This window comes from Lonchura striata, chromosome 4, assembly GCF_046129695.1.
Source record: "Lonchura striata isolate bLonStr1 chromosome 4, bLonStr1.mat, whole genome shotgun sequence".
In the NCBI taxonomy this organism is placed as follows: Eukaryota; Metazoa; Chordata; class Aves; order Passeriformes; family Estrildidae; genus Lonchura; species Lonchura striata.
Window position 1 is genome coordinate 2,789,252 of NC_134606.1, and position 70,845 is coordinate 2,860,096.

Genomic DNA, 70,845 nt, shown 5'->3' on the forward strand with positions numbered 1-70,845 from the left:
AGCCACCTCCCTGACACACAGGGGGTCAGGGCCTGCTCTGACTCTGGCAGTGGTTTGTTTTCTTTTTTGTTGTACTTTTGCATTTGTATTTTTAATTTTCCCTATTATTCCTATTCCCACGTCTTTGCCTGAGAGCCCCTTAATTTCAAAATTATAATAACTCAGAGGGAGGGGGTTTGCATTTTTTATTTCAAGGGAGGCTTCTGCCTTCCTTAGCAGACACCTGTCTTTTCAAACCAAGACAGGGCAGAAGGACGTGGAGGTTTATCCTGAATTCCATAATCTTCAAACTGGGATTTGGAGACCACCACCCTGTGCGCTGGCCAGGGCATGGAGAGGAGCCTGGAGGCGAAGGGAAGCAGAAATGCCATCTGGGCTTGGCAGAGACGCTCCTGAGATCCCTGTTCTTGGCAAATCCCAGCACTGCCAAGGCCTTCCAGGATAAAGTGGCAACAGACCAAAGATGCCAACTCAGCTGCACTTGGCCCAAGGTGCAGAGAAGGGTGGAAGGGGGCCAGGAGCGCTCTGGGAGTCCCTGGAAGTCACTGAAGATGTGAAAGCCTTCCCAGCAGCAGTGCTGATGGCAGGGGGAGCCAGATGGCTGCAAGTCCCAGAAATGCCACTGTGACAGGAAGATGATGAGGTGGGGAGGTGCTGAGGTGCTACACACCATTCCTGAACAATTTTGTGGAAAAGAAGGTGGAAAGGTAAGTGATCAGCAAGCAGGTCTTCTTCTGGTGGTTCATCCCAGGGTGGGAAATATCCCAGGGACATACCTGGATCCACAGAGGTTGAAAATCACTCATTAAAAACTGGCCAAAGGCAAGGCTTGGAGATGGCAGCTGGGCCTGGCTGGTTGTGCAATCAGAGCTGGAAATCCTACCTTTCCCACCTGTGTCACACCTCCCATATTCCTGAGGGCACCTCAGGTGGCTTTGGCACAAGCCAGGCCACCAAACCACACCCTTGCACTGTGGACACTGGTGTGGTGTCTTGACTTTGGCAAAACCCCACACTGGTGATGATGGTGGTGGTGGCACTGGAAGAAATCACCCTGTCCCCAGAGCCAACACCAAAGAGGGACCAACAAGATTCCTGAGATTTATGGCACAGTCCAAGGGCAGTCACTTGGTGCAAGATTTCCCAGCTCAGTTTGTCTGAGGGTAGCACTCCAAGCCCTGTGTCTGGGTGTTTGTTTACTATTTGGGAGCGGGAGGTGTTGCATGCAACAGGATCTCGCCAGCCTGCCAGGGAATTGATGTCAAAGTTTTGCTCCTGGAAAAAACATATCGGGGTAGATAATGTTCTTGCTGACAAGCCAGATGTCAAAACACGGCAGGATAACGTTACTGAAAGCCTCAGCTGCTCTAAAAGGGAAGTGAAGAGATGATTGCTCCATCGTTAGACATCAAAATTTGATGGCATATCACTAAGACTGAAAGGCTTATGAATGCTTTAAGGAAAACAGGGCTGAAAGTTGCCTGGGATATCAGCTTGGGAGTTTCCTGGGAGAGGCTGACCACGTTTGGTCTCCCTTGTGTGCAAGCTCAGAGCCAAGAGCTGGGCAGGGCTGTTGTGAGCTCTGCACCACCTCTGGCAAGAGCTGACCCACCACAGGCGAGTCCAGACAACAGAATCAGAGAATTGTTTAGGCTGGAAAGGCCCTCTGAGATCATCCAGTGCAATCAGCACTGCCAAGGCCAGCATTAAACCATGTCCCCAAGTGCCACATCCACACATCTTTTGAACCCCTCAAAGGGATGGGGACTCCACCACTGCTCTGCACCTTTCCAGTGAAGCAATTCTTCCTAATATCCAACCTAAACCTCCCCAGTGCAAACCAAGGTCTGTCTAAACCCAGGCTGGACAGTAGCCTACAGTGGGTGGCTTCAGGACCACGTAAGAGCTGCAAAGTTTGGGACAGTGACAAGCAGCCTTTCCCAGACTCAGCTCTGGGGCTGCTCACTGGAGCTGCCACGGCAGAGCTCTCTCAGCACATTTCTTGTCCTGTCCTCTGGGCTCCTGAATATCCCCAAGGGAGGCTGGTGAGGACACCAAGGTTTTTTCTTCTTTCTAGTATCTAATTTAAATTTTCCCTCTGTCAGTGTGAAGCCATTCTCCCTTATCCTGTCATTCCATGTCCTTGCCCAAAGTCCCTCTCCAGCTCTCTTGGAGCTCCTTTAGGTATTGGAAGGACCAACAGCAGCTCAGTCAAAGGAGTCACTGATTTTGTGACACCTCTGTGACCCTGATCCTGTGACAGAACTGATGTGCTGGGAGCACCAGAGAGCCGTGAATCATCAGCTGGATCATATCTAGCTGTCCTGCCAAGGCTGTAAGGAAGTGAGAATCCTGAAAAACATAAAAATGAGAAGGTTTAGGTTGGTTGTTGGCTTGTTTTTCTTGAACAAGTGTTGCACTATTTAACTTTAATTTTACATGTGTAAAATCATGGAATGGTTTGGTTTGGAAGGGACTTTAAAGATCATCCAGTGCCACCCCCTGCCATGGGTGAGGGCACCTCCCACTATCCCAGGTTGCTCCAAGCCCTGTCCAGCCTGGCCCTGGACACTTCCAGGGAGACTTAGCAAGGATTTCACAGGGGAAGGTCTCCCACATCCTTTGGTTAACAAACCTGTCTGCAAACCAAACCACTGAGGGTACTGCAAGTTGATAGGAAGTTATTGGGAATGGAGGGAATTGCCTGCCTGGTTTGGCAGGGAGAACCCTTGGCTCTGTGCAAACTCAAAGGCCTGGAAAGCCCAAGCCTGCTGTCTTCTGCCATGCTGCTCCTAGACTGGTGTCTGAACAAGCTGGATGGATCACACCAGGATAATACTGGACAGATGGACATCAACCTGCTGGATCTTGCCCAGAACAACAGGCAAAAATATCTCCTGTGATTTACAGGCAAATCCTGCCCACAGAGGGGCCCAGGTTAGATCAACACCAAGGACCAGGGGACAGCTGCCCGATTCCCCATCATTTTTGCCCAAACCAATGTGCCAAACACCAGCCTGAGCTCTGCCATGACAAACACAACTCAGGGGTACCATCCAGAGCAATCATCATCCTCTTTGTGAGCCACAGGACAAGCAGCAACTGTCGAGGCTGCTTTTGAACTTTTCTGGGATCATTTATCTGCATTCAGTGCTCCAGGTCCCATCTGTCTCGCAAAGATTTTTTCTGGACATCAGCTCTTTGTGGAATTTCTTTATCAACTTCACTGTGTCTTTCAGCACAAAGGCAACCTGACACGACTCTTCCAGGAGGCTTTGTAGCAAAATAAAATGGAAATGATCCTGTTCTTAATGCTTTACCTACCTCAGAAGTGATTTATGGGTGTTGCTGAATGCACGCGGAGATAAATCTCAGTCGGTTACGCCTGGCTCATCTCCTGAACACCTTTGAAGCAAAGAAGGACAAAAAGAATCCAAACACAAAACTAGAACAGAGATCAGCTCAGAAAAAAGGTGGGGAGATTCTTGGGGTAACCCATCCTCTGCAGGATCTCAGGATCTGTGAGGGACCCTGTAGGTGTCATGTCCCCATTTTTAGAGATGAGTAAACAGAGACGAAATGCTGTTCCCACTTGCTTATAAAAAGGTTAATGGATTTGAATAAATAAACAAAAAACAAACAAATAAATAGTTAGAAGTGACAGATAATAATGCTTGCTGCCACATTTCCCCAGTACTAGAAATTCCTTCACTCTGCAAAACAAAGAGCAACAGGACTGTGCACTGGGTGCAAGTTTCAGCTCAAGCTCTCACATCTTCCCAATCCTAAGCAATTTCCTTTCACTTAAAAGGGGAAAAAATAAATTACCAGATCACACATTTATAGCATGGCAATTCTGACTTTCCCCAGCACTGGCTGCCCTGTACACACCAGAAATGTTCCTACAATGACAAGCAGCTCTTTTGGCCAATCCTGGTGCTCCCAGGACTGGGGTAGCCCCACATATCCTGATTATTCCCTGTGTGGGGGGTTGTCCCCACACAAACACGAGTCTGGAAGCCCAGGGCCACAGCAGATCTGAGCATGCTGAGCACATCTGGCCAGAAAATACAGAGCAGAGAATTCATACAGTTAATGGTTAAATAGAATTAGTCAAAACATGAAAAAGGAGGTCCTAACACAACCTTCAAATCCCTTTTGCTCGCCTGGGAGCAGCGCTGATGTGAACCTCACCTCCTTAATTTCATGTTAAGGAGCATTTTAGAGCTGATCAGAAAACAAAGCAGGGTGCACAAAGAAGCATTCAGTGGATTTGTTCCTAAAATGATCTCCTGTTTTTGAACACCTCACAGAGACGCAGCCCCCACAACTTTCTACCAAACGCTTTTTACGTGGAAGCCCTAAAACAGCAGGCAGAGCATTTTCTCCATTTCCCAGTGATAAGAAGCAGTTTATTCATCAGCTGTCGCTTTTCACCACTTCCTTTTAGGGTGTTTTAGACACTTCTTCAGGAAAAGAAATCTGGGAATGCTTTTAACCACCTGCAGGCTTCATTAGAGGTTTTTACCCTGAGCAGGAAGGTGACACCCTGTTACATCCTCGCAGTGTCTGGGGACCAAGAGGAGAAGGGATTGATGAAAGGACACTCAGGCTGGCTCTGGAGGGAGCAGGATGTAAGGCCAGATCTTTGGAAGCTGTGAGGATGATTTAATTACAGATTCTGCCACACCACTGCCCTGGGCAGCCTGTGCCAGGGCTGGAAAACCACTTCTGTAAAGAATTTTTCCCTAATATCCAACTTAAACGTGCCCTGGCACAATCTGAGGCTGTTTCTTCTCATCCCAAATCCAATTCACTCTCGCACGATCTCCATCCTGGATTGCATCAGGGAAAGTGACCCAAAACCTTCCTGCTGCAAGAAGTCCCCCTTTCCCAGGAGATGTCACCAGGTTTGATGGCAGCCGTCCTCACACCCCCAGAGCCAGCTCCCCTCTTGTATCTCTCATCACCCTCTCAATATTTCTTTCTCCTCTGCTCCCCTCTTCTGGGAACCCTCCAGAATTCATGGCCCTGGGTGTCCCACCCAGCATCAATTGGCCAAAAACCCAGCTGAAGCCTCCTGAGGGCACCTGGGGACCTTCTGGCCACGTTGTCCCCACTCAGCTCAACCATCCTGGATAAATTCCAGAGCCAGGCTGAGCACCAACCAGGAGAGGAGTGGATGGAGGTGCATCCATGGTGGTAGGGAGTGAGAAACACTGATTCCCACCCAGCCCTGCTTTTTGGATAGTGTTCTTCATCACACCTCACTCCTCACCCACACAGCCCAGAAGTGAAAAGCAAATCAGCCACATCATACCAAAAAAAACCCACCCCTCATTCCTCTGCTTTCAGCTCCAAAAAATGAAAAGCTCCTTGGCCTCTGAGTGAAAGGAAGTTTTCCCACACAATAGCTCAGATCCCATTAAAGCATTGACAAGCAACCACTTTGTGCTTCACTTAAAATTTAGCCAGGAGGGAAAATATTACTTTGGATGGCAAGAAGAGATTGCTTTTAATTGAAACTCTTTCTGCATTGAACTGCTGTTGACACTCAGTTTTCAATTAACAGTTCCATGGGTTTTAGTTCAGTTGAAGTCAAGGCTGTAAAGTGAGAAAAAAATAAGTAAAATCAAATCAAATCAGAGCTTCTGGCTGATCATGGAGAAGTTCAAAGGGATTTAAATGCAAGTCTGTGTGTTTTGGTTTTTTTTTTCCTTCAAATCCTTGATTCAGTGGTGTTCCACCATTTTCAAGGTCACTTTGAACTATTGAAGCACTGAGGTTGGGAGGGACCTCTGAGGTCTCCAGTCCAACCCTTTGGTTCAACTTGAAGGTCAGAGCTGGCTGCCCTGAGCCTTTTCCAGGTGGGATGAACATTTTCAGCAGTGGTGGCTGCACAGCTTTGGGGGAGGTTTGGGACATCCAGGTTTGGCTGCAGCTGGGATGTGCCCACCCTTGGTGTGGGAGCCATGGTCACACGTCCATCTGGCACGTCAGCCTGGGACAGGGTGGGAAAATGACATTTCTGACAATGGAGAAAGGTGCAAATCAGGTGAAATCACTGCAGACACAGATTTAATGGAATTGCACTGAAAGCACTTTGTATGGGCAAAGTGGAAACACCCCTTATTTTTATATCTAGGGATGCATTTAAGTGGTGGCCTTGGCAGTGCTGGGTTAATGGTTGGACTCAATAATCTTGGAAGGCTTTTCCAACCTAAATGATTCTGTTCTGTACATAAAGTCAAGGATTTAGTGTTGGTATAACCGGAACCACAAGTATGCGTTCATAAAATTTATAAAAATAATTTTAAAAAGGAAACAAATTAATTTTTTCTTTTTACAAATAAAAGTTGTTTTCTGGCAGTTTCCTTCAGCATTCTTATGCATGAAAATAAATCTCTCTTCACACAGCAGCACAGCCAGGGAGGTTATTTCGAGTGGAATTGTTCCAGCCAAGAGCAGGAGGATGCTGGAACAAGTTTGCTCCCAGCAAAGTCTCTCCATGAGAAAACCATTTGGAGAGAAGCAGCTCCAGCAAATCCCAGCCCTCAAACCCAGCTCCTGGCAGAGTGGTCCAAGCTGCAGTCAGCAAGTCTTCCCAAAAACATCAATCTTCTCATTACAGCTTGATTCAAGCACTGGAGCTTCCATTGTCTTCGGTCCCCAGAGGTCAACAGAAGGCAGGTCCTGATTGTTGGGCAATTTATTTGAGTCACTGTAATGACACTGCAATGGGCTGTGAAGAAAAAACAAGATGCTCTGTGCTTGAGTCTGTCCAGAGGCTGCAGTTGTCCCTTGTCCCTTTTGTTCCTGGTGATAAATGTGTAACTCCAGGTCCTCTCATGTATTACCCACAAAACCAGAGATGAGTACAGCTTCAACTCTTAAATTTTGTGAGGTTTATTTGCTGTCATTTCTGTCAGTTTATTTGGGAGGGGTGAAAAAGGGAAAAGTTGATTTTACTTGTGGATTTTTTCTTCCCTTAAGTAAGAAAGGATAATTTGAAAATTCTGCTGCAGAGGTTTATGTACCACAGGCTGTTATATAGTCCTAAAACTAGCCTTGCTCTTGACCTCAATTATCTTTCCTACAGCACATCCGGGTGGAATTTCAGCCCTCTGGAATTCAGATGCCTGGATTCTGTGGCATAAACTCACCCCATGGCCCTGAGAATGTCACCCAGGCTTAGATTTGGGTGGGAAAACTCACCATGGAGGCACAGAATGACAGAATCATTATGGCTGGTAAAGATCTCTAAGATCACCAATGTTTACCACTAATCCATCTCCTCCAGTGCCATATCCACGTGGTTTTGGAACACTTCCAGGGATGGTGACTCCACCACTGCCTTGGACAGTCTGGACAACCCTTTCCCAGTCTTGCTTTGCAAGTAATTTGATGTGAATAATTTCACATTCCTCCATCTGTTCCATGTATAATTACTGCAGAATAATTGAGGTTAGAGGAGGGTTTTCGAGGCCTCCAGTTCAACTTTAGGATCAAAGATGAGTCCTCTTCTAACACCAATTTATTGTCCTTGGTCACGCCTGGCAGAATTTTGAGTATCTCCAAGGATGGAGAATCCCCAACCTCTTTGATCCCCTTTTTCCTGTGTTTGACCACTCCCACAGTGGAAACTTTTCTCTTGCCTCTCACTGGATTTGTCACCTCCTGTCTTTCCCTGTGCACTTCCAAGAGTCCATCCTCTCTGGAACCCTCTTTTAGGGGTTGTAGACACAATTTGGATCCACCTCAGACCTTCACCTTTCCTCTACCAGGTTGTCACCTCTCCTGCAGCCACAGAGGAGACACTGGCTATGCTTTGGGACACAGCTGCAATTCCCATGGGCACTCAGATTGATAGCAAAAGGGTTTTAAAATCATGGGGATGAAGGGTTAAAAGGAAAAATCAGCTTATAAACACTCTAAGCACATGGAGAACTCATACTTGCTAGAACTGCACCGTGTAGCTAGTACATGATAACTGATAGAATTGTTAGATGTGATGATTGTTTAGTAATTAAATATAATTACTGTTTAATCATAAGAATAATCATGAGAAACTCTGGTCAGTAACCTAAGAAAGATCACAAGAAACTCATGTCAGTGTATACAATAGAACAATATAAGTTTAATAATTAATATGTGAGTTATGCAACGAGAGAATATAGAATACATTCAGCTCGAAAGCCACGTCGGAGTCAGATTTGGGTCTGTACCCCTGATTCCCAGAGCTCTTCATAAAAGCACCTGCAGATAATCCTATCCCGTGATTCTGTGTGTTTGTGAACACTAACAAGATGACCTCACAGATCCCAGAGGACTGGGTCCAAGTCTGGTCTGCATGAGCTGCAGGAACATTTGGGCTCTTCTGGCCTGAATATTTTTGGAACTGTCAGAAATATTTGCAGCAAATGGTGAGGTTATGAAAAGCTGGTATTTCACACTGAAAGAAGGTAGATTTAGTTTGGGTTTTGGTAAGAAATTCTTCCCTGTGAGGATGGTGAAGCCCTGGCACAGGTGTCCAGAGAAGCTCTGGCTTCTTCTGGATCCCTGGAAGTACCCAAGGCCAGGTTGGATGGGACTTGGAGCAACCTGGGATAGTGGGAGATGTCCCTGCCCATGGCAGGAGGTTGGAATTTGAAGATCTTTGAGGTCCCTTCCAACCCAAACCATTCCAGGATTCTGTGATTCCGTGGTGTGGGAAGTGGTGGCTTCCCAAGTCATGAAGTTCAGTCCATCTGAATTATTCTCTGGATCAGAATGTGCAGCAAGAAAAGAAAAAAAAAACAAAACACACAGAAAGGGAGGAGAAAAAGGAGGAAGAAAGGGAGCTGTGAATCCAGCATGGAAAGCTGATGCAGGGCTGCAAAATGTGTCTGCTCAGCTCTTCACTGGATTTCTCCCACTTGAATTTGAATGGAGAAGGATGTAATTCACTGTGATATCATTCTGGTGTCCAGCGTGGGTGGAAGAAGATGTGCATGATAAGAGAACTCCAAAGATAACAGCGAATTTTGGAAGGAATTTTTAAAAATGCCATTAGAAGTGGCCATGCCAGCCCTGGAGCCAGGCTGTGGGGATGGGTGAGTATCCAAGGTGAGGCATGGCCAGAAGTTCCTCCTGTCAGTCTTCCAGACCTTCCCATGCCCACATCCTTGGCAAGACCAGATCACTGCTGCTCTCCAAGAGTGTGCCTGCACTTTTCTCCATCCCTGACACAGCTTCTATTTTATTTAAAAGGAAAAAAAAAAAAAAAGGTGAAAAAGTTTTGTTTTGCTGATTTTGTTTTTTAACACAGCCTAACAAAACTCCAGATAATGACAAACAAGTGAGCAAGACTCTGGCACAAGCAAACAGAGATTTAATCTGTCAGCCTGTGGGCGTCTGGAGCAGGATAGTGCTGGCTGAATTTCTTAAGGTGGCTCTTTCCATCCCTGGGGCTGCTTAAAATAAAGCAGATGGGAATACAGAATTATCCTCAATGCTGAAATACGGTGCTGCATGCAGGAAGTGTTGCTTTTTGTGGAGTCTCTGCTCTGACACACTAAATCCACACCAGCCACTCAAGCACTGACTGGAAAATGATGGCCCAGACACTTCCAGTGGCTGTGGAATCATATCCCCCGGGGTGTTTGAGCCTGATTTTGGGGGTCAGGGCATTGAAATATATGAGGAAGGGTCACCTGGACCAAAATCATGGAGCTGTTTGGGTCACCCCATGAGCCAGGAGGTGGCAGTGGCTGCTCTCCTCCAGGTCCTGTTGCATTTTTTGTGTCCCTCTGATCCAGACTGTGTTGGGGAGACAAAGGTTCAGCTTGGTTCATACCAAAGACCTGATGCATTAAAGCAAGGAGTGGGCAGAAAGACAGAACCAATGACCCACGGAATCCCAGAACCACAGAATCCCAGAACTGTTAAGGTGGGAAAAGCCCTCTAACATCAGCAAATCCAACCGATCCCCCAGCACTGCCAAGGCCACCCCTAAACCACCCCCAAATGTCACATTCAGAGGTTTTTTGAACCCTTTCAGGGAGGATGACTCTGCCACCTCCCTGGTCAGCTGTGCCAGGGCTGGACATCCTTTCCATGAAGAAATTTTCCCAAATATCCAATCCAAACCTCCCCTGGCCCAGCCTGAGGCCATTCCCTCTCCTCCTGTCCCTGTTCCCTGGAGCAGAGCCCGACCCCCCGGCTGTCCCCTCCTGTCAGGAGCTGTGCAGAGCCACAAGGTCCCTCCTGAGCCTCCTTTGCTCCAGGCTGAGCCCCTTCCCAGCTCCCCCAGTTGCTCCTGGTGCTCCAGCCCCTTCCCCAGCTCTGTTCCCTTCCCTGGACATGCTCCAGTCCCTCAAAGTCTTGCTTGTTGGGAAGGGCTAAAACTAAAACCAGGATGCTTTTCCTCTCTCTTCAGGCAAAGGAAAAGTCAGGAAATGTTGAGTGACTTGGGAATGCCATGGGAGAAACGGATGAGCACAACTCCATCACAACAGGACCCTGAAAGGACAATGAAGGGCCAGGAGTTGGACTCGATGATGCTTGTGGGTCCTTTCCATCTCGGGAGATTCCATGGGTCTATAATTCTGTAAGAAACTGGGGATACATACAGATGGAAATAGGATCCCAATGGCATTCTTAGGCTGAAAGGTGATTAAGCACCTTTCCAGCACCTTCATGATCTGTCCTTGTGTTTCAGCAGGAGATGGGAGGAGAAATCCCTGTCCCTTTCTCTTTGCTTTCTCCACTCTCTGCTGGCTCGGTGGGAGTTTGTCCAGCTTCTGTTTTGGGGGGGGGGTCACTGCCAGACCATCAAGCCCTTGCCTTGAGACCAGTCCAGTGGCTCCAAAGGGCAGTGACCACGGGATGGCAGCAAAATCTGTCACAGGAGGAGTCCCCAAGGCCGGATTTCCCAGTCCTTCTTGGCTGGGTACCGCTGCTGGCACCAGGACACAGCAGGGCTGGGCTGGCAGTGCAGAGCCCAACCCAAAGCTGCAAAGGAACAGGGATGAGAGGAGGTCAAATTATCTTTTTTCTCAGGGATAGTTTTGCTTTTCTGCTGAAAAGCACTCCCTAAAGAAAACCCAAAAGCAATAGAACTGCAAAACACACCATTCTTTTTGGACGAATCCTCACGGGTTGGATGCTTTCTGTGGATGGGGAAGAAGGTGAATGGGAGTGGTGAAAAATTAAAAATTTTGCAACAAAATGAGCCTTTTTTTTTTTTCTTTTTTTTTTCCCCACACACAAATCCATATAAATATCTCAGGGTAGGATTCCAAGGCTGTCCCTCTCCAAGCTGCAACCTCTGAGGATGCTGGGAGAGCAGAAGGCACTCGGGGCAGGCAGAACAGGCTGTTCTGCTCAGGGATGAGGAGATCTCTGCCTAATGAATTGGCCCCATTTCAGGAATGACTGCCAGGATGAAATGGGGTCTCTCCTCCACTTATTCATGGGAATTGGCTGCTTCCAACCTCTCTGCCTGTGTCATTTCTGGGATGGAACAAAAGTGAACTGGGAAGGAAAGGAATGAGTTCACATTTATGTCCTGGTAGGAATTTTGGCTGAACCCCATGAAAACCAAGGTAAATCAGGGTTTTTTATCGGGGCTTCCTAAAGTAACACCTCCATAGTATCCTTTTCCTTGCTTTCTTTTTTTTATAGAGCAGACAAAAATTGCAGGAGGGAGGAAAAGAAAACTAAAGCTGTGAGGTTTGGGGGGCTTTCTTGGGTTTTTTTAAAATAACGATGTTTTGGGAATTAAATTATTTTTTAAATAAAGTAAACATGCCCTGATTGACTTTCCCCACCCTCCTTTTTAAACTTCATCACAGAATCATGGAATAGTTTGGGTTGGAAGGGACCTTAAAGACCATCTTATTCCAACCCCTGCCATGCAGGGACCACTTCCACTACCCCAGGGTGCTCCAAGTCCCATCCAGCCTGACCTTGGGCACTTTCAGGGATCCAGAAGCAGCCACAGCTTCTCTGGACAACTTGTGCCAGGACCCATCACCTTCACATGGAAGAATTTCTTCTTAATACCCAGTCTAAATCTACTTTTTTTGTTATTTGAAGCCATTTCCCCTTGTCCTGTCCCTCCATCCCTTGTCCAAAGTCCCTCTCCACCTTTCCTGGGGCTCCTTCAGCAACTGGAAGTCTGCAATTAGGTCACCCCAAAGCTTTCTTTTCTCCAGGCTGAGCAATCCCAATTCTCCCAGCCTTTCCTTATGGACAGATGCTTCATCCCTCCTTTCCCTCCAGCTGAGAACAGCAGCAAAGCACCTCCTCCTCCTCCTTTTTCCATCCACAGCAATTATCCAGCGCCTCAAACCTGAGAGCACTGACAGAAGGGATCCTCCCCAGCCATTCCACTTCCAGATGAGGATGGGGTCATGTAATCATCTTTCCCAGCAGATTTAAGTGGGAATCCACCCCCCTGACAGAGGATGGATCACTCTATCACTTTGAGGTCAGCGTGCACACAAATCAAATTCCTGTGCCTCCAGTCTAAAGAGATCTCTGAGGGCTGTAGGGTTAGGATTGAAGAGTCTAATAAGGGGAGAGAATTAAGCCTGCAATCACTTGGACTGATTTAAATTAGGGTTGTTTTTTTTTTCCCCTCTCGCTTTGATTAAAATAAGCCGATTTTCCCTTCCACCTGTGTTTCTTATGCGGGCAGAATTTCCATTAACTTCAGTCAAAGCTTTTTTTAACTTCTCAAAGATAAAACTTCATGGCGTCCCTTCCTCCTGGTTGCCAGGATTTTCCTGAGCACATTCCCACCCTTGTGATATTAATTATAATATCTCCCTGCTTTATGTACCAGTCACCTCTGTTATTAAATGGACCTCCTGTGTGCCTTTCTTCTCTCTTATTAAAGAACACTGACCTTCGTTATGTTACAGAAAATGATGAATATTCATTATGGGATGGAGATGATCTTGGGCTTATATTGTCTGCAGGAAGATTTAGGTCAGGAATAAAGGAAACCCTTGCTGTGACAGGGACAGTGATGAACTGGGAGGGTTTGGAGGTGGGACAGAGCACGTGGCTTTCAAGCACACAGACAAAAATATTAGGGATGCAGCAGCAGAGGTGATGCAGGTGATGCTGATTTGGGGTGAATAGGTGGGATCCTAGGCAGACCTTCTCCTTTTGCACACTTCCTATGGAAACAGGAGTATTGGAAATCTTCCAGTGAGTTCTCCCAGTAGCCATGCATTAAAAAAGACAGCACAATGTTTAATAGCATAATTTTCAAGCTCTGGACTAATTGTACAGTGCTTAAATCAAAGAGAAGACAAAGTAACCTGGGCATGCATCTCTGGCCACCGATTCATCCTCCAGCCCTGCACTAATGGCACTAAAGACAGTTCCTGTCCCCACCCCCCTGTCGTATTCCCAGGAAATCCTCCAGCAGCCACACTGAGCTCATCTCCCCACTTTTCACCTGGCCTAGGGTTGGGATAATGCCCAGCAGTGGGATGGGAAGTGCCTGAGGAGGATGGAGAAGGCTGCAGCAGCCCTGGCAATCCACTTTCCTGAGTCCCAAGATATCCACAAGGTATCCACACCCTCCTCTTCTTACAGACCTCCAAAAGGAGGCATTCCTTTAAATCCCTTGGGTGGGGGCAACCCTGAGCACAAACACAGGCTCAGTGGAGAATGGATTTAGATTGATTAGAATTATTTAATTGTGCATTGTAAAGGTGTTGAGGCCCTTGCACAGAGAAGCTGTGGCTGCCCCTGGATCCCTGGAAATGTCCAAAGCCAGGCTGGAGGGGGTTTGGAGCACTCTTGGATAGTGGAAGGTGTCCCTTTATGGCAGGGGGTGCAATGGGATGATCTTTAAGGTATCTTCCAACCCAAACCAGCCTGTGATTCTATGATCTGGTTGCAAGTGGCAGATGAAATCCAGTGAATCTTGTTCATGGTTCTGTATCTCTCCTGGGGATCCAGTTTAGCTACTTTAGGATCTGCAACACAGAGCAAAGATAATTTCTGAGCACCATGACCTCTGTTGGAGACAGATCCCTGCAGAAGTTTTCCTGGTTGCTTTTGTGGGACATTTGTAGCCTGGTTTCCCTGTCCTTTCCTTTAGAATACCATGGAAAATCCTGAATTAGAAGGAACCCACAAGAATCATCCAAGTCCAACACCTCAAGGTTCCAGGCTTTCATAATTCAAAGTACACAGAGGCAGCAAAAGATTCCTGGTAGCTCTGGCAAAGCCCACGTGTCAGTTCTGACTTTTTCCACTTCCCTGGATGATCCCAGCTGTCTTTCCCAAATTGTTCTCAATTGCTTGTCCCTACAACTTTCTGTGGGTCTACACCACCACCAGGAACTCACAGCTTTGAAGAGACTCTTGGAAATCTTCCTGGTTTTTTAAAGCTGATCCTGCAAGAATGGCAGTCAGGGCAATATTTTGGGGAAAAGGGGAACAAAATGAGCAATTCTTCCTCTGAAATGCTTTAAAAATGATTCCTGGAAACCTGCTGTGCTAATCAGTAAAGAAAGCAAGGAACTGGATTCCACGTGCCTCGAGGCTAATCCAGCCTGACAGTCCTCACAATTCCTTGTTCCCTCCGTTATCCACAGAGCAGGGACAGCACAGACAGCTCTGCTCCCTTTTCCCCACTGCCCAACCAACACTGGGCAGGAGCAGCTCCATTTGTGGGAAGACAAGGCAAGTCAGTCCAGACATTTAACACAGGCAATAAATTCAGCACCAGCAAGGACTGCTGCCTCCTGATCCTGCTGAACCCCTGCTAAGTGCTTTGATTTTAAGGATTTCTTTAATTTATTTTTAAATAAAGATACTCTGTCTTCTCCTGCTCTCCCTTGACTTCCCCCAGCAACGTGATCTGTTTGGATTAGCTCCAGGAAGATGAAAGCAGCCTTGCTGCTCCCAGAGTTATCTGTGTGGTCCACGCAGGCCGAGGAGAAAAGCGAATATTCCTGGTCGCTGATGCAGCTCTTGGCCTGCTGTCAGCATGGAGCTGCTGAACGGAGCAGTGGCATTTCAAAGACAGATAAGGAGACTCTGCAGGCTGCATCCACACTCATCTCTGCTTGTACATGTAATTCCTTCTCTTCTGGTTCATGGGCATTTGCAGAATCGCATCAAAATTCAGGCTGGGTGGTGCCTTGTCCAGCTGAGTGTGGGACACCTCCAAGGGAAGCAATGCCCCCAACCCCTCTGGGCTCATGGTCCAGCATTTCTCCATCCTCGCAGTGCAAACATTGCTCCTTGCCTTATGGAATTGCCTTTGCTGCAGCCTAGGCCTGTTGCTTTTCATCCTTTTATCACACACCTCTGAGGGGAGTCAGGCTCTCCCTTCTCCATAATCTTAATTACGAAGCTGAAAAGAGAAATTAGATCTCACAAGGCAAGACCACAAGTGGCCAAGTTGTTCTTATGCAAGACAGAAAGATGATGTAAAGTGAAGTCTGGCACCACTAGGGCAGGGAGCAAGAGAACCTGGGCTTGTCCAGCCTCACTGAAGGAGTCTGGAAGGGAGATGAACGCAGGCAGATGAACACCCACCCTTGGGTTACACCAGTAATGCTGTTCTGCCACAGACACATCTTCTGCTGATGAAAAGGCTGTCAGAAGCCAGGATCCATTCCTTGGCCCATTCCACCGTGTGCTCATGAGCACAGAGGGAAGGCAGAGGTAAAGGGATGCTGAGAACAGTGGGGGAAAGCCTTTAGAGGAGGGGAGGCTTTGCCCAAAAGCCAACAGGTACCCCACAGTTCAGTCTCCAGCCGAGCCAAAATAAAAGTGATTTCTTCTGTGCTGCACCCAGGAAGAGAAATGCAGCCCATGACTCCAGCTGCTCATGCCAAAAGCAGGATGTGAAGTGGTGAGCAACGTTCCCATTAAGCGGAGTCTGCAATCCAACTAAACATTCTGGATTTATGGGATTTGGCTGGAAAGGTGGATTTTTGCAGCTAAAAGCCTCCCCTCGGGCAGCAAAGCCATTACAGCTGCAAGTCCCCGTGGTCCCTGGGGACAACCTGAGGCAGGTACTGCTGGGTCACACCTGCTGCCCTTTTCTTCACCTGCAGCAAAGAAACCAAATTCCATTTTGGCATCCCTGGTTTTCTTTCCTCCTTGTGCTGGTGGATTTTTGGAGACAGGAGAACATCTCTTTGTTAATTTGGACTGGAAGTCCTGTTCATCCAGGCCTTGCTCACTGCTCGTGTGCTGTCAGCTGAGTCACAGACTTTGAGGGACATTTATTACAAACCCAGCTGATGCCCCTAGAATGAGATTAAATTGTAATTAAATGGGGTTTAATGGAAACACGGGAAGGGACAGGTGAAATTCAAGCAGAGTCTGCAGTGACCGACTTCATAACTAATGACTTGTAAATTGGTTACAATTTACATTTTGAAAAGACAGAGGAAACTCATTAAGGCTCTAGACAAACAGCTCGATGGGCATGAGAGGAGAGCAGAGAGCTCTGAAGCAGGAGCAGCTCTGAATGACAAAGACACCCTGAACAGCAACAACCTCTGAACATTTCCACCACAGCTGTTCCTGTGATGCTTGCCCTCCCCAGGACTGATTTTGAGAAGAAAACCAGTGGTTTTATCTTTGATTTTCAGCTACCAAATTCCAGAGGAGAAGCTTGCTTGGTGCTGGGACCATGCTCAGATAATGCAGCTGGAGCCAAGTCTTGGAAAACACCTTCAAGATCAAGTCCAGCTTCTGACCCATCACCACCTTGTCAGCCAGCCCAGAGCACTCAGCATCACCTCCAGTCACTCCTTGGACACCTCCAGGGATGGGGACTACAAGGTCTGTGCTAGGAATGTGTCCACGCCCAAGAAACACTGGTTAAGAATCATCTGGAATAGTTTATAGCCAAAAGAGACAAAGAAAATATTGTAGATGAATTGTCACAGATGCAGTCACAGCCACGCAGGCATTAACCAGGGACATCCAAACCCAGCACCTCTGTGGCTTCACTATTCACCAAAGAGCCTTTGAAAGGTTTTGGGTTTGTGGCCACAGGAGGGAAAACATCTGAATTTCACTTGTAGAGATTTCACTTCACCACTATTTTTTCCTTTAATCCCCTGCCAGCATAACAGTCTTGATCTCCAAATATTTTTGAAGACCTGCTCAAAGAAATCCTTAGCCTGGCTGGATTTCTTTTAGATTCATATATTTACTGGCATTATTTGCTTCAAATCTTCCCTCAGCTTTTAAGGCTAAAAAAGCCTTTATCTGATCAAGTCCCACTCCCTGCATCGCTCAGACATCCTGGCCCAGAAGCAGCTGTGGCTGAATTAGACCAGTCAGTGAAACCTCCAGAGCAGAAATGAGCTGTTATAAAACACAACACGGAGGGAATCACCTCACAATGATTTCAAGCCTTCAAATTTCCATGCATTTCTTAATTTTGTAATGTTGTTTCCAATAACTACGATTCTATTTTGATTGTGACCACTACTTGTATTTAAATTTTGCTGTTTAAGGTAGATTTGGAAGCTATCTCAAGCAAGCAAGAAACCATTTTATTTCTCCTAAAACAAGTGACAAAAGTAGAGCAGTGAGAAGGAAGAGGGAGAACCAGAAAAGAGCAAGACAGGTCTCAGATTTTTTTTCAGAGGCTTTGGGGAGGTGCTGAGCTCCAGGATGGTGCAGAGGGGTCCTGGGTGGAGCTCACCCCACATTTAGGGTCACCAGCTCACTGCCCTACAATTATAAAAGAATTCTGCAGCTCTCTGGCACTCGGATGCAGATCCTTCCCAGAGTGTGATCCTGCAATCCAGAGCGCTGCCTGGAAGTTGCTGTGTCCCACTGGCACAAAGGAGCGATGCAGAAACGCTCCCCTTCATCAGCACATTCCGAGAGCATTTGGAAGAATAGCCGAGGTGCACATCCAAGTGGGTGGGAGCTGGAAGGCAGCACTTGTAAATAAATCCTGCTGCACCGAAGTCGCATCCCTGCTGGAAAGTAAAGCGTGCCCAGGCACTGAGAGGTACATCCATGGGAGAAAATGGTTAGAAAGTCCCTCTGCACAAACTTGGGTGCCAAGCTGCACTTTCCTAGACAATTCCCGGCTCAAAGCATTCCAGGAACTGCTCCCAGCAGGCAGTTTGCATCCAGCCACCCTCTCCTGGAAGGCGAGGCAAGCTGACAAGTGTGCAAGAGGGCGTTTTGTGCCAGTTGGCCCCGGGGCCCGGGATACACCGAGTTCCTGGCTGCACTTTGGGATATTCGCACGGAATCCGAGCCTCATTGCCGGACTCCGGTACCTGACGCCCCCGCGCGTCACCGGATCCAAGGCTCGGGGCTGCTCTGCCAGCTGGGCGAGTTCTCCCGGCTGCTCCAAAAAAGTGATGAGTACTCACTCACACACGTGGATGTGCCTCCAGCCCCACCAGCATTTCAATGTAAAGAGATTTTAGGTGTAGAGGTGGAACTTCGGGGTGGTTTAGTGGGGGGTTTGGCGGTGGGGGAATAGTTGGACTTGATGATGCAAGGGGGGTTTTTAAACCTTAATGATTCTGTGATTCTATGTAATTCCTCTATACAATGAGGTGTTTGAGGGGGAATGTGCTGTTTGACCCTCTGTCACAATAAATTGAAAAAAAGACCAATTTTCCCTTAAAACAGCCTGTACTGGGATCAGGTGCTGCTCCCACACTGAGTGAGAAAATTCCATAGGTTTGCAAAAACTGTATTATTGTGATTAAGGATTTACAACTGCTGGGACAAGGGGAAATATTTTTAAACTAAAAGAGGGCAGATTTAGAATAAATATTAAGGATATAATTCTTGCCTGTGAGAGTGTTGAGCCCAGAGAAACGGTGGCTTCCCCTGGATCCCTGGAAGTGCCCAAGGCCAGGCAGGGAAGGGTTTGGAGCCACCTGGGCTAGTGAAGGTGTCCCTGCCCATGGCAGGGGGTGGAACAAGATGGTCTCTAAAGTCCCTCCCAACCCAAATCATTCCATGATTCCGTGATATTCTTGCAGTATTTGCATGACTGAGTGGAACAAGTCACGCTCCAGCAGCAGCCACCAAATTCAATCACCACCCACAGCTCATCACAGCCTTCACACATTCTCCCAGTGTCCTGGTAGAAAGCCAGCCTCAAAATCCTCTGGAATTTACACGGTTATTGAGGGAACCAGAGGGATTTTTCCAGACTTAAATTAGGAAAATACAAAAAGGTTTCTGTGGAACACAACCCCAGGGATCTCAAATATTTCAGAAGACTCCGGCGTTGCATCAAGCCGACCTGAGCATCCCACACTCGGTCCTTCCTCGGGCGTTTAAGCTCAGTTTCTACACGGGATATTGGTGACACCTACAGGAAAAATTCCTCTGCTCCCTCTGCAGCCCAGGGAGGAGCAGGTGACATCCCATCATTAACACCATCTCCTTAATAAAGGCAGCAGGGGCCGTGCAGGGAAATGAAACACTCAGCACTGACTCAAGTGCGTGCAGGGCTGGATGACAGAGCGGCTCTGGGAACCCCCAGCTCCCCCAGGCCTGATTTAGCCAAAGCTCAGCCTGAGGGGGTGTTGGGGTGGCTGAGGAGCTCCACGTGGCCCAGCCTCAGCCCTGTGTCGTGAGTTTGGGGAGTTGGGAAACTCCCTGGGGGCTCCCCTGAGTGGGGAGTCTCTCCTGGAGCAGTTCTGCGTCAGGAACGAGAGACACGTTGGACTTTTTCAGTCTTCAGCTTCTGCTTATTGTTATCTTCTCAAAACTTCAGCACGCTGTCTGTGCCCAGACCTTGAATGTTTTATGATTGGCTATTGCAAATGTTACAATGAGTATTTGTGGGACTCAGATTCAGTCAAAGGGAGAAACGAGAGCTTCTAGCTAGGAAGAAGCCTGGGAAACAGCTGGGGAAGAATGTAAATAATTCTTTATCTCTCTTGTTGTTCATATTGTTTATAGTTAAGTTCTATCACTGTGCATCAAGCACTGTACACCAATGCTTGAGTTGTTTTCACTTCAGGACCAATGGAGTTGGTCCTCACAAAGCTCTGTATAAAAGAGCAGTGTATTTTGAATAAATCTGAGTTTTACTCTCAGCAGCTTTCTGAATGAGTCTTCTCATTCCCGTCCTGCCTCGACAGCGACAAGTATTATATGTGTAATGTCAGAAAGTTATGCTGTATTAATTATCTTAAGTAGTGTGTTAAATATAGTTTTAGGTTCCAACATAATGTTAAAATAGAGACAGTGTATGTGGGGGGAGTTTTCATTTTTAGGAATGAGATACTCACTTCGAGGAACACCTAAATCTTCCAAAGAAAAGGAATTTATTGTTTTCTTATCAGAAGAAGCTAATTTCTTCAGGCCTTGCTCAGACTCAAAGACGCCTTGGGGATTAAAGGAAACAGTTGACATACAACAGAGTTCTTGTTTTAAATAGAATGTATGCATCACCATGAAGAATATATGAATATGCAACAGGCTATTGCTTTTAAGGTTATTCCTTTGTTCACAAGTAATGCTTTTTGTGACTTAGTGTCCAGGAGCATCCAGACGTCCTTCATTCTTTGCTTTTTATCGTCTTGTAATTGTCCTAACTCTAAGCTTTATTACTCTAATTGTATTACTATTTTTATAATCATTTTATTATTATTAAACTTTTAAAAATTTTAAAAACCAAGTGATTGGCGTTTTTCACAAAAACAGCACAAAAATGGCCAACAACCTCATGCTGTGAGGTCTTTTTAAGTCTAATCGAAAACTAAGCTGCCCAATTAAGAAGTGACACCTAAATTATTTTCCTTTCTAACCCAATAACTGACCCCTAAAGACCTGCAATGCAGATTTTTCTACCCGATTACAAGATACCACCCAAACCCAAGAAGAAAGAGGAAGAAGAGAGAAGAAATTTGAGACAACACCCTCTATCTTCCATCTTGAACCCATCCATAACATACTAAAAATCCTAGCACCTAAATTTATCACCCATGTGACATACTAAATTACTCTCTACAATCTCTACAATCTGTTTCCCACTTTTGTGGTTTCTGGTTTACCCTGAGGGTTTGGAAGTTTTCTCCATGAATGAGGGTAAAAATCTGTTTTTCTGGGAGTCAGGGCACCCCAGGGCAGACAGGGGGATATTCCCCCTGCCCTGGGTTCCCACAGTTTGTGTCCCCATCCCCAGCATGGGCAGCAGGGGAGGGGGATTGTGCAGGTGAGACCCCACCTGCAGAGCTGCTCCAGCCCTGGGGCCAACAGCAGGAGGACGTGGAGCTGCTGGAGAGAGTCCAGAGGAGGCCATGGAGCTGCTCCAAGGCCTGGAGCCAACAGCAGGAGGACGTGGAGCTGCTGGAGAGAGTCCAGAGGAGGCCATGGAGCTGCTCCAAGGGCTGGAGCCAGGCTGGGAGAGCTGGGAATGCTCACCTGGAGAAGAGAAGGCTCCAGGGAGAGCTCAGAGCCTTTTCCAGGGTCTAAAGGGGCTCCAGGAGAGCTGGAGAGGGACTGGGGACAAGGGATGGAGGGACAGGACACAGGGAATGGCTCCCACTGCCAGAGGACAGCGATGGATGGGATATTGGGAAGGAATTCTTACCTTAAAGGATGAGGAGGCCCTGGAATGGATTTCCCAGAGCAGCTGTGGCTGCCTCTGGATCCCTGGAGAGTCCAAGGCCACCTGGGATAGTGGAAGCTGTTCCCTGCCCATGGCAGGGGGTGGAACAAAATGAGCTTTAAGGTCCTTCTAACCCAAGCCATTCCACGCTTCTATGAATGATTCCCAAAATAAGATTTTTGAAAGGCTATCACTAAAATAAAACTTTGCCATAAAACATTCAGCCTGCAGTTCAGCTGTTTTTTTTGGGGTTTTTTTTTGAGAGCTTCCCACTGTGTTGCTGGTTCTACATTGTTAAAATTCAGCAAATCCCTCAGCAGAAGCTGCTTTCCATCTGCTGACAGATCTGAACTCATCTCCAGCTCGTGACAGGGACACGGGCAGCTGTGGGAGCCCACAGCAATGACTAATTAGCTAAAACAGTGCTTTTGATCACCTTTAGATGTCCCATAGCCTCTAATTTGCATATTCAATTTATTAAAACACTTTCCCCCACCAAGAGTGCTTTAAACTGTCACACTGAAAAGTATTTGTGAAGCATGAAAGGGCTTGATCAGACAGAACTTCACAATCACAAAGTGAAAATGGGTAAAGCCTAAAAACACTTCTCATTCATAGGACTGGGGCAGCCTGGCAAAGTTTCAGATCTAACAGTAGGTGACCATGCAAAGGGGGGAAATGTCTTCTCCATCTCCAGTGCAAGTTTCTGCATCTTTTTGTGCACTTTTGGCTCAGGTCAGGTCAGGACATCACGCTGCTGAGCCAGGCAGCTCCATCTTCATCCCATTCCCAAACTTCAGAGACCTGAAGGCAGAAGACAGAAATTACTCAGAGGTGTAATTTAAGTTTCACCATTGCCTAGGTCACCCCGACAGCTGTCAGGGCCTGCCTGGGTGGACCCAGTGCGGGGTCACGGCTGAGGATCTCCCCAGCTCGGGCCCAGACGCCGCACTCACGGCCGGTTTCGCCTCATAGTTTTTAATTTCGCCTTTAATTCCGCCTTTAATTCCTTTTTCCGCGCCCTCCCTCAGCGCCCGCCTCAGCGACGAGGCAGGACCCCTCCCGCGGGCTGCCCGCGCCGCGCCTGCCCGATCGCAAACGCGCCCTCCGCGCCGCGCCGCCACAGGCACCCCGCGGGGCAGCCCGCGCGCGGGGGGCCTTGCGGCAGGCCAAGGGGACGGGGCGTAGCAAGGGCGCTGTGGGCGGGGCGGGCGCTGCGGGATGGACGCGGTTCTGCTCGCCGCCGCTGCCGTGCTGCTCGCCGTCCTTCTCTTCTTCGCCACCCGCCTCCGCGGACAAGCCAGGGCAGGTGGGTCGCGGCCGGGCTTCCCTCTCCCCGTTCCGGTGGGCGCGGCGCTGCTCTCAACCGGGTGCGCGGGGGGCGCGTTCCGCCGGAGCCGCCAGGGGGCGCCACGCCTCGGGCGGCCCCTGAGGGGCGCCCGCCATGTTGGGGGCTCGGGGATTTTGGGGGTCCCCAGGGGTTTTGGGGGGTGTCCCGGTGTCTTAACCCCGCTTTCCACCCGGGCTGCCCCGCAGGCTGCGGGATGTGGGCCCCCACTGCTGCTGGGGGTTGCCGGTTCCCGGCCTGAGGCGGCCCCGGGGTGAGGGACGCCGCGTTGGAGGTCCGGGTTCTCTGTCAGGGGTTCTTGGGGGCTGGGTAGGTGTCCCTGAGGTTCCTGCAGATGAGGGGGAATGGAGGACAGATCCCGGAGGTTCGGGATATCGGTGGAGGCTTGCCACGAGTGGTGCCCCCAGGGTTCTGTACTGAGTGTAGCTTGTTTAGCAGTGACTTTGCCAAAGGGGTCGATGCTCCCTCAGCGGGTTGGCTGATGATACAAAACAAGGAGTGGCCGATGTCTCAGAGGGTTGTGCCGCCCTTCGGAGGGACTTTGACAGGCGGAGGAGAACCTTCCGAAATTCAGCGCAGTGCAGTTCAGGTCCTGCATGTGGGGAGAACAGCCCCGAGCACCGACAGACGCTGGGCTGTGCCTTCATGGGAAGGACCTGGGTGTCCTGGTGCACAGCGAGCTGTCCCTGAGCCAGCGGTGTTCCCAAGGGAAATCCCGAGCGTTTCCAGCAGGTCAGGGAGTGATCCTGCCCCTCTGCTCAGCCCTCTGAGATGGTCCAGTTTTGGGCTCCTCAGGAAAGGATGGACCAGCAGAGGCTGTGAGGGTGATGAAGGGGCTGCTGGAGCAGTTCCTGATCAGGAAAGGCTGAGGAAACTAGGAGTGTTCAGCCTGGAGAAAACTGAGAGGAGACTTCATCCATGTCCAGCAGTGTCTGCAGGGAGGGCTCAGAGCAGGGCACAGCAATGGCACAGCAGGAACTGAAGCTCCACCTGAACACGAGGAAGAATTTCTTTACTGGGAGCACTGGAAAAGATTGCCCAGAGAAGGAGGCTGCAGAGTTTCCCTCACTGGAGATATTCCAGAGCCATCTGGAGGCAATCCTGTGCCATGTCCCACTTCTGCTCCTTTCCCACCTCCCAGTGCAGTCCTGGGGCTGTGGGAAGCAGGTGGATGATGCAGCACTTCCAGCCCTGTGTCATTGCTGGGCAGTGTGTGATCAGAGAATCACCTGGGCTGGAAAAAACCTTTAAAATCACTGAGTCCAACCATAAACAACACTGCCACTTCCACTGTGGGGATGGTGTGGGTGGGAATTGGGTGTTGTGGGAAGGAGTCAGGTGTGGTGTGAACTCACTGACCTTGTTGTGTCCTCACAGTGGAAGGAGTGAGCTTGTTTACCTGCCAAGTGTCAAATTAAGATGTTTAGCCAGGACAAACTCTGAACTTCCACAGATGTCAAGGATATGGGGTGTTTTAGTTTTGGAATTTGTATTCTTTTTCTTTTAGGGGAGTTGCTTTGATAATTTTTAATTAAGAGGTAAAACCAGCACACATTTAATATAAACACAGTCACTCAGTGCAACACTGTGCTGGAAAGGGATCTGTGTTAAAAGCAGGTTTTGCTTATAATAATTAAATTTCCCAACACATTTCTCACACACCTCTTTTTCCACAGACCTGGTCTAAAGCTTTCTCTTGGAAAGGTTTTGAAACTGATGTAATTTCATTGCATTCCTATGAATGAAGAGATGAACATTTGGTAAAAGTGAGGCGTGCATGTCCTGGAGAAATACATCATTTCCTGAGCTTGAATCCTGTCAGGGTAAATCAGGGGCTGTGGGGTTTGAGAGGATTTCTTTTCTCTTTAAGCATTCAAAGCTCTAAATTCAAGCCCAAGCATTTGTTTTAAATAGTGTGAATTATTAAAAAAGAACCCAAACTTTAATACTGATTTTGAGCAAGTTGCTTGAAGTTAATTTACATTCAATACAACTTCATTATCTTGAAGCCTTTTTTAGTGGTAATTTTTTGACACTTCCAAGTTGGTCATGCTTTTTTTTTTTTTTTTTACTGTGGTTTTAAGATATTTTTTACTTCAATATATTGTTTTCTGTCATCATAAAGCCCTTCACAGAGTCTCAGCTGCTGGGGATGACTTTTTTCTCTGTACACAACAAAAATTATTTTTCAGAACCATGGGGACTGTGGTGTATTTAATTCCCACAAAAATTTAGTTTAAAGCAGGAATTTCCTTTTCTATTCCATGTTCTTAGGTGGACAATGGAAGCTGCCACAATTATGCCAATAAATCCGTGTTGCCACCTGGAATGGACTTGAAACCAGGGACATTGGACCTAAAGAAGTGGTGGGAGCTCTCACCTTTTCTTGTTAACGTGCAGGGATTGGGGCAGCAGCTTCCTTTTGTGTTATTTCATGGAAATTTGCTTTAAAAAATGTCCAAGACTTGCCTGCTTTAGGGAGCTGAGGGTCAGGAGAGGTAAACCCTGTACCTTTGCATTTCTTTGAAAGGTCACTTGGCACAGCACGTTGTTTCAAGCAGGGTCATGCCTGGACTTGTTCTACTGAAAATAAAAAAAAAAGTGGCATTTCTTGATTTTACACCTGGTTGCCACTTCTCTTTCTGATAAGCTCCACTGGGCCAAAACACCTCCTCAGGAAGCTTCCACCTCTTGAATTTTGAATTCCTTTCTGAATTGCAGAGGTTTTGCACGGAGGCAGAAGGTGCTGGATGGTGCCACCAGCGTGGTGGGAAGTGCCACCACATGTGAGGGTGCAGCAGGTGGAGCTGTGTCCCTGTCCCTGCAGCCCTGAGCTGCCTCCATTCCTGCCAGCCCAGGTGTCCCGTGCTCACCTGGTGGAGCTGAGAGGAAGGTGCTGTGATAGGCAGGGGGTTGTTCTCTAGAAAAGCATCTCTGCTGTAAGCAAAAGTTTGCACAGTTTCGTGAAGGGACAGATTTTTACCTCCAGAGTGTAAAATGAGGTGCTGATCTGTGTTTTTTGCAGTGGTGCTTCACATCCAGCTCAGGAAAGATTTCTGCTTGCAGAGCACAGTTCTGTTCTCTCTCCCTTCAGGAAGGAGACACAACCAGAGTCTCAGAGCTGCTGCTGTGCCCTGGCTGACAAGTCAGCTGAAAAAATCTCTTGCCTGCACTGTTGCTTCCTGAACACTGAGGCAGAGCTGCTGTGCTCAGCACAAAAAGGTCCTTGGGTTTTCAGACCCTGGACACCACAAATACAAATTGAGCCCCTGTCCCTTTCCCAGACAGCTGTTGAGTGTTTTGTTTGTATTACCTGTTAATTTGAGGGGTTTATCTCATTAATTCAGCCTGGCCTGTCATTCTGCAAAGCTTCTGGATGGCTTGTCTCACCTCTTTAATGCTGGCCATTAATTTTCACTCAGATTGCTCTGGATCAAGGCTAATTAGTACTTGTGTGACTAATCTCTGCATGATCTGACTAGCCTGGGGTGCCACTGCTGAGACCTCTGCAGCTCCAGGAAAATGAGATGTGCTCAGATAAGTGCAGCAGCCAAACCACACCCTGTGCTGGAGGAGGTGAAAAAAAACCCACCAGGGCCAGACCTCAGAGCAAATAATTCAGAGCCAGAGCTCAGATCTGATGGTGAGTCCTGTCCCAAGGAAAAGGAAAAGTGATTTTTAAGTGTGTGCTCTGTTGTGTGAAGCCTCCTCTCTGTGTGCCACCAGTGTGTGGCACAGCTCAGGGAGAGGGAGAGCACAGCTGAGCTTTCAGCATTCTACAAGAAATGCTGTGGCTGGAGTCACGTAGGCAAAGCCCTGACCCCTGAGGGAGCAGGTCCAGGTGTGTTACAGCAGAGCAAAGGAAATTAGGATTTCTTCCTACTCCTGTGAAGGACAGGGAGAAATGCAGTGAGTAACATTCATGTTTTCCAAATCCCTGCCCAGCTGAGTGCCTGGCAAACAGAAGCTCTAGAATGCTCGACTCAAACGGGTTGGAAAAGCCCTCAAGGATCATCCAGTCCAACCATTCCCCCAGCCCTGCCAAGGCCACCACTGACTCATGTCCCCAAGGGCCACATCCACATGGCTTTTAAATCCCTCCAGGGATGGGGACTCCACCACTGCCCTGGGCAGCTGTGCCTGGGCTGAGCAACCCTTTCCATGAAGAAATTTTCAGGAATATCCAACCTGAGCCTCCCCTGGCCCAGCCTGGGGCCATTCCCTCTCCTCCTGTCCCTGTTCCCTGGGAGCAGAGCCCGACCCCCCCGCTGTCCCCTCCTGTCAGGAGCTGTGCAGAGCCACAAAGTCCCCCCTGAGCCTCCTTTGCTCCAACCCTTTCCCCAGCTCCATTCTCTTCCCTGGATTCTCTCCAGCCCCTCCAGGTCTTTCTTACAGGGAGTGGCTTAAAAACTGCCCCCAGGACTGGAGGTGCCCCAGCACAGGGGACAGGCACTGCCCTGGCCCTGCTGTCACAAACCAGGTGTCACTGGCTTATGTTCAGCCATCTGTGTGCTGCTGAAAAAGAAGCTGCAGTCAGGAGAAATATTTTAGAAAATAGAAGGAAGAAAAAAAATCTTCATTAAAACATTTCCTACTAAATTACAGTCCATAGTGGCTTGGTGTCTTCTGTTAATGTGCACATTTTGGAGATGTGACAGATATGTCACATATGTATCAAACACACATATATGTGTGTTTGACTATGATGTGGGTCAGGTGTGGTGTTTAGTACATCCTGAGCCCAGTCCACTCTGGTCACTTTGAGAAATTACTGAGTCTCCTGTAGAGAGTTAAATGGAGAAAAGCAGAGAGCTTGGTTCACGTGTTTTTCTCTGTGAGGGTTGAGATCTTCGGTTTGAAATAAATACATGGCTTATAAATAGATTCCTCTTTCATAAAATGCAAAGCAGTCTCTGTTTCACAGGACAACAGGAACCAAAACCAGAATGAATGAGTGCTGGAACTGCACAGCTGAGCTGCTGGGCATGACCATTTTGGGAATTACTGAAGCTTGCAGGTGAAAGGATGCTGAGGTTTGAATTGCAGCATATCTCAAGAGCATAGGAAGTGGAATACTGCATTTGTATAAAAAGCTTTCTGCAGAGCGTTTGTGGCATTTATCAGTGTCCAAGTGCTCTGCTGCTCTGCCTCTGCAGGAGAATGTTTCCTGTAGCAATAAGCTGTGGATAGCACTGGGCAAGCCTTCAAGCAGCATTTTGGCATCTCTGCACTCAGTGATTTCTCACAGCCCCGTTCTGTCTGCACAGGTGGATGGGAGCAGGAGGGTGACAGCAGTGTGACAGGGCAGTGGCTCAGTTCCAGGGGGGCCTGCTGCCATCCCTGTGACATCTCTGCTGGCCAAAGCCTGCCCCGGGTGGCTCTGCTGTGCAGCCCTGCTGAGCTGGAGGCTGCAGCCTGTCCTTATCAGCCTCACAGCACTTTGAAAGCTGAGATAACTGAGGTGAGCTGCAGGCACGCCTTGGGTGCTGCACAGATCCACTCATAACAAACCCCATTTTCTGATGGCAGATATGCTAACAGGAGGTTTTTTAGGAGGGCATTGTTTGGATCAGGGGTTGCTGGAGACTTGGCATAGTGTGCAAAGCGTTTTGTGCTCCTGGGACTCAACATAATCTGTCAGATCACAAAATAAATGTGTCCTGAGTTGGAGTAAATGAGTTGTTCTGCAGTTTTCCATAAGACCATTTGAAAATTTGCTTGAATTAAAGGTCAAAAGTTACTACTTTGCAGGATTGAGCACATAACAAATATCAGTTAGGCTTATCAACAGAATATGCAAAGCAGATATTAAGGATGATGATATTTTACCATTATGTGGCTTTGGGTGTTTTTTTGGGTTTTTTTTTTTGCATTACTGCCATAGTTAAAAGCAACAGGAAGCCTCAAAAAAAAAAAAAATCTGAGAGTTTTCTATGGAAAACTTCTGAAATTAACCCACTAGTCAGTTCCATCTCCCAGCTGCTTATGTTAGTATATTCATTTGCCAGATCTTAATTAGTAACTGCAGCATATGCAGAGAAGATGGCAATGAGAGCTGCAGTGGCCCTTAGTGTCCTGTTTGTACCTACCTGTGATTTGGGGAGCTTAAATCAGCAGGGTAGAATGAAGTATTTATTTCAGCTGTAATTTGTGATCCTTGTTTGCTCTTCAGGTTTTGCTTCATGTGTAGTAATTTACATTTTCCTCTCTGAAATATTCAGCCTCTGAGCTTACAATCAGATGAATCCATATTACACAAGTACAAGTTAAAATTAAAAAAAAAATCAGAATGCTTTAGAAAGAAAACCACACTTTTAGGTCTGTGCTGTTTGGTAACTCGGAAACAGAGGCAGAAGGTAGAGTTTTAATAGGAATATATTCTTTCTTTCTTGCAGCTGATGAGGAGCACCAGCAGAATGTGGCAGCAGCAGCAGCAGGGGCCAGGCCCCGGCCCCACGGGGAGGAACGAGCAGAGGGGATGCCCCGGCGCCGCAGGAACATGGGCGCCAGGCTGATGGCCCAGAGGAGAGCCCAGCAGGCAGAGGAGTGGCTGGAAGGTAACTCTGCCTTCAGCTCGTCTTGCAGACACTGAAACGAACCTTCACAGCAGGTGTTAAAGCTGGGGAAGGGGTGCAGCTGCCTCCTGGAGGAAGTTGTTGAGTTTTGCTGATGGATTATTTACAGTTTCACCATAATCTGTTTTCTCTCCCTACTTCATCACTTTTCTCTGTATACCCCTTACTTTAAACCTCTGCCTCTTCCTGAGGTAAATCCTGGCTATTTGTGGTGCCAGACTATTCACATCCTTCCTAAAAACTTTTGTATTTCCTTCTTAGCCATGCAGGGAATTAAATTAAATTACCTTAAGTGACCTTATCACTCTCCACAACTCCCTGAAAGGTGGTTGCAGGCAGGTGAGGTTGGTCTCTTTCTCCAAGCAGCAGCTGACAGAAAAAGAGGACACAGTCTCAAGCTGTGCCAAGGGAAATATAGGTTGGATATTGGGAAAAAGTTTTTCATGGAAATAGTGATAAAATACTGGAATTTTCTGCCCAGGGAGGTGGTGGAGTCACCATCTCTGGATATGTTTAAACAAAGCCTGGATGTGGCACTCAGTGCCAGGATTTAGTCAAGATGTTGGGGCTGGGTTGGACTCCATGATCTTGAAGATCTCTTCCAACCTGGTCATTCTCTGAATTTAGGAAAACAGAATCCAGACCTTGCATTGAATAACAAGCTGTAGTACATAACTGATTCCTTTTAAATTGGTGGGAAGCATTAATTCCCCAAAGTAATCTCTGCAAAATGTGGAGTTCTCTGTCCAAGGAGCCATCCAGGTGGTGGTCAGGATCAAGTGGAGTACCTGGAGATCACCACAGACTGCAGCACTTTGCCAGCAGGTTGTTGACAATGTGTTGTGTAAATCCCATGCTGGATTTACAGTTCACAGCTACATTTCTGTGGTGGGGTTATAGACAAAAATATGGTGATAAATAACATCTTTTTACACCCTGTAAGTATAATTCCCTTTTCTGGTGAAGCTTGACACATTATTCTCTTTATTGCTGGAGAGATGAGATCACCATGATTCACCCCCTGGATTCTTTCTGCTTTCAGATCGTGGGTGAAGTGTTCAGGCTTTCTGCTCAAGTTCTGGAGTTTGCAGTGGAGATCAGGGTGTCTCTGTGGTGTGCAGGAGGTGAAAGCACTGAGCACACACCTCTGTGATGCCTTCATTAGGGACTGTTTGCACTTTGTTCAGCTTTTCTTGCCCTGCAGTTTGTAAGAAGCCTCACATTATCAGGTGAATCTCCTTTTCCAGCTAATTATGTTCAGCAGTTTCACAGATGGAGATTGGACAGGTGTGAACTTTTCAACTTTGGTTATTTCTTCTCATGTGATAACATCCTGGGAAAAAAACGGAATCTAAAAATACTCAAGTTTTCAACTCCAGACATCAAAAGTTTGAATGCTGAAGGCCGACAGTGAAGCTGTCAAAGCAAATGGCTCATCTCATCTTATCTTACTTTGTCACTGTAGCAATAGAAGAATCTGTGTCATTGGGCTTTATAAATAATTCTATTGCAGCTTTCTGTACATCAGATGCAAGTGCTGCTGCTTTTGCATGAAGTTCCCTTTGAAATGACATGCCTTCTTTTATTTGTTTTCCCTAATTTCTTACCCAAATTAAAGCAGCTTCTTGCTCTTTGCCTCTGTGGGCGGTTTTATTCATATTTTGGGATGGATTTTCCAAGTGGCTGAGGACAGATGCACAGCAGGAACAGCAAAGCCTTTGGGGAGTGAGCACAGACTTGGGCAGAGGAGCTGTGGAGAGAAGCAGCTGTCCCTGCTTCCCCAGCACTGCTCAGTGACCAGTGGCCATTATTAATTGGGATTAGCCACTCTCTGTGCTGCAAATCCTTCAGCCTGGCCCTGAGCTACCTGTCTTAGTGTAAGGTTTGGTTTTCTCCTTAGAAAAGGATGTGTTGAATGTTTTAAAGCCCTCTCTGTGGCCATGTGGCACAAGCCTGGAATCTTTCTGGGATTTATCCCTTTTTTTTTGCATTTTCTCTGTGTCACACTGCAGTATAGAGCAGTTTTATCTAATTGCTGCTTGCATTTGAACCAGGAATGGCAATTTCTCTCCATAACAGAGTTTTGTGCTAAAGAATTTGTTGACTCCTTGGAAAAAGAGCCCAGTGCAGCACTAGGGCTGAAGAGCAAAATTATTTGGCAATTTAGGCAGATACACCAAACCCAAGCCAGTCTGGTTTCTCCACTCTTGCCTTTGAAATCTTCTGACCATCTGTAAACAAAGCGGATTTTTTTGTTTGTTTTTTTGTTTGAATTCATTGCAAATTTTTACTGCCAAATTTCTGTTCCATTTGTGGAATTTCCACTCTGGGCCTGTGCTGAACTTTGGGTAAAGCTTCCTGATCCTTCTGTGCATCACTCTGACTTCTGCCAAGAAGTGATTTCTTCACCAAGCCATCGCTGCAAGAAGCTGAGCAGTGACCTCGGGGAGGGTGTGAGGATGCCCTGACCACCCCTGTGTCCCTGTGATAGTCACACAGTGCAGCCAGGTGGGAAGTGCTGTTGCCACCTAAGAGTTCTGCCTGTTGGGAGCCAGTTCTGCTGACTCTAGGAAATGTCCCCAAAGCTGCACTTGCGGACTTTGGAGTTGTGGTTAGCATGAGGGTTTTCTGTTTTCCATCTAACAATCAGATTTCAATTCCAGAATGAGAAAGAAGCTTTGAGGGTAAAGTTGTAGCCCACAGTTTCTGCTGCCTGTGCTGAGCTGCTTCATTTGTGCCAGGACTCAAATCTTTCACAGAGCAGTGGGGGAGGAAAAGCAGCCCCAAACCCTGGACACTAAAATCAAACACTTGAAAACTTCATTGACCCTTCTGTAGCTTAAATTTTGCCTGTAGGTCTGGATAAGGAGTAATGCAATACAGACAGAAATAGTAAATTATTATTTTCAGTATTCAAATCTACACCCACTGCATTTTGGAGCAGAAAGTGACCCATCCATCTGATATTTACATCAAAAACTTAATTTATTTTCAAGTGACAAGAAACTAATGAGGATGAAATAATGACAGGTACAGTTGGTTTGTCTTGATCCAGCTGTGCTAAAAATAGTGAGGGTGAGGGTTTTCTGTCACTTGGAGGGGTGTCTCAGGCCAAAACCAGGTTGTAATTCTTCAGCTTGCTGGTGTAGCTAAGTAAATTAGTTATAGGATGTGGAAACTCAAGGCAAGGGGAATAATTCTGTGTCTGCCCTGGGGAGTTCTGACTCCCAGGGGAGCACTGACTTTAGCCCTCATTCATGGAGAAAGCTTCCAAAGCCTCAAGGTAAACTAGAGACCACAAAAGTGTGAAATAGATTATAAAGAGTAGTATAGTATGTCACTTGGGTGACAAGTTTAGGTTTTAAGATTTTTAGTATGTTGATGGGAACAGGATGGAGGGTATAGGGTATTGTCTTGTGTTCCTTCTTCTTCCTTCTTCTTCATGGGTTTAGGTGGTATCTTGTAATTGGGTAGAAAAATCTACATTGTGGGTCTTTAGGGGTCAGTTATTGAGTTAGAAGGGAAAATAATCTAGGTGTTACTTCTTAATTGGGCAGCTTAGTTTTTGATTACAATTAAAAGGCCTTGTAACACTATTGTTAGCCATTTTTGTGCTGTTTTCCAGCATGCAGACAGTGCAGACAGTGTGCTGAAGTTTTGATAAGCTAACAATAAACAGAAGCTGAAGACCAAGAAAGTCCTGAGTTTCTGCTTTTCCTGACACAGAACTGCTCCAGGAGGGTTTCCCCACTCAGGGGAGCCCCCAGGGAGTTGCCCAACTTGGGGCCAACAAAGCCATAAGATTGCCACAGGCAGACAATAGTGCAGCAGCAAATATCTTGACTTTCCTCCAAGAGGAAAAGCCCAACTGGTGCTGGGTTCCTGATGCCCAGGGTTCATGTGGGCTGTGCTGTGGGACAGACCCAGCCAGGTGCCCACCCTGCCTCAGTTTACTGAGCAGTGTTTCTCAGTGAGTGCTCCAAGGAGGTCACCTGTCAGGAGAACATCAGCACCTGCAGATACCCTCTGATGACCAAAGATTGCTGGGAGATAGTTCTCCTTGGTGACAAAGTAATTTTCAAAATGACTGGGACCTCTGAGCTGTGCCTTTCAGGCTGGCTTTAGAAAAATGATTTTGATTGCCTCAAATTGCCCAGTTTAATTCCAGCCACAGCACTCCTGCCTTTTCTGCAGCCCTCTGCAATCTGGGAGTCTTGCTAAAAGCCTCTGTGCTCTGCACATTGGAGCAGGGTGCCTGCTCCTTTCCCTGTGGAGGAGTGTTGTGTATTCATGTGGTTAGGTTGAGATCCCAGCTAGCAGACTTAATGAACCCTGTGTGTCTTAATTTAAATTGAATCCAGACACAGGTGGCTTTGTGGACTGGCTACAGCCAAGATGAAAATGCTGCAAGGCATAAATGGGTGAGGATTTCAGGCATTAATCATTTAGGGCAGGAGAGGCCAAGCTAAGCAGTGGGAGAAGGGAATAAATTGGAGGTGGAGCGAGGATTGTTTCGGTCATGTGTAGTGTAAATAAATACCATTTCCAATTTCAAATTCCTTTTCTTTACCATCCAAGGAGGGTGTGCTTGGCTCTTGTTTTTGCCTGTCTGATGCTCTAAGTGCATCCACTTGGATTCTGCTCACCTCTGGGTGGACATAAGGGTGTTTTGCTGTGAGCTTTTACTTGGTTGCTGATCATGTGCAGAAAAAACACTTGCCCAGCTCTCAAGTTGAGCTTGACCCTCCAAACCTGATCCTTGTCCTTGAACACTGCAAAGAGCTCAGAGGTGAAGAAGGTTGTTCTCTTGAGACTGCATTTTGGAGCAGAAAGTGACCCATCCATCTGATATTTACATCAAAAACGTAATTTCTTCTCAAGTGGCAAGAAACTCATGAGGGTGAAATGATGGCAGATACAGTTGGGTTGTCTTGATCCAGCTGTGCTAAAAATAGTGAGGGTGAGGGTTTTCTGTCACTTGGAGGGGTGTCTCAGGCCAAAACTTCGCTGCTGTTGATGTGAGGGAGAGAGAAACTGGTGATTATAACTACCCTAAATCATGGTGTGGTGAGCAAGAAAACCAGACTTGTGTAAGAAGTGCCAGCACTTTCCAAAGTGCCACAGAACAGAGACTGCTGGGCAATGCTCTGGGTCTGCTGGGGGTGTGGTTGAAAAAGAAAGGAAAAGGGAAGGATGTGCCAGAAAAGCCTCAGCAGCCCAGTCCATTTCCAGGGAGTATTTTTCAAGGGTTTGAATTGCAAAGACACTTATTTTCACATCTTCAAAATGACCTCTCTGACTTGTTGCCAAAAAATGGGGCTTTGTGTGGATTGTCGTTTTGGTTTAGTTTTTTTAACAAAGAGAAAGACTCCCTCAAAGAAATAATCTGCTTTTGTCAGGTTGCTTTTATTATTTACCCCAATCTATGGGCTCTTCACTTCTGGAAGCAGCATAAAATTCCCAAAGGTTAAATATCCCAACACCTGTGTGACTTTTCTCTGAGATTTTAGCATTGTGCAGCTGAGCACAATTGTTGGAATCTCCAGTACAGTGAACATTTGGTTAAATTATTTTACTTCCACAGCATCAGTAATGATAAATCCAACAGCTTTTGACAGTCTGAGTGCTCAGGCTTGCAAAATAAAACATGATAAAGAAAAGTTTGTGAGTGCAACATAAATTAAATCACAAATTCCTCTCTACTCTTGCATGGCCAGGTTTGGAGATCAGAATTTCACATTTTTCTTTGTAAGTATTAATTACTATTGGGAAAGAAAGCAAAAAGCAAGCTTTTAAAAGTTTTTAAAATTATAATAATTTGGCATTTAAAAATGTTTTTTATTGCTTTGTGTGGCATCTAAGCTCAGCATTCAAATCCCACAATTAAAAAAATCTTGTATGAGTGGTTTCTGCTAATTTTTGGGGAAAAAATAATATAAAAATAATGCTTCATCCACCTTGAGTGATGGATATTGTGCATTAATTCAAGAAGAATGTGTTTGTGCTGAAATCTCTTAAAATAAGCACTTTTTCTGAGCACTGAAAGATCTGGAAAATGTGTCAATTTAGAAGCAGTGATGTGGTCCCACGCTGTTCTTGTGAAATGGAGCTGCGTTCATTGGCGTAGTAGTTGAAATTATTTTAATGCTTAATCAGTAGGAAAACCTTTCTAGTACAGTTAAACTTTGACTAATATCCCAACTAGTGAATCAAAAGTCAATTTTGCCTTGGTGCTGCTACTCATCCAGTGAGTTTGGTGTTGTCAGAGTGCCCCCAGTGAGTGTCTGATCCCGTTCAGGCTCAGACAGGCTGTGGAGGGAGGGGTCTGTGGTTTCTCACTTCTGCCAAATGGTTTTAGCTGAGAATAAACTCCACATTCTGCTCTAAAGGTCTGGGCTTGGTGTCTGCTGCTCTTTTCTGCCCTAAATGTTGCCTGATTTTGTGGTTTCAGATTAATAAACCGGTTTCTTATTTGGTTTCTAAATTAAAAATTAAAAAAACCCACAAAAATTAAGGCTAGTTATTAGACTATAATTAATCCCACCAGAGGATTGTGTTTCTGGGGAATGGCCACACCTTTCTAGTGGCTGGTGTCACACATCTGTTGGGTATTAATTACATGCTGTTAATAACATCTGCTTTTGCCTGGCATTTTTTCCCCCCTCCTTTCTCTTACTCCTTTTGTTAGGTGCAGCATAAACAGTAAATAAGGCTGCTGGCTGTGCCCAGAGGACTTTCTGTGAGTAGCCACCTGTGCAACTCTCAGTCTTTTTCATGGGTGGGAATCCATTTGCTTCACCCAAAATTTAAAAGAGAGCAAAACAAGGACAACTAGACCAGGTTGGATGTGGCTTGGATAAACGTGGGAGTGGCAGTGGGGTTGGAATGGGATGATCTTTAAGGTTCTTTCCAATCCAAACCATTCTGTGATTCTGGGATAACTAAAATACACAATGCTGATTGTTTATTTTGGAAGTTTCTGTCTGTTCTGTACAGACAGAATTCTGTACAGCACAGAATTCTACTAAATTTCTGTCCTGATAGAGAACATCAGCACTCCAGCACATTTTCTAAAGGTACTGGGAAGCATTTTTAAAAAGAAGTCTGTAAATTTGCAGCAATTCAGACACCTGTGTGACTGATAAGTTCCCTGTTGTGCTGCCTCTCAGTATGTTCAAAATACCAATGAAAAGCAAAATTTCCCTGAAGCCACCTCTCAGCTGGTCAGCTGAGAGCCCCACGTTTGTGTAAAGCAGAGTGTGTCACACTGGTTGTGCTTTCTGACTCTTGAGATGGGAACTCCTGGGGCTCTTGAAATCACAGAAAGGTTTGGGTTGGAATTCATGTTAAAGCTCATCCAGTTCCACCCCCTGCCATGTGCAGGGACACCTTCCACCAGCCCAGGTTGTTCCAAGCCCCATCCAGCCTGGCCTTGGGCACTTCCAGGGATCCAGGGGTAGCCACAGCTTCTCTGGGAAATCCATTTTAGGGCCTCCCCACCCTCACAGGGAAAATTCATTCCCAGTATCCCATCTAAACCTGCTTTATTTCAGTTTTAATGCTGTCAGAGTGTGGAATTTCCCAGCTGAGCACAAACCCAGGCTGCCCAAGCACAGCACTTGGGGGATGCTAAACTGCTTTCATTACCTGACCCTCCTGCATCCCAGCCAAGCTCAGGGACAGGTGAAGGCCAAGTTCCTATGGATTCACTCCCTATGGAGTCTCCCAGTGCTGTCACAGCCACAAGCATGTGAAAAGTGATTGTCACAAGCTGCTGAAACAATCAGTGCTTTATTAACGTGGAATAAAGAATTGCTGGCTGTGTGCAGCACCCTCCCTGCTTTTGCTGGAGCTGTTCTGCTGTAACAACAAATGGATTCAGCAAATGCTGGGAGCATGTGTTTATGTTGCTGTCAGCACATTCAGGTTTATTTAGGAAATTTTAATTGCAGCCAGGTTTAGTGCCCTGGTGACCTTTGCAGCTCTGCTGAATCATGAGCTCTGTCTGCATCCCCGTCTCTGGCTTTTGATGGATGGAGCTCCAAACACTGGAGGAAACTTGGAGGAAATGGTGCTTAAGGGGTCACATCAGATGCTTCAAACAGCAGGAATGAAATGCTCTTGAACAACAAAGGTGTGTTTAATCCAGGACTGAAAAAAAAAAAGCTTTAAAACAAGCCTTCCTTAGATTTCTGCCTCACATCTGGCTCAGGTAATCTTAATATAGATGAAATCTGAGAAGCCCTCAGGTGGAACAGTGTCATAGATGGTATTTTATACTTGTGGTGTTTGCAAGAAATGATTTTCTAAACAATAATATCAGAACTGAGCTGTTAATTTTGGAGTAATAACTGCTAGTGCTGGGTGTGCTCACCTAGTGTGTTTGTAACTCCCCTCGATGCTGTATTTAAAATATAAATAAGGTTATTTTAAGCATAATTAAAATTCTAGAAGCAACTGTGTCAGCTCTTGAGTGTCCCTCCTTGCTCTGTGTGGTGCAGGAAGGGGGAACCCTTTTGATCATCTCAGTAATCAGACTCCAGTAATTCTCTGAAGCCCAGCTCAGCAACCAGGCTCATATTAATTCCATCTCCTGAAAACTGCTGTTACTTGAGAGCCACCTACACATCTCTCAGCTACATTTATTTCTCATGATGGCTTGGTAGTTTAACCATAGTCCCATTCTGTGTCTTGGAATTAGTAAAACAAGAGTGTTTCCAACCTAATTCTTCATAAAAAAGAAGTGGGAGTGTCATTCATCCTTATGCTCTTTTCATAGCAGCTTTTTGGGCTCCCAAAAAAAAGGGACCAGGTGCTCTGGAGAGATCTCCCTCCAGAAAACATCCTGGCACAAATCTCTTCCAGTTTGGATCTGAAGTCAGCATCGAGCAGAGCAGCACTGGGGATGCTCAAAGCCCCAATTATTTTACCCAAAAAGGGGAGCCATGTGTCGGAGTTTTCATTTTGAGCCTGCCATGACTGTAAATATGCTGTGTGGTTTTTGTGCAGTGAACTGAGGATTTCTCTGGGAGTGTTGAGGTCAGTCCCCAGCACTTTGGTGGGATCAAGGACTGATTTAGACCAGCAAATAAAGTGGCCACATGTTCCTGAGCTTTGGGCAGGGAGGAAGTGACTGCATTTAAAAGCTCTTCTTCCTCAGCCCTTGAGTGAGCAGAAATCCTCATTTGCACACCCTTTGAGCATAAAACTCTTTCATATTTCACCGTTGCAGAAATCACCTCTGTAAACAACCATTTGTCATACAACAGGCAAATATTTACGTGTCATTTTCTTGCAGGTATACCCAAGATTTGCATTTCAAGGAATTTTTACCTTCATCCCTGAAATGTTATTTCTGTCAGGCTAGAACCAGTGCAGGAGTGGGGTGCCTCTGATTCCCACTTTTCAGTGGATGTCTGTTGTGCAAAGCCTGAGGGTAACTGGGAAGAAAGTCTCTGCAGCCAGTGTTGAGCAGATAAATAATGACAACCATTAGCACAATTTATGTATCAGAGAAAGTCTCTCTTTTAATTGTGGAAAGCAAGAAATATTTATGAAAAGCCTTCCTTCAAAGGATCAAGGAAATTTTTATTTCTGCCTTCACTTGAGTGTGTGTTTGCCTTGTTACTTCTGCTCTGTGGCTTTGGCAGTCCCGTGTGATTTTTTTTTTTTCCCTTTTTCCATCTAAAAGGTCTTGTCTGAACTCTGTGTGTGTGTCTCCTTTTCATCTGCTGCTGCTTTCCTAGGCAGCACTGAAGTTTCTCCAAGGGGACTTTTGACAGATTATTTAAAATTTGTCATTTATGCAATGTTGCAGAGGAAGAGGATGCTGAAGAGGTGCCAGAATTTCAGGTGTCTGGGAAAATTGGAGCAAAGAAGCAGAGGAAATTAGAAGAGAAACAAGCCAGGAAAGCACAGAGAGAGGTGAGGATTTCCTGCCACGTATTGAGCAGAGCCTGAGCAGCTCAGCAGAGAACTGGGGATGACAGCCCAGAAAGGCAAAGGCAGTGTCAGCCCTAAATGGTTGTTTCATCTTAAAAATGTAAATTCAGCTTTTGCTGGCCCAAGAGGGCCATGGAAAACTGTGTCTCATTTTCTTTCCATTCACACTCCTGGGAAGGAGAGGAGTTAAGCTCTTGAATGCTCTTTCTTGGATGTTTCCATTGCCTTCCAGCTTCATGTCAGCACTGTCTCCCCTTAAAAATACATTCCAGTCCCCATGGTGGTGTTGTAACACCCTGGGCAGTTGTGAGGAGTGTTTCAGGTGCTCTCAGAGTGCAAAAACATGCATTGGTTTTATTTGTGTTTAGCCATATTTATTGTTTTTACAGACTTGGGGAGATGAAAAGCTTTTTGGTGTTAATTCCAGGGAAGCAAGAGGCTTTTCAGCCTTCTGAAGGCAGCAGTTTGTGCATTTCTCTTGGAATTGTTCTTTTTTGTTTGTTTTTTTTTTTTTTTTCAGACTTTGTATTGTTCTGTGTGAACGTTTTTAAAGCTTGTGAAATCCCAAGTTGGGAATTTTAGTGTCACCTGAGGTTTAAAACCAGTGTAGTAGATGGAACAGTTGGTAATAAACTTAATTACTGGTTATATATATACTTCCATTATGAACCTTTTCTCACTCAGTGCTTTCATCATTTTGTTACTTTCCATACTCATTGAATTTAATTTTCCTTTTTTCTTTTTTTTTTTCTTTTTTTTTTTGTGGAAAATGTGAGCAAAGTTGAATGGAGTTGGATGAGCATCAGATGGTGGAGCAAGGAATCTTCTGTTTCATTTTAAAACATGCTGTTTTTTATTTTCCCATGTAGACAGTTAAATTCCTTGGATGGGGCTTTTTCTCTGAAACACTCAAAGCCAAATCATCCACTGGAATATTTTCTGCTTGTCCTCATAAATATATTTTCAAATCTAAGTATCCTGAAGAGCCTGAAAAAAAAAAAATCTTTAAAACAGCTAAAAGCACCAAGACAGCACCCTTTTTACTTTTCCCTCATTTTGCAACAGCCTCTTAACAACAAAAATAAAATTACTTCAAGAGACCATTGCAGCTTTTTCTGTAAGAGATTCTGCCCAGGTTAATGATACATTTGAATGAACTTTTTACAGTTTGTGTTCCAAATCCTTTTTTTTTATCCCTTCCTTAGGGTCCTTTCTAACTAAACTCCAAGTAATTAGAACTGGAATTCCATGACACAACATTGCTTTAACATCACTGTTGTAATAAGCTCATAAGCACATTCAAAACTTAAAATTGTTACTGAGGTACAGATAAGACAATGAGGAGGGTAATTTCTAAATTTACCACAATGTTGAGTGTGCTGAAGGGAAGTGAAATTATATAGCTTTTTATTTATTATTATTCTTTTTTCATGTTTCTTTCTGAGCAGGCATTTAAAAGGTGGTGAGAACCTCCGGCATGGTATCATAATATGAAATTTTAAAATGTAAATTAAAAAATAGTAAGGCTTGGCTTGCATCATGTTTATTTTAGGCTGAAGAAGCAGAGAGAGAAGAAAGGAGAAAGCTCGAATCAAAAAGAGAGGAGGAGAGGAGGAAGGAAGAGGAGAGGATTCGTCTGGAGGAGGAACGACAGGTGGGAATAATTGCATTTATCTGTGCAAATCCTGAGCCAGGTTTGTTTTTGGAATTGCTTCTGTGCCCAGGGACCTGCAGGGACCAGGGGGTCTGTTCTGCTCCAGCCACATGCAGGATCTGGGGCTCAGGACTTTGCCCAGCCCAGCTCTGAGTTTCTCCCAAGGATGGAGATTCACAACTTCCCCTGTTCCCTGTGAGCTGCCAGCTGGAACCAGCAGGGCAGAAAGTGAAAGGCAGCACAGCAGCAACTGATTTTGCAAGTGTTGTGTGAAATTTGATGATTTCATTCTAATTTTATGTATTTGCATGTTCTTCCCAATTAAAGATTCCTGAGCTGTGCATATGTTAGCAGGAGTGACCCAGAAAAACAGGTACTGCTCAACTGAAATGCTTGTGTTGAATACTTTTCATTAGTGAGGGAGGAAAACTTGGATTTCAGAGCTGCTTTTTGTACTCAGGCCATCAGTGCTGCTGCCTGAGAGTTCATGCTCTGGTGCTGCTGAAAGTTGTGTGGTGGAAAGGACAGAGGTGTTCTGCACGGTCCTGAGATGAGAAATTGCAGCCCCCAGCTCTCACTGTGAATTTTTTTGTGTTTTTTGGAAATTTGTGTCTCTGCTTCATGGAGATTTATTTTAATTTGCTCCAAGAGCAGGTTGTGTAAGTGGGGTGTGTTACTGATAATATATTAAAAAGGGAAAGACAATTTTTCCTTTCCTCTGTTGAGGGCATGAAGGCAGGATAAAGCAATTTAGAAAAATAATCCATACATTACACATACAGATTGATCCATGAGATCTTTATGTGAGTGTCCATTTAGCTCTGGGGTTATTCCCCACAAATCCTTTTCTTTCTGAACTCTCAGTTGCTTTCCATCAGGAGAAGTCTTGAATTTCAGAAATTGGAGTGGGAGAACGTCAGCACTACAAGATCAAGATACAATTTTGTAAAGCAGCTTGACCAAACTTCCAGAGCACCAATAATTCCAGAGCTTCTTTTCCAAGAGAGATGTACAGGTTTATTTTTTTTAATATTTTCTTAAAGTTCTGAGAGCTTCATATTCCTGAAGCCCTGAATAACGAGTTGGATGACTCCAGTGCTCTGGGGGAATTGTGACACACTGGCTGGACAGTGACATTAAGTGCCACTGGAACTTCCCAGTCCCATCCAGCACAGCACAGCAGGTGAATTTTTAAGCAAATTCCACCTGAGCTGGGCCAACCTGCTCCAAGGAAGCTGTGGCACAGGACTGAGTTGTTCTGCTGGGATCTGACCTGGGCTTTAGCCATTTAGCTGGGTTAACTCAGGCACAGTTGAAAAGTAAAAGAAAATAAAGGTGAAATTTCAGCTAGACCTCTCTTCACACAGAAATATTTATTTACCTTCTTTTACTTTGTTTTCTGTTCAGTTGAGGGCTGCGTAATTTATTTTTGGTTGAATGAGGAAACTCTTATTTGTTTCTGGTTTAGTTTACAGTATTCCTAGTAAAGACTGCACTACAGCACTTCTATTTCACATGGCTCAGGGAAAAACAGGAATACAAACTAAAACTCTGATTTTATTTGTTTGTTTCTTTTTTTATTTTAAATGTGCACAAGAATCCACAAAGTACTTCCTAGAACATGGAAAATTGCCCAAATAAATGCCTGAATCCAGCTTGGTCACTTTAGCCAGTACCTGCCTTCTTAAACCCTGTAATTTTAAGCTATTTTAGTTTGGCTTAATTATTTGTTTTCCCAGTATTTATCAGGACAGCAAGCCCACCCACCAGGCTGCATCAGGAGCATTATTTTGCCTCTCAGAGGAAAATGCTTTCAATATTTTGTTTTTTGCTTGTGTCTGAGTTGATAATCCAGTAACTGCTGAACATTTGCAGCGTGGATCAAAGTAAATGTGTCTGACAATATTTAATGTCCATGCTCAGCTGTTTGCTGGTAATTTTAAATTTGTCTTCATGGACTCTGTAACAGAAAACAGAACAATTGAAGAGAGCCTGTCCTTAGGCTCAGAACATCTCATATTTCTAATCTTGTTGCAGACTGATGGTGTGATGGAAAAGGCAGAGCCTCTGTGAGCAGTGAGAGGATCATTGGGTTTATGGAACACACAGGATAAAATGTCATTTCTTCTCCTCTAGAGGAGGAATTCTTCATTGCCACAAGTAATGTCTTGTCACCAGCAAGGCCTTGTGGACTGCATATGTGATGATTCCATTCCCTCATCTGAAACAGGAGGTGGAAAGGCAAAATTCTGAGAGACATCTCAAGTAGTGACTGATAGTCAGGAGATAAAAACCAGGGAGGGGCTGGTTTTTTTAGAGGCACTTTGATCACTGACATTGCTGTAGTTTATATAACCCCACAAGGCACAAAAAAATCAGTTTATCACTGAAGTTTGCCTGAGAGATGTTGCAGTTGTCAGATACCTCCTTTTCCCTTTCCTCTCCCAGAGTATTTCTGCAGGTTCACTGACAGGGCCAAGTCCCCAAACAAGCACAGCCAGCTTTGGTACCTAAATTCCACTTGAATCTTTTTTTCAGTCTCTCTCCCAAGAAGTGCTACTAAAATTGTGCTGACAGGTGGGAACTCTACCTTGAGGGAGTTATGGGGATTAAAATCTTGCCTAGCCTTGAGAAAAATAACCTCTGCTTCTCTTTCAATAGATTTGTATGCATTTATAAATAAAATGTGGTTGCCCCTTGGCTTGAGTGTTGCAAACCAGATCATGTATTTTTAAATTCAAGTTTCCTTTCCAGTGTTCTGCTGAGTTGATTGGCTGCAGGCCTGAGGAGGCTCCTTTATAATTGGCATTTGCTTCAGCTTTGCTTTACCCTGGGGATTTCCCTTTCACTCTTGGGAGTTTTTTGGTGGTTAGCTGGTTTACCAGCTGACACCTTATCAATGAGAGTGAATTTCCTCTGATGTTGCAAAACGGAGTCTTCAGACAAAACCTGGCAGATTGCTCTCATGAAAAGCTCTTTTTCCTTTACCTGTGCACAGAGATTTTGGTAAATTTGCATTTAAGTGCCTGAATAAAAAAAGGTTTGGATCTTCAGAGCTGTAGAAATGGGTCAGCCAGGATCACAAGGATCCTCTGGAAGGTTTGACCATAAAGTTTTGACTCTGATATTTGATCACAGAAGAAAAGACACCAAGTTTTAGTTGTTTCATTAATGTGTGTGTGTCTCAGCAGAGCTCTTCACTACCTATTTGATATTTATATCCATTTTTTCCTGTATTAACAGTGCATTTCTGGAGACTGATGGAGAGCCACTCCATAATTTCAGTTTAAGCATCAGTTTTCAAGTGTGTATACTTCCCTCAAAATCAATTTCTCCTAAGGGAGTACAAATAGAAAACCTTGCAAAAAACCTCATTCTCCTGTGATTTTGAGGGGTTAAGGACACTTATTCTGTCTAAGCAAATGAGGGGGGCAGGAATCCTACAGATCCATTTTCTCTGTGCCAAATTATTCTCTGCTAAGTCCCTTTTGGCTTCCTGCAGAACCTGCCCTGACAATAGAAAAACTGGATGCTGTACAAGGAAGGTTTCATTGATCCATGGCCCTCTAAACACTCAGGATGCTTTTCCTCATCCTAAAAATTCAGGAAACACCACAAATAAAGGAATGACAGGGAGCAGGTGGTGCCTGAAGAGTGTCCCAATATTTGCTCTGCTTCCCTCACTGCCAGTGAGGTTTTCTCCACCCAAGCAGCATCCCAGAACTCCTGAACAATCTGTGATTCCAAAAATCAGTGTGTACTTCCAGCTGGAAGCCTAAGAGAATTTTCAGGATGCTGTGGGTTTCACCTGGTAAAAAGTTGGGGTCTTGTGCAGTTGGCACAGAGAATGTGTTTGGAAATAATCCCTGGGATCAAAGTAAGGGACAAACAGAGGGTGATGATCTGAAGGGAGCCTCACAGCACATCCAGGCCCAAAAAAGAACAGAAAACAAAGGTTTGAGTGACTCATTTATTTACTGATTTGTTCAATGAAGATGTGGTCAAAGTGGGATAGTCTGTTCTTCACATGCAGTGGAATAAACTAATCAAAAATAAATCTTTATATGGTTTAAGCCCCCAGTCTGGGTGACATTTAGATGGGTGAGGAGAGAGGCAAGCTTGCTTCAAAAAAAAAAGAAAAAAAAAAAAAAAAAAAGCCAAAAAACCAAAAGCAGGCAGCTGAAGATGAGCATCTGCAGTTACCAAATTTCCATCTGCTGGGATTTCCCCAGCACCCCACCCATGGCTGGAGGGAGGCCCAGCCACTGTCTGCTCTGAGCCGCCAGCTCAGAAGGAACCTGAGTGTCAAAAATGTGGGGTTTGAAAGGTGGGTTTGTGCCCAGTGCCCTCTATGTGCCTGGCACAAAAACCACTTAGAGACCGTGAGGGGCTGGGGGTGTTTCTGGGTTATTTGTATGGACACACTGAGTTTTGTGGGAATTCTGCTGCCTAAATTTGACCCTGTAGCTCCCACACAGCTGCTCTATGAGCAGATGAGAGAAGAGAGTTAGAGAGATGGTCAAATAAAAAATATTCTAAATAAATATAAATAAATACTCCCAGCCATCCTGACTCTCCCTGGGTTCCCCTGCTCAGCCTCCACCTTGCTTCTCCCTGGGCACTTGTGCAAAGTCATCTCTCCTCTTGCTCTGAGCCAAGCTGCAATCTGGATAAATCCTTTTTTTCCTACAGATTGAATCATAGGTGAATTTAGGTTGTAAAGCATGTGAGGCTCTTCATGAATTTTTAATTTTTAGATGATAAAAAAAAAAAAAAAGCAGCTGGAAATATTTAGTGTTATGGAGAAAGCTACAACCACCAGGAAGCTTTGAGGGCTGGCACACTTTAGCTACCAAAGCAGTGCCTCAGAGCACCTGGAAATGTTCTGCTGATCAAAATTCAGCATCTGGAAAACAAATTCCTGTTGGCAAAGAAAGGGCTGGGAGCTGAGTGCTTTGCCAGTCACAGCAGGGCTGCTTTTCTGCCTGTGCTGGGAATGGAAGTGCTGATAGGAACGTGCTGGGATACTTCCAAAAAATGCAAGGTGCTGTTTTTCAGGTAGGGAAGGACCACAATATCATCTGTTAGACCTTCCAGAAGCAGGAAAATGTGTTTTAGTTATTGTTGCTCTCAGTCACAAGTGGGACACTGTCTTTTGATCTTTTCTTTTTTTGCAGAACCATCTAGAAATTATTTACCAAAGCAATTTTGAGCCTTTGTGATGTTTTTGTTTTGTTTTTTTTACTTTTTCCTCATTTCAAATCCTGCTGAATTATAACCTCTCTAATAAACCAGAGGAAAAACATTATTCTTGTCTTTCCAGGATCAAGATGAAATGCAGTGCACTTACAAGAAAAGAACAGTTGCTGTTGCTTCCAAATGAAATAGGGTTATGTTGTTCTTGGCATCTGGAGAGCATATAAGGAAAAGAAATGTGCAGTTGGATTAATTGTTGTGGTGATGAATGACCCAAAAATGATCTTGTTTTGTCTCAAGAACTTCCTCAGATCCATAGATTTTTTCATGAGATAGCAGTTTAAAAAATGGATTTGGCTTTGCAGATACACTTAAGATCCTTTCAGTCCTGTTTTTCTCATTTTTAGATGTTGGCAGGATTCTTTCTCCTGACTTTCTGGGAATTTGCTAAAAAATATTTTTATGTATAAATATTTTTATTTTATATATTATTTATATAAAAATGGGACCAAATACTCTTTTTTTTTTTTTTTTTTTACCGAAAGGAATCTTTTTTAATATGGATATATTTTCTATATTCTGAATGACCTGTTCCTGTCTCTCCTTGTTTTTTTTTAATGGAACAAATATTTACATTCCAGCTACTTGAGGAAACAATTACCATATTAATGTCAAAGATGTAGCATGGCAAGCATTTAGAAATCAATATCATTATCCTTTAAAAAATCAATTTCTCTGCTGGTGATAAAGGAATGCCCTGGGATTGTCACTGAAATTTGAAGAACTCCTCTGTTTGTTTTAATCAGCCCCTGGAATGTGATGGAGCCAGAGGCCAGATCCTTTTGGAATCTCTCTGTACCAGGTGCTGCACAAAACAGAAATTCCTCTGTGCAAGAAACTGTCCTGGAGGGAAACATTTTTGTTCTGTGTGAGCCGTGGAATCTTTTATTGAATTGGAAAAGGCCTCTGAGATCATCAAATCCAACCTTCAACATTAGTCCAGCCTTCCCTTGGATAAAAGCAAGACAATTTTTAAATGAAAATGATAGAAAACTGCAAATTTAGGAGTTCCCAGTAAGGACCAGTTCCTATTTGAAACATTTTCTAAGTAATCTGTCACATTTCCAAATTTTTAATCACCATTTTGGTTTGTGAAGGTGTGAATTCCACAGAACCAGGCATCACCATGTCACTGATGCTGGGCTTGGAGTTCTCTGGGTCAGCTTTATTGTGAGCTTTAAGGTTTTAATATTTATTTCAGGGTAGGCCATTAAGGTTTTTTATTGCAAATTACTAAAAGCCTGAAGTTTTTGTTTAACAAACAACATGTAAGAAACTCCTTTTGTTAATACAATTGTGCCTCCTGTGCCTAAAATACTTTATATAATAATTTATATATTACATGTAGGCACAGCTTGCTGGAAGAAAGTTTTCATAAGAAAGAGGTTTTCTTAGAAAACTTGATTTTACCTGAAACTTTCAGTTTCTCTCCACCAATGTAAGACCACTGTTCATTGTGAGCACTCCCAATGTCCTGCAGTGGCAGAGCAGACCTGGGGCCAGTAACCAAAAATGTGAACGTTGCATCAAAGTGCAGGGAGGGGCAGGGACTTCCTGCGAGGAGCAGCAGATTGATGCAAATGAAGCAGGCAGGTTGCTATTTAAGAGGTTTTCTGTCAGCTCTGCTAAGAACCAGCCCTGCTGTGCAAGGCAGCTGAAACTGGTTGTGCCATCAAGGGACAACTTAGACTCAGCTTAAAAACTTTTTATGTGCTGGCTGCAGAGAAAAGAAGATGCTGCTTCACTTAAAACCTGACTTGGGAAAGAGCAAAATGACCAATTGTCATCTTCTCTGTCCAGGAAGAGGAGAAAAGGAAAGCAAAGGAAGAAGAGGAGAAGAGAGAATATGAAGAGTACCTGAAGCTGAAGGAGAGTTTTGTGGTTGAAGAGGAAGGAGTTGAAGAATCAATGACAGAGGAGCAGGTATGTGAGGCTGGTTTTGCAGTTCCCCTTCTCCTGTTAGACTTGTTGCATTCTGTCTTGTGTAAAATGAAATTAAAAGTAGGAGTCAGCCAAAGGTTTTTGCTTGTGAAAGCTAAATTGTGTCTGTGGCACAGGTTAACCCTGGAATATTTCCTGGGGAATGCTGCTGTTCCTCATACCAGACTCCCACGGGGTATTTTAGAGTTCTGAGAGAACTTGCTGGAAATGAGTTCTGTCCTCCCTTGTGTCTAAGAACTGAAATCAAACTCATTCTGGAATTCAGATAATCTCTCACTGTCAGCAGCTCTGCCTTACCCACAGAGACTGAGCCAGTAAAGCTGAATTTGGAGTTGGAAAGTGCCCACAGACCTGGGGGGCAATTAATTTGGTTTGGCTTTATTTTGTACACCAAGAGAGCTGCTGTGAAATCAAATTAAAAACCAAGCTCTTGTCTCAAAAGGCTTCTGATAAGGAAATCCTCAGGACAAACCCACACTGCTGCTCCTGTGGCTGCCTGCAGAGCTGTGGGGATGGTGGTTGAAATGTGATACTTGATAGAAAATCACAGCAAACCTGGAAAAGTTTTGCTGTTGTGGGAGGCAGAGTTTTGTCTGCTGAAAACCTGTTAGACACGATTTATTTGCTATCACATCCTGGAATTGCTCTTGGGTTGTAGCTGCCAATTTGAGCTGTCCAGTGCATTTCTTGGGAAGGATTTATTTCAGGGCCATGGGTGCTCATTTGCTGCTCTGCTGAAGAGACTCTGGAATTCAGTGGATTTGCTTTAGTGTGACTGAGAGTGGCTTTGAGCACAGCAGATTGTGCCTAGTGTCAGCACTATTGACTCATTACAGGTTCTCACCATGGACCCCTTCCCATCAAAAAAAATTCCTCCATCACACCAGGATTAACACCAAGAGAAGTTCTGTCTGCTGATGGGGAATTCTCTTAAGATGCAGTGAACAGCAAAATGCACACTTTTATTGACAATTCCTTCAAAAATCTGTACCTGTCCTCTCAGGAGATGAGGTTATCCCTAAATATTGATGTGTTCCACTTCAAACACCCTTTAAAGCTGGAATGTGGTGATTGTCCATGTTCCTACAGCTGTCTGTCAAGGAGAAATTAATCTCCATGTCAGAAGAGAGAAGGGTGTTCCTCACCTCAAAGAGCTTGTCAGGCTGTTGATGATGCCTGTATGTCAACCTGAGAGAAGTTTGGTAGGGGTGAGGAGCTAGAACTTGAATTGCAGGTGATTTAGAAGTCACATTCAGAAATAATAACAGGGACAGAGTTATTTGGAGGCAACAGCAATTAGAAGGAAATTAAGCAGCCACCCTGGCCTCATGGTGGCTGAAGTACTGAAGCATTTCAGTATCCTGTTAGCAAAGCTGACTCGGCCTTGTGTTCCTGAGGTTGCTTGTGCTGAAAAGCAAGCTCCTGCCTCCAGAGCTCACCAGTTAATTAAGGCTGATTGATTCCCAGGGTTGCAGAGCAACCTGATCTCCTTTTAACTTGCACTGCCTCTGAAATGGAGCTGCTCACTGGATTTCAGGTGCATGGCTCTGAAATGCTTGAGCCTCCACAGGTGCTGTGCAGCTGTGCTGCACTTGGCCATCTGCAGGTCCTGAGTCACTCTGGGTTTTCCTCTGCACGGAATGGCCTTGGTGTGTGACTTAATGATGCTTAAACTCACCCAGATGTGGTTATTTCAGGGTATTGATGATGGGAAGAATAAGAAATTGTATTATAACCTTTTGGGAAAAATTTAAGTTGTACCTGAGTCACATTCTGTCTCAAAAAATACCTGTCAGAAGTCCCTTGTAAAGGTTCAGTCTAGATTATTTTTCTTCCCAGTTCAATATCTCAGTCTGTGTAGTTAAAACTTAGGAATTATGCAGTCTAAATACTTTTATAGTATTTCTTCTCAGCAAGTTTTTGATGCATTTAATGCTCATGAACTCAAAATAATAATTGTTTTCCTTGCTGTCTCTAGTCTCGCAGCTTTCTTATGGAATTCCTGGAATATGTTAAGGTAAGGTGCCTTTGGTTTCTCTCTTATTGGTGTGAAAACCTTTTTGTCCAAGAAGGACATCTTTACTTCCTCTTTCATTTATTTAAATATTTAACAAGTAACAGAAGTGATCCCTTCAATAAGTGTTATTTACTGAACCAGCACAAACACAGTTACCTAAACTTAAAATAGTTTAATTCCAGCTGGGTCCTGGCTTTTGGGGCAGGATGTGGCCCTTGCCCTGTGGTATAAGACAGGCCTGGTGGATCTCCCTCAGAGTTCGTGGAAGCCATGTTTGCTTTGAATTGGGATTTGGAATATTCAGGCTTTTTTGTTTGTGAGCATCAGCCACTGATTTAAAAACAGTCTCTCCATGCGAGCTCAGCAGGAAGGAGAGTTGCTGTACCAGGAGGGTGTTTTTGAGCTTCCAGCATTGCACTGGAAAGCTCAATCCCAACTTTTCCTGTGATTCCTTCACTTTTTTCTGTCCTTGCAGCTTCCAGTGTTGGAATGTTCAGGAGGGCAGTGTAAGAAGCAGCTGCCTTGTTTTAACCAGGGTGTGTCAGTCTCCCTTTCATCCCATTGGGTATTTCAAACCTGGGCTGTGGTCAGGAGGATTTGTGCTTTTGATCTGTGAGGGCAAATGCTCTCCACTATTGCTGTATCAAAGGTCAGATGCATTTTTCTCCTCTGACTCCCAACTTTGGCATGCAAATCTTTTTTTCCTAATGAATCCCTTTCTTCCTTTACTGGAATCTGAACTCTCAGGATGTGTGACCTGTGTGAAAGGCTTCTCCAGCAAGCAAATCACTCGGATAACTCAGTGAGCTGCTAATCATTTTCTATTCCAAAATCTCACGTTTTGCACGGCCATTATCCCAGAAAAGCCCTGGACTTACAGCAGATTTATCTCCTGGACTTAGAGATTTGCCTGGTGGATAACTCTCCTTGGGGAGTCCTTTGGAGTGATTGCCAGGCAGTTCTGGACAAGAGCTCAGAGCAGAACCCTGCAAAGCTCTGCTGGGCTGCTCTCTGCTTCTTCTTTACCTCTGTGGGTAAAAAAGGAGATTCCAGTGTCCCTTGAGATCTTCCACAAGCACTGGGAGGTTTCCGAGGGAGGACACAGCCAGGGCAAGGCTCTGCCCATTGCCCCAGGGCTTGTGGTGGATGGATCAGATTAGTCACAAACTCCCAGTTGAGTGTTTCAGCACTAAATTCTGTATCAGTCACTTCATCTTGACGTCAGAGAAATTAAACTTGGGCTGGAAAGCAAAGTCTGAATATTCGACACCTGATTTCCTCTGCAGAACTGGGGCATCGCTTTCTTTCACAAGTTTTAAGTATTTTTTTCTTTAATCTTGAAAGTGTGCTTAATGTATAGATTATATGTATTGCCCTCATATTCCGTTCTGTTCACAGAAACCATTGACAGGAAGCAGTGCTGAGCTGCTCGTAGCTGTCAGAAAAAATGTATAAATTAAGAGTAATTGGCATTTTTTTTAAATAAAATTGAATTTAGCTCTTCTTTTGAATAATTTCTTGTGCTGATATAATTGACTGGAGATAGGTCACTCCATGCTTCATTCTTAAGGGTGTTGGGAGCAAAATGCAGCCTTTTGCTGTGTTTCATCCCTTGCTGAGGACAGCAGCAGCATCACCCCTAAAATGATATTAATTCAGGAAAATGTGGATGTGTTTTTGTTGCTGAAGGGAAGTTAAGCTTGTCTCTAGAACATGATGCATGTGGAGAAGTGTTTTATTCCCTTGGGACCTCTTGGTGCTGTTGTATTCCAGAGTGTGAGGAGTGTATCCTAATTCCACCCCACCCCCTTGGGCTCTCATTCCCAGCAGGATCTGTCTTGGAAAGCTTCCACTGAACTTGGTCATTGAGGGGGAATATCTTCAAGTGAAGGTTTAAGTCCTGTTTTTCCTGTTCATGTGGCTTTGCACCACCCCCCCCCCCCCCATCCCTTTAAAAGAAGATGTGACGAATGTTGGCAGTTCCCAGCTCTGAGAACTGAATTCCATGGACTGGTTCCAGTTCCATGTGTTCAGTCCATGGTATTCAGTTCTCTAGCTTGGCTGCATCGAACTTCACAACTGCTAAATCTGTGTGTGGCTTTCTTTTTGGTCTGATTTTATTAATGAAAAAGATTCATCTATTTCAGCCTCTCTCTATTTCTTCAGTGGCCTCCCAGTATGTTCTCAACACCACGAACAAAGGACTTTGTTGGAAGTGTTTAATTTGTTAATGGAGATGCAGCTCCTGTGGCTGTACATACATGGATTTTAGGATTTTAGGAATGTAGACCTGAATATTAACTGAGCTTTCCAACAGTTTTGTCTTTTCCAAGCTCCTTCCAAACACTGCATCCTTTTGCAACTAAACAGATGAGTTCTTAAAACTTTGGCAGAGAAGAAAACAGGAACCAAGTAGCTGCAGACAAGCACTGCAGGTGTTTTCTCTGGAGCTACAGAGAAGCACAAAACCAGATGTGAGCAGTGCTGGTTGTGCCTTGACTGAGAAAAACTGCAGGAAGAATCTGTCAAAAGCATGACAATGTGCAGCTCCAACACTGACAATTTTAATAAGGTGTTGGCTTGCTTAGGAAGATTATTATGGCATTAATACATATGACATCAGTAAAACAGACTAAAGCACTTAATGCTGCCAGTCTTGCCTGGGTTTTATGTAAGTGCTGATACACACCAGTGATGGTTTTAAAAGGTGCTTTGAAACATCCCTCAGAGAAGAAAGGGCTTTGATAAAACACACTGGAAATTAAAGGTGGCAGCTGAGAAACTCAGGAGGTGGGGGAACAGAGTCATGGCTGTTCCTTGTGCTCATCCCAATGTAAGGAAAAGTCCAGGATCAAGGCTGGCAGATGTGTTTGAGTCCTGCTCTAAGTGGGTCAGAGCACTCAGTCTTTCCAGAGAGCTCCCTGCTTTAGGTGACCTGAGAGTTTTTCATCAGATGAAAGTGCTTACTAGGAAAAGTTACTTAAAGGAACAGGTTTTCCCTTGTCAGGTTAATGCATTTTTTTATTTGAATGGAAAAAAAAAAAAATCCCAACTTTCTCATTCATCAGCTTAACTCTTGTTTGTTCCCGCAGAAAACAAAGGTTATCCAGCTGGAGGACTTGGCTTCACATCTGGGTTTAAGGACACAGGTAAGCACTGACTTTTGGGGTGGAAATACTAATTTTTGCTGGGCCCCTGCCTCCCTCTTAAACTAGAACTCCATTTAAGTGTGCAGTGGGTTACTTACAGGAATTTATCTGTTTAAAATCTAGATTTTAATTTCCTTCTGCATATATATAACAACAAGAAAGAGAGGTAGAGCTGTAGAAACCAGCACTTGGGGTGCAGTGGAACTGCATGCTTGGAGTAACTGTGGAGTAAACCTAGCCATAAATTCAACAAGTTGTTGCTTTGGGTTGGTAGCAGAAGTTTGCTCCTAGAAGGAGCAGGAAAAGATATAAAAAATGTGGAATTTTTGAGCAGGGAAGAACCTTGGAGAAGGATCTGTGTGCTTCATGGAACTTCATGGCACTGCACAACCTTTCCATGGGAAGATTCCTATAACCCCTTCATCCTTAAATCAGGCAGTAAAAGGCTCTTTCCAGGAGTAAGGAATTTAATTTGAACATCCCAAAATACAAAAAAAAAAAAAAATCATCCTTTAAGACCAAAGGGCTGATTGCATCTCTCTGTGTGGGAGTGCTGAATTTCTTAACCCTGAGGGATTTCAAGGTAAGCCTCTGTAGTTTATCTGAACGTGTGAAATGTTTTTTGCTTCCCTTTTGATCAGTCTGTTATTCCTTTTTCTCTTCTGCACAGGATGCAATTAACAGAATCCAGGACCTGATGGCAGATGGCACCCTGACAGGTGACAGCCAAAGCACAAAGGGGATCTTTCTGTAGCTGGTGGTGCAGAAAGTGCCTTCCCTATGGCAGAGAGAGAATTCCAGTATCGTTCCTGTTTTAAGGATCTAGTAGGACTTAACAGCTAGATATTTATATTTTATTTATTTACCCATCTGCTGAAGGCCTTTTGGGGTTGCTGAGCAGCCAGCTGCAAATGGGGCCTTCTGAAATCTGAATTTGAGAGGATCACTGGGATGATTTGGGGTGGTGTTAAAGCCAGGACTGGGGTGTGGCATGTGGGAGAGGCAGACATCCCAGAGCACTGCAGGATGCTGGAGTCAGTCAAGTGCTTGTTCCCAGCCCTGCACCCTCCCAGTCCAAGCTGGCATGGCTGCAGAGACTGAGCAGGAACAAAACATGCTTTAGTGCTGGACAGTCTTGTTCTTTCCAAGGGTGAAGTAGAAAAAGGTGCCAGCACAAACATTTATTGACCTGATCTTGTCCTCATGGCTGGAGAACAACTCAGCAAGTGCATGTGGAAACCCTTTCAAATGCCCTGGAAGTGCTTGGAATCCAGGGAGAAGGATGTGTGCTGTGCTGGCTGGCTGTACCCAAAACCAGGGAGGCTCTGCCTCGGTGGAATCCATAAAAACAGGGTTCTGTTCTCAGTCTGGAGCCACAGAAATATGGAACCTGAGCTGCATTCCCTTCAGAGGGGAAGCTGGAAAGGCTGAGCTGGGCCCCACAAGGGCTCTCAGTGCCCTCCTGGACCCTCCTGCTCTGCCTTTCTCCACCAGCTGCCTGAGCTGGGAACATGAGCACCAAAATGCAGGGCTAGGAAGGGGAAGAAGGATCTGGAGAGGAATCCATGTGAGGAGCAGCTGAGAGCACTTGGCTTGTTCAGCCTGGAGATGAGGAGGCTGAGGGGAGATTCCTCCCCATGGGCAACTCTGATCTCTGCTCCCTGTAACAGGGACAGGACCCAGAGAACAGCTGGAGCTGGGTCAGAGGATTTATGTTGGGGATCAGGGAAAGGTTCTTCCCCCAGAGCACTGCCCAGGTTTCCCAGGGAATGGGCACAGCCCCAAATCTGCCAAAGCTCCAGGAGTTTGGACAACGCTCCCAGGGATGCACAGGGTGGGATAGTTGGGGTGTCTGTGCAGGGCCAGGAGCTGGATCAGTGATCCTGGTGGGTCCCTTCCAGCTCAGGACATTCTGTGATCCCTGCAGCAGCTGCTGTGGAGCTCCCAGGCAGCTGTTGCAGTGCACAGGACGGGTTCCTTTGAGCAAAAGGAGCATTCCCAAGGCCCTGGGCTGCTGGCACAGCCCTGCTCCAGCACCCAGCAGTGGCCAGGAGATAAAATCCTGCCCAGCCTAGATAGGCAGTGCTGCCTCAGCAGCTGGAGCACCCCCTCCCAAAGCAGTGAGGGGAGCCCCAGTGCTGACTGAATCTGCAGGGTGCTGTCTTTGCCCTGCAGGTGTGATTGATGACAGGGGAAAGTTCATCTACATCACTGCAGAGGAGATGGCAGCCGTGGCCCAGTACATCAAGCAGCGAGGCCGAGTCTCCATTGCAGAGCTGGCCCAGGCCAGCAACTCCCTCATCAACCTCCAGCCTGACAGCAGAGCTGTGGCTCCAACCCTGGCCTGAGAAACACACTGCAGGAGTTTAACCTCTTAATGAATAAAGCACGTAATTAAAAGCAAACGAGAACCTCCCCGGGGCATTCGTGGTGCCTGAAGGTAGGATGCTCTTTCGAAGCACCAGCTGCAAACTCAGAAGTTTTTAGAACTGGTGTTAAATGATAAGAGTTGATTGTACAAGAGGCTGGCCAGGAAGTCAAACACTGATGCACCTGTGGCCCAGGAGGATCAGTCATTTATCCCCTGGCAGCCAGTTTCTTGTTGCTATAAATAAACTTTTTATTGTTTGCAGATTCTGATATCTCTATCAAATTGATTGCATTCAGGGTTCTCCAGGCTTGCTCTGCACTGTGGAGCTGTTTTAATTTTGTGATGGACACAGCATAGGTGTGTAGGCTTTGGCTGCTGTACTTAGATTGGAAGGAAAGAGTAAAAAGAAAATATTCTACATGTGTCTTTGTTCTTGCTGAAATATATCCTGAACTCTGAAAAAAAAAAAACTCTGAAAAGAATGGTTGCTCTGTTCAAAATTCCAGGGGCTATTTCAGGAAGCCTTTGCTATATAAATATGTTTTCCTTGGTTTATGTAACATAAAAAGTTTGCTTGCAGACAAGCTGCATCATTTCCCTGTAGCCAAGAGACAGAAACCCCTCCAGGGAAGGGCTGACTGGGCTCATTCATTGTGCAGGCCAGTTCTGCTGATACCAACCAGATCCTGGTGATTCATCCTTTGAAGTCAGAGCCAGCTCAGAGTGTCTGAAGGGCTCAGGCACCCCCACCCCGTGGCCTCTGTGTTCTGCAGGTCTGGGGGTTTTTAAATAAAAACTTCAGAAACTCTGAGTCATGCAATGAATGTTCCAAGTTAATTATTATTAATGTATTAATTGTATGGGTCAGTGTATTTCCTGCATAAGAATATTTATTTTTTCAATCATTCATTCATTCTCTCTGAAATCAGAATTTATGTGAATAAACAGTAATTGGGGTGGACAAGAGGTTTTGTCTCTGCCAAACTTAGAGGTAACTTGAGCAGACTAAAAGCCACCTTATCAGTGGGATGAAACAGCAATAAAAGAATGGAAAGAAACATTTCCTTTTAATCTCTGCACTGCTGTTGAATGTGAGAGTGCAGGAGAATGCAGTTCCACCAGCACCATGTGTTGGTGTGAAAGATCAGCACATCCTGAGTGCTGTAAAACCACAGCCAGCAAAGAGGTTACTGAACATTTGAGGCTTGTAAAGTATCTTGCCTAAGGATTGCATATTAAATTTTCTAAAAATATTTGGTTTTGCCACTGTTTTTTTGTTCTGTCTTCAACTATTCTTGTAATAAAATCAACCATATTGAAAGAATTGCAGAGGTTTGTGTTAGAAATGGGCAGGGACAGGGTTGGGGTGAGACATGAGTTGAGCTCTGCCAGCAGCTGCTCTGCCCTCCTGATCCTCTCCCACCATTTCTATTCCTGTTCTTTTCACCCAGCTGCATCCTCTTGGCACTCAGAAAAACTCATTTTTCTCTCATTTTGGGCATGCTTTGCTGCATGTGAATTGTGAGGCTTGGGATTTACACGAGCCAGGAGAAAATAAAGTAGGCAACAAAAAACATGGGTGGAACTTCTACCTGTGCTGAAAACTCCTGTGGAACAACCCCTGCTCTGCCTTGGAGGAATTGTTGCACTTCTCTGAGTTTCCTGAGTGGCTGCAGGAGGTGAGCACAGGTGGGTGTTGGTGCTCTGAGCCTGTGCCTTGGGGAGCAGCCACCACTATTCAACTGCAGTTCCATTTTCTATTAAAGGAAAGTTTTGGTATTTTCTAGGAATTCACATCCAAAGTCCCAGGAGGCAGCTGAAAGTCTGGAGCACAATTGCTTCAGGCCATTTGTTTGGATGGGTTATAAATGAGGCAGTTCAAACCTGAGCTGCTGTTTCTGTCTATGGAAGTGGAGGGGGAAGAAATTCAGGGCTGTGCCCCCAAAATGATTTCACTGGCTGAATTCAAAACTCAAGTTTAATATATCCCAAAGGGACACCTAATGGGAAACCTTTCCATATTCTGTGGTCTCAATCTGTGATTTTCTCACTTTTACCCCCATTCCTGGGATGAGCCTGTGGGACTCAGCTGCCAGCTGGGGCCAAGCCCTGACAGTCTGGCACAGTCAGCACCAAATACAGGGCAGCAAAACACTGGTAAAATGGTAAATACACTAAAATTCTGGGCAGTAGATTTTGGGCTTCTCATTTTGGGATGACCCATATGCAAATTACTCATCAAAATTAGCCGTGGGCAAGGGCAGCTCCTCCCACTACCCCTCTCTGCAAGAGGCAGGATGGGGGTGATATTTTGCTTCCTGCTGCTTTGTCCAATCTACTTTCATCGGTTTTTAAAAGGTAGAACATCCCCCTATTATCTGACTTTTAAAAACTCCCTATTTTCTGTTAAACTTTGCCATGCATTATGCAGCATTTTGTCTCATGTTTTCCCTCTGAAGTTGCACAGGACTCCCAGGTACTCTGACTGTACATGGAAGGAATAATAATAATCATAGTAATAATTACAAGCTCATTGGAGCAAACTTGCCCTAATTTTGCCATTCCACCCAAAGGCAAAGGGTGAAAGAGAAATTGAAAACACACATGGTGAGGCATCAAGGAAAACTCCAGCTTTTTGTCTGATGGAAGAATGGAGTTTATGCAAAGAAATTGCAGATTAAAAAATAAAAGCAACAAAATGTCACAACTTTTCATTTTATGTCTTTGTGATAGGAGCTTTTCTACCCATCACCCTCAGGGTCTCTGAGTTTTCTCTGTAACTATGGATACTAGGAACAGATTGGGGTTTTTTTTTTCTTGTTAGGGGTTCTGTTCTAATTCATGTTGCATGTTCATCATTTTAGGGAAACGTTAAATATCACAAGATGGCAGTGAATTACAAAGCTGCAATATTCCCCTCTGCACAGGAACAGCCACGCTCTGCATTCACAGATTTCTTTCTTTTTAACCCCAAAAGCAAATCCAGATCATTAACACCAATCTGTGGCTGCAGGGATCCCTGCAAAATAATAATAAAAAAAAAGATGATACCCAGGGAAGTCTTGTGCCTGCAGCACTGCAGGGATGGGACTTGAATTCTTTTCATCTTTAATACAAAAGAAAAAGTGAAACAAAGGAGGGGGGAGATGTCTCCTTCCTGCCCTGGAGACACAAGAACATTTTATGATCTCTGGATACATCAAGAATGACATTTTCTATCCCTGGGGACAAGGTGGAGCAAAGAGTGACACTGCATGGGCCTGGTTTGGAGGCTCCTCAGCTGGCCCTGGATAAAACCCCTCACCTGGAGTGGCCCAGCCCCTCCCGGCCCACCTGGTCCAGGGTTGGTTTTGCCTTCCTCACCCATCCTGGGGCTGCAGGCCGGGCTGGACAGGGCCTGGAGCACTTTGGGATAGTGGAAGGTGTCCCTGAAGGAGATGGGCTCAAGGTCCCTGCCCGAGCTCACCCTCGGTCAGGGTGGCTCCGTGTGGTGGAAAAGTCTCTCCTCCAACCTGTGCTTCCAAAGAAAGGCTCAGCAGTCTCTGTTGTCCTGTCTCAAGGTAGTTTATTGCAAGTTATCTAAAAGATTTTCTTCTTGAGCTGCTGTGGTTTGCTCACAGCTCAGGCAGAGGCACACACACACCCTGACATCCTCTCTGACCCCGACTGCTTCTTCTCTCCCCACCCAGGGCTGCTGCTCTCTTTTATATGGTACATTACATGTGACATGGTTACAGTTTTTCCCCAATGCCTATTACCTATATTAAACGGTGATTTTCTATCTTTTATATGGTACATTACGTGTTACATGTTTACAGTTTTTCCCCAATGCCTATTACCTATATTAAACGGTGATTTTCTACTCTAAACCAACCTATGAGTGCCAACATCACCAAGAACATGGAGGTGGGGAAGAAGAAAGAGGGAGGACAGGGCAGGCCCAAATCCCAAATCCATCTTAAAACCTCTGACCCCCATGTACAAAACCAAAACCCCCCTGTAAAAGCATTAAACCCCCCCTGTACAGTACTCAAAAATTCTTCCCTCTACTTTGTGACTACTCCTACTCTAATATCTAAACTTTTGTGACTTCTTGCTCTTCCTGCAAGGTTGGTAAATCATTCCATGGTTCAAATCCAACATCACAGCTGCTTCCAGCTGCCTGCCAGGGTCTCAAATGCTTCTGATTTGGACCTGGAGCATCCAAAAATGTCTGAGGGACATTTTGAGTTCCGACAGTTCCTCTCCAATCCAAACCAAAATGATTCTTCAAAAGGCTGCTTATACTGGGATGAACTGGTTGGGTGGTGAGATTAGAGGAACAATTCCAGATTTATTCGTTGTCCCTTTCTGAAGTGAACCAGCTGAGCTGGTTATCCCTAAACCCACAGGTCCTGTGCACACCTGCACTGTGGGATGCAGTCCAGCAGCAGAGAGACACAATTCCCTTTGCTCTCTCTTTTTCAGACCTTTCAGTGGTCTGAAATTAGTTTGAGATGACCTAAAAGCAGAGTTGGAATGGTTGCAGAGGGGATCTCTCTGCATGCTCAGATGTGAGCTGTAGGACGGGTGGGCACCTCCTAAAACACCTCCAGGCCAGGTGGATCCAGGGTTCCCACAGAGGATGGAGCTTCTTGGTTTGTGTCAGGGACAAATTCCTGCCAGCATCGAATTGAGAGCAGGGGACAGAGCAGAACTGCTTGAGCCTGGCAGGGGACTCTGGGATCAGGAGCACGGGTGCCACAGCCTTGGAGCAGGACATGGACATGTCCTGGTTCTGCTGGTACCTCTGGGCCATCTCCCACAGCCAGAAGAGCTGGGGCACACTGGTGTGGCTTTGTGTTTCCCCATCCTCCTGCCAGGAAAATGCTCCTCTGGAATGCAGGAGATCTTTGGGGAGGGGAGGGCAGGGCTCAGGTGCTCAGGGATCAGCAGGATCATGGAGCCAGGATGGCCAAGCTAGGAGAAGGCTGGGATGGGACAACCCTTGCAGGAGGCGCTGCTGCAGCTGGAGCTGAGCTGGCAGCAGCAATAATCCAAATTTTTCTCAATCTGCTCCAATGCAGGAGCATTGGAGGGAAAAATAACCCAAAAAAAAAGCCCCAAAAACCCAAACCAACAACAAAACAAGACTCACAAACCAAAAACAAACAAACAAACGAAACAAAACAAAACAAAACAACAACAACAACAACAACAAAAAAAAAAAAAAAAAAAAAACAAAAAAAAAAACAAAAACAGGTGGGGCAAGGACATCATCCCACAAGAGCATGGCAGCTCCTGAGGACACTTTTCCCTGGGTGATGGTGACCAAGCACAAGGTGAGGCTACCCCATTTAAAACCATTTAATAGCTCAGTGTTTCTGGCCTTTTGCACAAGTAACCCCACGTCCCTGTCACTCTGTCCCTAAAATGGCCACTCGGAGGAATCCACGCTGTGTCCCTGCCAGCCTGGCACGTGTCCCGTGTCACCCTCACGAGCAGGAGCTGAGGTTTCCACGCTGGGGGCTGGGATCCCTTGATCCCCGTGAGCTCCTGCTGACAGCAAGGACGGGATGGGAAAATGTGACATTCCCATTCTCTGGACAGAGAGACAGAATTCTGTCTCTCGGGAGAAGCACAGAGAGAATAAAACAATCTTTCTCTCTGCTCCTTTGTTTGGCCCATGTGGAATGTGGCGTGGGGATGGTTCACCTGCAGTGATGGCTGGGTTGGATTTTGGTGAAGGATGTTTGGGGTCAGTGATGAATGGATGCAGCTGTGGCTGGGGATCTCAGCAGAGAGTCACGGGTTTGAGTTAGATAGGTAAGTAAGAAGTGAGTATGTAGAATATTAAAGTATTGTGGGAATTTGTGGTATTGATGATTCCCAGATTGTAGAAAGTCTCTGTCTTTCTGCCCCACTGCCAAAGCAGAAGCCATAATTGGTCTGTGCTGGTTTCCAGGTTGTTTATTCTGTTTATCTCTAACATGTTCTGCTGCCCTGCCCAGCTCTGTCCTGCAGGGCAGCGTGTGGGGCTCTGCCCTCAGTGGGATGTGACAAACATTCAATACCAGAAACTCCCTGGGCTGCATTTACAAGAACGTGCCAATATCTGTCACCTACGTTGGACAGTGTGTCCCCAGCCTGAACCAACAGAAAAATGCCAACACCACAGTGAGACATGGAGGGCATGAAGAAGGAGAAAAAGGACAAGGCACACCCAATTTCCTCCAGCTTGTCCCCTTTGGACCCCTCATCTAGAATCCTAAAATTTTACTTTTGCACCCGTGCCACACTTAATTATTCCTTATATCAAACACTCAGAGCTGGTAATTCATGCTGTAAGATTGAAAACTCTTTTCCATGGACAGAGATCACAGCCAGTGTCTCTGGGGGCTCTGTCCAGGGGGGTTCCTGACCCCTGCCAGGGTCCCAGGGCAGCCAGAGGGAAGTCCTGGATTCCCACAAGCATCTCTTTAAATAGTATATTAAGGTATTATAGCATAGTTTTACTAAATCTATCCTTCAGCCTCCTGATCTGGAGCCAGACATCGTCATTTCTTCCCTGAGCCAGGGTTTGCCACATTTTACTACAGGAAAGTGCAGCAAAGCTGCAGCTCTTGGTTGTAACCCTGAGGAAGGAGGCTGAGCTGCAGCTCCAGCTCGTCCCACGCTCGCTCTGGTGCCTCCACCCAGGCAGAGGAACCTCCCAGCTGCTCCCTGCGCTGCCACCCCTGCTCCCCTGCTGCCACTTCCCTCGGGGCACTGAGGGTGGGATTGGCTCCTTCAGAGTGCTCTGGCTGGAGCAGCCACCTCTGAGCCACTCTCCATCCTGGGGCTGACCTCAGCAGCCCTTCAGGGTCCTCCCAGGGAGGCCAGACCAGCACAGGATGTGCCCAAAGCTCCCAAAATACAACGTGGGCAGTTCTGGTTTGTCCCAGCCTTGGGGTGGCAGCAGGACCAGGGCAGTGCCCTGTGCTGGCACTGCTGGGGCACCTCCAGTCCTGGGGCACTTCAGGGCTGCTTGTGACAAAAAGGATATTGGGGAAGGTCTGGAACACCAGGAGAGCTGAGGGAGCTGGGAAGGGCCTGGAGCAAAGGAGGCTCAGGAGGGACCTTGTGGCTCTGCACAGCTCCTGACAGGAGGGGACAGCCGGGGGGTCGGGCTCTGCTCCAGGGAACAGGGACAGGACAAGGGGGAACAGCCTCAAGCTGGGCCAGGGGAGGCTCAGGTTGGATATTTCTGAAAATTTCTTCATGGAAAGGGTTGCTCAGCCCAGGCACAGCTGCCCAGGGCAGTGTTGGTGTCCCCATCCCTGGAGGGATTTAAAAGCCATGTGGATGTGGCTCTTGGGGACATGGGTCAGTGGTGGCCTTGGCAGGGCTGGGGGAATGGTTGGACTGGATGATCCTTGAGGGCTTTTCCAACCCGTTTGAGTCGAGCATTCTAGAGCTTCTGTTTGCCAGGCACTCAGCTGGGCAGGGATTTGGAAAACATGAATGTTACTCACTGCATTTCTCCCTGTCCTTCACAGGACAACACAGGCTTCTCCAGCCCTGGCACAGCTCCCAGGCAGTGGTGGAGCCCCCATCCCTTGAAGGATTTAAAAACCCAGTGGATGTAGCACTTGGGGACACGGTGGCCTTGGCAGTGCTGGGTTAATGATTAGCCTGGATGATCTCAGAGGGCTTTTCCAACTTTAATGACTTTATGATTTGGGCTCATGGCCGCTGCAATTGTTAATGGTTTTTTTGCGGGGTAGATCCCACACATTCAGGGTGACTTTCTGCCAGCATCCAGTGCCCTGCTGAGCCCTGCTGTGCCCAGACCCCTGGGTACCAATGTCCCTGCCCGGCTTTGTGCTGAGCCCTGCCCGGGACATCCCCGGCTCTCCCTAAACCCCCCCGGCCATGCCGGCTCCTCCAGGAGATGGCAGCAGCCGATCTCGCATCCCCCTCCCGCGCAGCATCCCCATGGCAACGGGAGCCAAGCATCCCCGCAAATTTGGGGAGCACCACCTCAGCCCCTGTCCCGCTCCCCAGGGCTCGGCAGGACCTGGGGGAGCCGCCTGCTGCTCTGCTCCTCGCCCAGCATCGCCACATCGAGGTGACAAGGGCGCTATTGGCGTTCGATTAACCAAAATTGCCGAGTTTGGCTTGTTTGAGCCGCGGAGAAGCCACGGGAGGAACGACGCCGCTCCTGGATGCGCTGAAAACGCCAGGATTGACCCCAAAAGCTTTGCAGCATCACCGGAGCAGCGCGGGAGCAGCCGGAGCAGGGGATTTTTGGTGAGTTTCGATCCTGCTCTGTGTTTGGGAAGCCTTTGGGAATTCCCAGCCCGAGGAAGCTGCTCAGAGCTCGGAGTGTGAATCCGGGGCCGGCCCCGGGCAGGAGCAGCGCTGGCAGCTCATTAGCGTTTGTTAATGAGCTTTGAGAGCATCGCGCCTCGTCCCGCGGATTTGCGGCGAGAGTTTTTGGCAACCAGGCGCGACTTAACCTGAGTTAAGGGACGCGGGGCCGTGTCCCTCCGTCTGTGGCTGATGCCACCCGGCTGGCTCTGAGCCGGGCTCTGGGATGCAGCTCAGACCCGCGCTGGAGAGCTCCAAGGGAGGCGTTTCCCATTGAATCATAGAATTTGGGTGGGAAGAACCTTAAAGCTCATCTCATTCCACACCCTGCCACGGGCAAGGACAATTTCCACTGTCCCAGGTTACTCTAACCCCATCCAACCTGGCCTTGGGCACCTGCAGGGATCCAGGAGCAGCCAGAACTTCTCTGGGCACCCTGTGCCAGGGCCTCACCACCCTCCCAAGGAACAATTCCTGCCCAATCTCCCATCCAGCCCTCCCCTCTGGCACAAAGGTGCCATCCTTCCTTGGAGTCAGGGCACAGCTCCATCTGCTCAGGGAGGGCAAGGGCAGAGTTTGGAAGGGGTTGAGCTCAAGGCTGCTCTGATTTGCCTGCTCAATCTGATGCTTTCACCCCTGGAAGTGTCCAAGGCCAGGTTGGAGCAGTCTGGGACAGTGGAAGGTGTCGCTGCCCATGGCAGGGATGGAATAAAATGAGATTTAAAATCCCCTCCAACCCAAGCACTGGGGGGATCACCCCAGATTTGCTCTCCATGTGGACTCAAGCTGAGCCCTGGAGCTGCTTCATCCCCAGCAGAGAGCAGGAGCAGCACAGATCCTGTCCTGGGGCTGCTCTCCAGCTGCTCCATGTTTCCCTTTGGGATTCAGCTCCAGCCAGAGGTGCTGGCAGCACTGGTGTCACCCTGCTGGACGTGGCACAGCTCCAGCAGACACTGCCCTGCTGCTGTGCCAGCCCTGCTGAGCAGCTGCTGTGTTTCAAATCCCAGAGAGGGACTGACACAGCAGATACAGCCCCACAGAAAAACACACATCATCATCATCATCATCATCATCATCATCATCATCATCATCAGGCCTTTGGGATCCTGAGGAATCTGCCAGATGGCTCCAACTCTTGTGCACTTCCAGGTTTCTTCTCTAGAAGGATTACACCTGTTTTTCTTGGGAAATTTCCTTGGACTGATCGTGACTTATTTCATTTCATTTCATTTCATACTTTGAACAGCTCTGAAGGGCTGCAGCTCTTACCAGCTCAGCTGTGGGTGAGATGCACTGTCCCAAGCCATGTCCCCAAGGTCTGGAGAGCCAGGAGTGGAGGAGGATGGCACAGGGACAGCACAGCGAGCTCAGCTGTGCTGCCCAGCCCCTCAGGACCCGGTCAAGGAGAGTGGGAGAGGCACAGGTCAGCTCTCCTGGGCTGTTGGGTCATTCTGCAGAGAGGCTCATGTCCCTGTCTTCTTTTTCCCCTTGCTGATTTTCCCTGCTGTCATTGTTTGCCTGACTGGCAGAAAGGATTCACACTGACTTAGCAGAAGTATATTCACATGCACACTCATCCCAGAGAGCTGCCACTCACCAGCATGCCGAGATATTTTGGGTAAATTGAAACGGAATAGAATAAAGCCAGAATGCAAAGCAAACTGCTTGTGCAGACAGCACAAAGCACCAGTGATGTTTGCAAAGGACCTTGGTACTCTCTGCTAGAAGGTTGATTATGCCAGGAAAATCATCCAGCCCATTGTCCAAAGCAACCTGAGCTTTGCTTCTAATCTCTGAGGAGCTTCACAAACACCCAGGTCAGCCCAGCTCTTTGTCCTGTTCTTAAAACCCACCCAAGGAGCAAGGCCAGGCTCTGGAGCCGAGGGAGCCCATTGGAAGTGACCTGGCACATCCCCTCCCCCTGTGGGGCTCCTCTCCCTGTGCAAGAGCAGGAAAGGGACAATTCCAGCACAAAAATGTTATGTGTAGTAAACATAATTCACACCATTCCTTGTATGAAATGTGTAATATTGGATACTTGTTAGATTATGCTCGTTTGTATTAGCCCCCCAACTGTTGGAACTCAAAATGTCTCTCAGACATTTTTAAAAGTTCCAGGCCTTGGTCAGGAGCATTTTAGACCCTAGCAAGCAGCTGCAAACAGCTGTGATTTTGAGTTTGAGCCATAAAATAAGTTACCAACTTTAGAAGTAGAACAAACAGTCACAAAAAGTTAAATAACATAGTAGAAGTAATTACAAAGTAGAGGGGGAAATTTTTTTAGTATTGTACAAGGGGGTTTTAGCACATGTACAGGGGGGTTTTTACTGCGTACATGGGCGTCAGAAGTTCTAAGATAAAAGAAAGTGAGTTGATCCTGTTCTTCCTCCTTCTTCTTCCTTGCCCCCATGTTCTTGGTGATGTTAGCACTTATAGATTGGTTTAAAGTAGAAAAGCACCTTATAACATAGATAATAGGTATTGGGGGAAAACTATAAACATATAATACGTAATATATCATATAAAAAATAGCAACAGCCCTGGGCGGGGAGAGAGAAGAAAAAACCAGCAAACAGAGAAGATATCAAGGTATGTGTGTGTCTCTGCCTAGGCCACTAACCAAACAACCACAGTAGCCAAAAAAGACAATCTTTTAGATAACTCACAATAAACTGCCTTAAGACCGAACAATAAGAGGCTGCAAAGTTTTTCTTTGAAAGCACGAGTTAGAAGAAAGACTTTACCACCACACGAAACCCCAGACCAAGCCCAGAGTTCTCACACCCAACCCTCAAGGCGAAACCTGGTGTATATTGAAAATTGATTTATAAGTAAAAGGATGTGACTGCCGGGAGATGGGGCACTGATCATCAAATAAACCACCCAAGATGGACATTGTGGAAATCCTCGGGCAGATCCGTGTGAATGCAGCGTTCAGTAAATTTCATCAAGGGATTCAACAACTCCTAACACTGAATTGTTCTTCCTCATCACCAAAACAGAAAATCTTATTAACCTATGGACTCTGAATGGAAGACTGACTGCTGAAATCTTGGCCTCAGGTGGAATTTTCCCTATAAAAATCGCTTTGTGCCAGGATGGAGGTGTGAGCATAGGGGAAAACCTCTCCTGAGGCTGACTCCTTGTCACACACCCAGGGTCGATCCCCGGGCTCGGCCCTGTTCTTTCCTTGTGGCTGGCTAGATAGAATTTGATTGCAAAACAAATATTTTATTTTTTCATATAAATTTGGCTGGACAAATTTTCATTTATAACAAAAACACCGCCCTGAAAATCTCATGGAGCTCTCTAGTGAGGATATGGGGTCACCCCACGTTTCACACTCCCAGGGATCATCTGCAGCAAGGACCAGGGGCTCCCTCCCTCGCAGACCACAGGGACTGGGCTGCACCACCCACCTCTGCTTCTCCACCCTTCCTCCAATCCCTGTGTCTGTTCCAGATGATAATCTTGGACAGAAGAGTGGCAGGAGGATCCTCTCCAGAGGGTTTGACTCGTGCCAGGAGTCCTGTTGTTCTCCCAGCCACCAGAGCTCCACAGGGAACATCAAATCTTGAGTTTGACGGAGCCTGCTCTGAGCCAAGGGCAGGAAAAAAGGAGAAAAAGGAGTTTTTCTTCCTCTGCAAGGCTTAAATCAGGCTGTCAGGAACCACATCCCTCCTTTCCACCTCTGGTTATTGAAATTGGCACATTCTTAAGATGTCCAGACACCTTCTGTGAGGAAAAATCCTACACTGAGTGCAGTGGCTGCAGCTGGGCTCCCATGGCTTTTCCCTGCCGACAGCTTTAAATAAAAATACATTTTTTAACTTAAGAATAACATAATCAGGATGGGAGTTACCTGTGCTACCACAGAATCCAAGAGGTCCCTTGGGTAGAGGGGGGATTCTTCAACATTTCTGGAAGCAGATCATGGCAGGGCAGATCCAAGGGGGACACAGGAAGGTTTCAGGTGACTCAAGCTCTGCTGGAGGCTGAAATGTCTCTGCTCCACTTTGCCTCCCTCTCCACCTTCCTCAGAGAGAGTTTGAGTGTTCCAACAGCTGGGAAAACATTTTGGCCAATGTTCAGGCATCTTTTTTAAGATCCTATTAAGAAAGATGAGCTGGAGCCAGCACTGGGGATGGAGAAGGAGGGACAGCAAAGGCCCAGCAGGTCCCAGCAGGGTCTCCCCGGTGTGAAGGTGTCGTGGTTTGACACGGAAAGAGAATTTTTTCCGGAAGGAAGAGGTCAATTTGGATGTTGACCAATTGAAGGTGGACACGCCTCTGAGAACACAGAGGGGTTAAAAGCAGAATTCCTAGGGGAACTCGCTCTCTTTGGTTCCAGTCAGCACACAGTGCAGCCTCCCCTTTTTTTCCTTTCTCTTTTCTTTTATAGTAGTAGCTTAATAAAGGTTTTTTCCTGTTATTAAGCTTAAGCCTACTTTGCTCTATTCTAAATTCCACTTCACAGCATTCAAGAAAGAGATCACATTTTCATAGGAACACTAGCATTGTGCCAGTGTCAAACCATAACAGAAGGACACCAGCAGCACACCCCCTGTGCTGTCACACCTCGTCCGGGGCTCTGCAGACACCTGAGCTCACCAGCTGGGCTGAGCCAAGCACAAGAGGCTGGACGGGGCCGTTCCCAGCTCTGACATTTGCCAGAGGGGATTTCCAGCCCCAGAGCTGCCATTCCCTGCTGGACACGGATCCCTGGCACTGCAGCATCCCCGAGCATCCCCACCCGCATCCCTCCAGCGGTGACACCTGAGCTGGGTGCCATGGAAACCCGCCGTGTCCCCGTGTCCTGCCTGGTGCTCTGCTCCCTCCAGCTGTGGCTGTTTGGGCTCTGAGGTGCTCGGAGGATTCCCTGCACACCTGGCAGTGGGGCTGGGGATGTGCTCCCAGCTGGGGATGCTGCTGGAATTGGTGGGAAGTGAGGGCAGATGTCCTGGATTGTAAGGGAAAAATATTTTCTATTTGCCATCTGCTGGAGGTGGGGCAGGTCTCTTGTGTTCATTGGGCAGTTTTCTTTATCTCTTGCACAAACCAATCGTCCCCCCAGAGAAACATCTGCTGTTAATGAGATATTGAATGTCACTGCAGGACTGATAAAAGTTACAGCAGCCCACTGGGAGATGCTCTGCCCAGAGGGAGGAGCCAAGCATTCCTACCTGGATATAATCGGAGTTTCTGGGACACCAGACTCAGCCTTTCCACTGGGCTCCCAGAGGAACAGTTGTGTTTTATCACTGGATTTCAGAGGAAGACTACACCCTTCTACAGGATCACTGCTCTGACAGAACCACACCTGCCACTCCAAGAGGACTGCAGCCATTCCAATTGGGACTGCTACCAACACCCTGACCAAAAGGGTGTCAGGTTGTATTCTGACTCTGTGGTTTTTTCTTTTGTATTATTGCATGTATTTTGGTTTCTTTTTCCCTTTTCCTAATAAATTGTATTTCTCACTTGGAGCCTCTCACTGGTTTTGCTTTCAAACCAGAGCAGCAGACTGAGCTCACACTGGACACCAGGAATATTCCCCAGCTCCAGGTGCTGTTGGCAGCGATTCCCAGCTCTCCTGAATCCAGGGTTGTTCACATCTGCACGCCCTGGATGCTGGTGGGGATATGAGTGAGCCAGCCAAATATTGCCAGGAAGCCTCTCACTTGAAAAAAAATCCTAAAAAACACCAGGATCCACCCCATCCATCCATCCATCCATCCATCCATCCATCCATCCATCCATCCCCAGTATCAGAATAATTCGGGATGTTTTTAATAAAGCTGCAGAGGGTGTTGACTCTGATTCATTTCAGGATGGGGTTGATGCTGTTGGACAAAATCCCACAGAACCATGGAATCGTAGAACCTTGGAGTGGTTTGGGTTGGAAGGGACCTTAAAGCCCATCCAGTGCCACTCCCTGCCATGGGCAGGGACATCTTCCACTAGTTCAGGTTGCTCCAAGCTCTGTCCAACCTGGCCTTGGACACTTCCAGGGATCCAGGGGCAGCCACAGCTTCTCTGGGCACCCTGTGGCAGGTCCTCCCATCCTCACAGGGAAGAATTCCTCCCCAGTATCACATCCATCCCTCCCCTCTGGCAATTTGGAGCCACTCCCCCTTGTGCTGTCATTCCAGACCCATATCCAAAGTCTCCAGCTCTCTTACAGCCTTTTCAGGTACTGGAAGGTGCTGAAAGGTTTCTCTGGAGCCTCCTTTTCTCCAGGATGAACAATTCCAATTCTCTCAGGCTGTCTCCAGGGCAGAGAGGCTCCATTTTCTCCCTTTGTGGCCTCACAGTCTCCCTGCTGAGCAGACCTCTGCTCCCCACCTCCTATAAAAGTTGCTGGGTGCCTGATCCCTTGGTGCCAAACCTCCTGGAGTCCTGGGATCATGCATTTCCCTTTTAGGAAGGCAGATGTGTGGGCCAGAGGGCAAGAAAAAACCCACAAATATCAGCTCTTATTTAACACTTCTCACTATAATTCACCCCCGCTCTGAGTGAGACACTCACAGCCCGGGGGGGAGGGACTCTGCAGAAGGAAGCCAGAGGTGTTTCCTGGATTTTCACTAAGATCTCCCCTCCTCTGTCCATCTGTCTGTTCCTGGGTGTCCCTGCAGTGGGGGGACCTGGATACCTCGGGGTTCTCCTTGCTCTGCTGCCC

At 46.2% G+C, this 70,845-nt stretch overlaps 1 protein-coding gene and 1 long non-coding RNA gene across 2 annotated transcripts; one reads left to right on the plus strand and one right to left on the minus strand.

The window, feature by feature from the left end:
* Window positions 1-22,043: 22,043 nt before the first annotated feature.
* On the minus strand, window positions 22,044-22,595 carry LOC110468710 (uncharacterized). The gene is made up of 2 exons (XR_002465136.3): window positions 22,473-22,595; window positions 22,044-22,387 (listed from the first exon to the last, which is right to left on the minus strand). It is a non-coding gene; the product is annotated as an uncharacterized LOC110468710 (long non-coding RNA).
* A 153-nt stretch (window positions 22,596-22,748) lies between these two features.
* DDRGK1 (DDRGK domain containing 1) lies at window positions 22,749-57,160 on the plus strand. Its single transcript, XM_021526818.3, has 9 exons — window positions 22,749-22,892; window positions 29,327-29,488; window positions 39,324-39,430; window positions 41,001-41,102; window positions 48,159-48,281; window positions 50,278-50,316; window positions 53,409-53,465; window positions 54,136-54,184; window positions 55,641-57,160. Exons 1-9 carry the CDS (start codon window positions 22,805-22,807, stop codon window positions 55,811-55,813), a joined length of 900 nt encoding a protein of 299 aa, XP_021382493.1. The 5' UTR covers window positions 22,749-22,804; the 3' UTR covers window positions 55,814-57,160.
* Window positions 57,161-70,845: the final 13,685 nt, after the last annotated feature.

Coding starts and splice junctions, on each gene's coding strand:
- DDRGK1 (XM_021526818.3), top strand. CDS start 22,805: ATGGACGCGGTTCTGCTCGCCGCCGCTGCCGTGCTGCTCGCCGTCCTT. Junction 41,103..48,158: donor GTCTGGAGGAGGAACGACAG/GTGGGAATAATT, acceptor TTCTCTGTCCAG/GAAGAGGAGAAAAGGAAAGC. Junction 53,466..54,135: donor ATCTGGGTTTAAGGACACAG/GTAAGCACTGAC, acceptor TCTTCTGCACAG/GATGCAATTAACAGAATCCA.